This window comes from Hibiscus syriacus, unplaced genomic scaffold (genome assembly GCF_006381635.1).
Source record: "Hibiscus syriacus cultivar Baekdansim isolate YM2019G1 unplaced genomic scaffold, ASM638163v2 tig00110429_pilon, whole genome shotgun sequence".
Lineage (NCBI taxonomy): Eukaryota > Viridiplantae > Streptophyta > Magnoliopsida > Malvales > Malvaceae > Hibiscus > Hibiscus syriacus.
The window spans coordinates 9,205,921-9,278,009 of record NW_024062733.1 but is presented as its reverse complement, the minus strand read 5'-3'; the positions used below and the strand labels follow the sequence as shown (position 1 = coordinate 9,278,009).

The 72,089-nt window shown below is 33.9% G+C and overlaps 4 protein-coding genes across 5 annotated transcripts; 1 reads left to right on the top strand and 3 right to left on the bottom strand.

Annotated features, from left to right (window-relative positions):
• Positions 1-19,429: 19,429 nt before the first annotated feature.
• Positions 19,430-32,778, bottom strand: LOC120124725 (peroxidase 27-like). Of its 2 annotated transcripts, XM_039143322.1 has the most exons (5): positions 32,534-32,778; positions 32,265-32,453; positions 32,017-32,182; positions 31,472-31,915; positions 19,430-19,441 (listed from the first exon to the last, which is right to left on the bottom strand). In XM_039143322.1, exons 1-4 carry the CDS (start codon positions 32,756-32,758, stop codon positions 31,509-31,511), a joined length of 987 nt encoding a protein of 328 aa, XP_038999253.1. In that variant the 5' UTR covers positions 32,759-32,778; the 3' UTR covers positions 19,430-19,441; positions 31,472-31,508. The 2 variants fall into 2 exon arrangements, with proteins under 2 accessions (XP_038999253.1, XP_038999252.1); XM_039143321.1 differs by lacking the exon at positions 19,430-19,441 and having other exon boundaries at positions 31,383-31,915.
• Positions 24,005-25,215, bottom strand: LOC120124728. The gene is made up of 2 exons (XM_039143324.1): positions 24,918-25,215; positions 24,005-24,481 (listed from the first exon to the last, which is right to left on the bottom strand). Exons 1-2 carry the CDS (start codon positions 25,129-25,131, stop codon positions 24,213-24,215), a joined length of 483 nt encoding a protein of 160 aa, XP_038999255.1. The 5' UTR covers positions 25,132-25,215; the 3' UTR covers positions 24,005-24,212.
• Positions 32,779-55,262: 22,484 nt separating the features above from the next.
• Positions 55,263-57,586, top strand: LOC120125144 (syntaxin-132-like). Its single transcript, XM_039143639.1, has 13 exons — positions 55,263-55,406; positions 55,587-55,694; positions 55,785-55,841; positions 55,916-55,964; positions 56,044-56,132; positions 56,212-56,285; positions 56,424-56,466; positions 56,537-56,597; positions 56,717-56,742; positions 56,826-56,903; positions 56,967-57,047; positions 57,133-57,198; positions 57,361-57,586. Exons 1-13 carry the CDS (start codon positions 55,389-55,391, stop codon positions 57,520-57,522), a joined length of 912 nt encoding a protein of 303 aa, XP_038999570.1. The 5' UTR covers positions 55,263-55,388; the 3' UTR covers positions 57,523-57,586.
• Positions 57,587-58,174: 588 nt separating this feature from the next.
• LOC120125143 (isocitrate lyase-like) lies at positions 58,175-60,392 on the bottom strand. The gene is made up of 3 exons (XM_039143638.1): positions 60,348-60,392; positions 58,681-60,283; positions 58,175-58,465 (listed from the first exon to the last, which is right to left on the bottom strand). The coding sequence occupies exons 1-3, from the start codon at positions 60,375-60,377 to the stop codon at positions 58,368-58,370; spliced, it is 1,731 nt and encodes a 576-aa protein (XP_038999569.1). The 5' UTR covers positions 60,378-60,392; the 3' UTR covers positions 58,175-58,367.
• Between the last annotated feature and the right edge of the window lie 11,697 nt (positions 60,393-72,089).

The following is a 72,089-nucleotide window of genomic DNA, read 5'->3' as shown; positions in this document are numbered from 1 at the left end:
GCAAGGAGAACTGCAGTATGCTAACTCTCCGAAGTGGTACACAAATTAATGTTGAAGACAAGTTTGGGGGAAGATCGAAGGATGATTCACCCCCTATAACCAAGCAAGCTGATCAAGAAGTGCAAGAAGAAGCACCAGTGGAAGAGGAAAAGACTGAGGAGTCGTCAAGTAAAGAAACTGAGGGGGCAAATAAAAATGCCAAGGCAACTTCTGTTCGTACCCCGTCAGTACAAGAAGCCAGACCCCCACCTCCGTTTCCACAAAGACTGAAGAAGCATAACGAAGATATCCAATTCAGAAATTTTTTTGACATTCTGAGTCAACTTCAAATCAATGTTCATTTTCTAGAGGCTATGGAACAAATGCAGACATATGCCAAATTTCTCAAAGAAATTATTACTAAGAAGAGAAAGGTTGAGCAGTATGAAACAATTGCCACGGCAAAAGAATTTTGCTCTTCCTTAAGTAAGTTGCCACCAAAGAGACATGATCCGGGTAGTTTTATCATCCCATGTTCGATAGGAGACAAATTTGTTGGGAAGGCATTATGTGACCTTGGCTCAAGTGTGAACTTGATGCCTAAGTCAATATTTGTAAAGCTGGGGATAGGAACGGTCATCCTGCAATTAGTCAATCGTTCACATGTTCGACCAGAGGGGCGAATTGAAGATGTCATATTGCGGGTTGACAAGTTCGTTTTTCCTGTCGATTTTTTGATTATGGACTGTGAGGTCGACGCCACAGCGCTCATCATATTGGGGGAGACCCTTCCTAGCTACCGGTCGTATTCTCATCGAATGTGAGAAAGGCGAGCTCACCATACGAGTGGCTGATCAACATGTCACTGTATCCGATCACTCAAGTACATGGATGATTCTGAAGAATGCCAGAGCATTTTTGAAGTAGATACAGTAATTGTAAAAGAAGCATATCAATTTTGCCATGACAATTTCATTCAGTTGGATGATAATGAGAGGCTAATGGAAGACTTAAAGGACGAAGAGCCTAACGATTTTTCCTCCAAGGAACGACAAGCTAGCTTTCTCAAGACTATCCCAGGTACGTGTTTTGAACCTTTGAATTTCGAAGAATTTGTTCCTCTTAAGCCCTCATTACAGCATGCTCCTACCCTAGAACTTAAGAATTTGCCACATCATCTTAAATATGCTTATCTGGGTAGTGATGAAACTTTACCTGTGATTATTTCCTTTGCCCTTACTCCTAACCAAGAATCAAGTTTGTTAAGTGTTTTGTCACAACATAAGAAAGCGTTAGGCTGGATGACGGTAGATCTCAAGGGAATAAGTCCAACAATCTGCATGCACAAAATCTGCTGGAAGAATGTCACAGCAAATCCATAGAGCCACAGCAAAGATTAAACCCAATCATGAAACAAGTTTTGATGAAAGAGATTATTAAATGGCTCAATGCTGGAGTAATTTACCCCATTTCAGATAGTTCGTGAATGAGTCCCGTTCAATGTGTGCCCAAGAAGGGAGGCATGACCGTGGTGAACAGTGAAGACAATGAGTTGATTCCTACTCGCATGGTCACCGGATGGCGAATCTGCATGAACTACCGCAAGCTTAACAAGGCCACCAAGAAGGATTACTTCCCTTTACCATTCATCGATCAAATGCTGGATCGACTTGCTGGCAAGGCATTTTATTTTTTCTTGGACGGTTACTCGGGGTATAACCAGATTGCCATCGTACCAGAGGACCAAGAGAAGACCACATTCACGTGTCCCTATGGCACGTATGCTTTCCGAAAAATGCCTTTTGGACTTTGCAATGCCCCGACAACTTTTCAGCGCTGTATGCAAGTCATATTTTATGATATGGTCGAGGATTTTCTTGAAATTTTCATGGATGATTTTTTTGTTTCTAGGGACGACTTTAAAAAATGTCTCGGTAATTTGGCAAAGGCACTGAAGCGATGTGAGGAGGCTTATCTCGTGCTGAATTGGGAAAAATGCCACTTCATGGTAACAAAAGGCATTGTTCTAGGCCACAAGATTTCTGCAAAGGGAATTGAGGTAGATAGGGCCAAGATCGAGAAGCTCCCCCCACCAAATTCTGTCAAGGGCATTCGGAGTTTCCTTGGGCATGCTGGGTTTTATAAACGATTCATCAAGAACTTTTCGACACTATCCAAGCCCTTATGCACCCTGCTGCAACATAACCAACCGTTCGTGTTCGATTAGAAATGCCATGGCACATTCAAAGAGCTGAAACAAAGACTTATCTCTGCACCGATCGTAGTTCCCCCAAATTGGACGACCCTATTTGAATTAATGTGTGATGCAAGTGATTTTGCCGTGGGAGCTGTGCTTGGGCAATGTAGAGGTAAAATATTTCATGTCATATATTATGTCAGTCGAACCTTAAAAGATGCACAATTAAATTACATGACCACTGAGAAAGAATTACCACTACATCAAAACAGAGTTTTAACGGCGTTTTTTTAGTCCTATAGCGGCGTTTTTAAGCGCCGCTAAAAGCACTTGTGGCGCTTGGAAAAACGACGCAAGAAACGCCGGTCATTCCAGTGCTGCTAAAGTTAGCAGCGTTTGAGAACAAAAAACGCCTTAAAAGGTCATTATCTATAGCAGCGTTTTTGGAACAAACGCCGCAAAAGGTCGGTATCTATAGCGGTGTTTTTGGAACAAACGCCGCAATAGGTCGAGATCTATAGCGGCGTTTTTGGAATAAACGCCGCAAAAGGTCAGATCTATAGCGGCGTTTCTGGAACAAACGCTGTAAAAGGTCAGATCTATAGCGGCGTTTTTTGATATAAACGCCTCAAAAGGTCAGATCTATAGTGGCGTTTCTGGAACAAACGCCGCAAAAGGTCAATCTGTAGCGGCGTTTTTTGATACAAACGCCGCAAAAGGTCAAATCTATAGCGGCGTTTTTTGATACAAACGCCACAAAAGGTCAGATCTATAGCGGCGTTTTTGGATATAAACGCCGTAAAAGGTCAAATCTATAGCGGTGTTTTTGGATACAAACTATGTATTTAGTGGCGTTTTTTATACAAGCGCCGCGAATTAAAACTAATTTTTGAAATGTTGTTTTGTACTATTTTGTTACCCAAATTTAACCTGTAGTATTATCCAATAAACTTGACATCATAACAACAAACTTGAAATCCATAACAAGAAACTTGAAATCCATAATAATAAATCAAAGTTTACATTAACGTAAAATATAATGTAGTTAAACATTGTTAACTAGAGTAAACAACAATAAATCAAAGTCTTCACATTTTTCTTCTTCTCAACTTCCTTGGCAAAGTACTTATTATCGAACTTCTCTACGTTAACTTTAGAGATGTCAAGCTTGGTAGAAGTTGCAATAACATAGCATTGGTTCACCCGCCTTAGAGGAACACCATTGATCTTGAATGGTCCTACAGTGAAACATTATCTAAATATAAGCAAAAACATGAGAGATTCAAATAAAAAGAACCTCTAGTTTACTAGAAATAACAAACGTGTATCAATAAACAAACCTCCGTATAAGATCCACAAGAGGCACACATGGACAATATCTACAATTGGCACCCGAGTAAATCTAGATCATGATTTCATGATCGCATGGCTTAAACACATACATGTTGAATGGTTAAATGGATTGTATCATAACAGGATTCAACATATAAGCATATGTGGAACAAAAGCAAACGCACAACATTTTGCTTGAGAAAAACACAGAAATATCAGTTCAAACAGCCACAGTCCATGCTGAAATAATCAATTAATTTTCATAATTTATTACTTTAGAATGATTTGCAACTGTCTTAGATCGAAGTGCTCCAATTTTCAGTTAAAATTAAACTAACCAACCAAATTTAATTCATCTAGGTTAATCAAAAACTCAGTCAAGTCGACCATTAACATTTTATTTAAGTTAAATTAGCTGATCTTCAGTTTGGTTACGAAAAGATTTACCGATAGAACACTACCAGAAATTTAGAATTACAGTGGCAGTTACTGGTTTCATTTCTTGAAGATAGTTTCCAAAAATGCGTTCAACTACGAAACCAAACATAGGCAAAATGCAACAATCAGAAACAGTAAACAACATATCAGAGCATACAACTCACTGTCAACCAAGCTAAATAACAATCAGAAACAATAAACCATCCTCATCTAGACTTGAAAGGATCTTCACATTGAATCAAAGTGCATCAATCATAAACAGCAAACCATCCTCACCTAGACTTGCAGGGAACTTCACATTGAATCAAATTTTCTATCCAATAAAGTATCAAATGCAAAAACATGTCCCTTTTGCATGTCTTCATTGTGCCATAAGGATTTAAACAACTCATGCTCAAATGGTACACAAACCATCTAATAAATATTTTTAACAAGGCATTCTCACCAAAGAAACCCACAAGTGAATTCTGTTGGTCAATTACCTAGCTCACTAAAGCAAATACAAAGAACCTTAAATTTCTCACATACATAACCGAAGGTAAAAGCATCAATCCATACATATTGGGCATTAGAACTCGACCCTGGGAGTGTTCCTCTCTCAAACCACATTATTGATTTAGATTTTAGAAGCATGGGCCACCACAATGTTTTTTATCAACATTCCAGGGTAAAGCTTTCTGCTTTGAAGCAGAGCAATTAACTATAAAACTTAAGATTTTCCCTTTTGATCCAGATTAAGGAAACTTTTTATTTCATCCACATAGTACATGTTACATGATTGGCTTAGTTAATTGCTATCGTGTAACAAGGACAGCCCTATGATGCACAATGAGATGACCTGCCTTTCAAACTAGATAAATTGTTTGATTTTAGTTAACTTACAAGTTTCAACAAGATGGAATTCACACTTATCCTCAAATCTTTTTCGGCCACAAAATATTATTTTATGTTGAATTCCTTAACATGAAATTAATCATAATTTGATGACCTTGACACTTAGTGAATTTCTTTTCTCAAACTAATCAAATTCAAATTATCTAAAAAGGGGAAGTTTTATTCAGCTGTATTGCATAAAGCATATCAAGCATCAACTATGCCAAACTTTAAATTTTTGGAGATATTATTCACTATTTGATGAACTAAAGGAATTTCACCAAAGATTGTTGGAGGAACTTTTACTTCATTAATGGAGCAAAGTAATAACATAAATGACAGGCTTAAATATAACAAATTCCACAAATTAACTCAAAGAGGAATACATGCTTAAGTATTCTATGAAGAAAACTATCAGACTTTAATACTTTCAAGAAGGAAAATACGGTCCCAAACCTCAAACTTTGAGAAGCAGCATTTTATTAGAAAAAGCAATGACAATCCAATCCGGTTGAGCAGCAGACCACTGCAACTGATTGATTTCTGAGCCAGCAGAGTACACACACAAAGGGTATTCTACTTTTCATCAATTACTTGCATCTTACCTTGTCGAATTCTCTTGCTTTTGAGAGTATTCAGCTTCTCCGACGACTTAGGGCAAGGAATGTTTTCCTTTATAATTGATAAATTAAATAAAAAATTAAAACAATTTCAAAGCAGTAAAGAAACATATACTCTTTGACAAATTATAAATAATACATTGTTGCAACCAAATCCGTTCATCAAGTTATGATTATCAAGAGTGATATAATCAGGAGTGTTGCATCCATCATAAAAAAATGAATAACCTAAATAAGAAATTCAGAATAATATAGAATCCAAAGAGTAGAAGATGTACCAAAAGAAGTCCTGACTGAGAATGAAATCCTTGTCATCGGCGGCGTCGAGGTCGGGACCGGAAGTGGAAGGATCATCCTGAGATCCGAAATCTATAAGGTTCTGGGGGAAGAGAGAGGACAAGGTGGCGGAAGATGATTGTTGACTGTGAAACTGAACCTTAAAGTGCTTCTCCAATGTCCCTTGCATCCTGTTATGGCTTGGCCGATTCGTTCATCTTCTCTTCATCAACCAAAAATACCCCAATCTCTCTCTAATTTCTCTCCCTCGCTCGTGCGGAATAATATATAAAAATGGGATTTCCCATTTTCCAAAGTATTTTTTACTATACTTTTTTGGTGGTTGGAGGGAGAAAAAAAGATTTGAAATTGCGCAGGCAATTGCAGCACGAGTCTATAGCGGCGTTTGTAAACACAAACGTCACTAAAGTACGAGTCTATAGCGGCGTTTGTATAAAAACGCCACTAAATCACGATTCTTTAGCGGCGTTTGCAAAAAAATGCCACTAAATCACGAGTCTTTAGCGGCGTTTGTATAAAAACGCCACTAAATCATGAGTCTATAGCAGCGTTTGTATAAAAATTCCACTAAATCACGAGTCTATAGCGACGTTTGTATAAAAACACCACTAAATCACGAGTCTATAGCGGCATTTTTGAAACAAACGCCGCTAAAGACTCGTACTATTGCGGCGTTTGTATAAAAACGCCACTAAATTACAGTCTTTAACGATGTTTGTATAAAAACGCCACTAAAGTACATTCTTTAGTGGCGTTTTTATACAAACGCCGCTATAATATGAGTCTTTAGCGGCGTTTGTTCTAAAAACGCCGCTGTAAATGCCACTATTAACCCATTTTGCTGTAGTGTACTTGCCATGATATTTGCATTTGACAAGTTTAGGTCATATTTAATAGGCACCAAAGTTATAGTTCACACTGATCATTCAGCTATAAAATACTTTGTGAACAAGAAAGATGCCAAGCCTAGACTGATTAGGTGGATATTACTCTTGCAAGAATTTGACTTAGAGGTAATCGATAGGAAAGGTACTGAAAATCAAGTTGCATACCACTTATCTAGGCTAGAGAACATTTCAGAATGCCATGATATTTTTTATATTAAAGAATAATTCCCTGACGAGAAAATTTGATATGCCACTGCAATTCCGTGGTACACTGACCTTGTTAATTTTCTTGTTAGTGGTGTTTTTCCTTATGAACTAAACGGCCAAGGCAAAAAGAGGTTTTTGTATGATGCCAAGTTCTATTTTTGGGACGAGCCTTACTTGTTCAAGTAATGTGCCGATCAAATGATTCGATGGTGCGTATCCGAAGAAGAGCAAAGTGATATCTTACACCATTAACACACAACGACCTGTGGAGGGCATTTTGGAGGTTCGAGGACTACTGTAAAGGTCATCCAATCGGGCTTCTATTGGCCATCGCTATTTAAAGATGCCCATGAATTTTGTAAAGCGTGCGATAGATGCCAGCGCACTGAGAACTTTTTGATGTTTGGGGCATTGATTTCATGAGACCATTCCCATCTTCCTTTGGAGACTTATACATTTTGCTTACGGTGGACTATGTTTCAAAGTGGGTTGAAGCAATTGCTACACCAAGGAACGATTCTAATACGGTGCTCAAATTCCTTCATAATAACATATTCACTCGATTTGGAGTCCCAAGAGTCATCATCAGCGATGAGGGCACTCACTTTGACAACAAGCTGATTGCCAAGGCATTATAGAAATATGGAGTGCGACATAAAATTTCCACAGCATTTTCATGTGGGCCAAAAAGTGCTACTTTTCAACTCAAGACTCAAACTCTTCCCTGGCAAACTGAAGTCACGTTGGTCGGGACCATTCGAAATTCATCATGTTTACCCATACGACGCTGTTGATATCAAGAACATGGACGATGAATCCATCTTTAAATTCAATGGCCAGGGCCTAAAGGCCTACCAGGGAATCCCACCTGCGCGTGACAAGTCGGTGCTGCTCTTGCACGACGTCGACACTGGTCTGGCATCTTAAGGATGCCGTTGCATTTTAATTTTACTTATGTACATAAATTATTCTTGTCTTGCCGTTATTTTAATATTTCTTGTTTTAATTAATTATTTTTATTGTATTTCTGCAAGGTTTAACCCATATAGAGAGCACGTGAGTTGTATGGAAAAAGCTTATGAAGATTTAGGCGGAAAACGAAATGGAAAATGAGGGAAAATTTTTACCCTTTTGACTTGAGGGATTGAATTTTTTTTACTTTGTTTCTTTCCCGCCGAGACATCACCTTTTTATAACATGGCCCCACAAAAATATTCACTTTGTTTGTATCCCTTTTTCACTTTTTACCTTATCTCTTTCAACTTTCACTTTCTATATTATTCTTTTTCTTTCCATTTGACCGAGCCTCCATAACCGATCACGATCTAAGCTTTCTTCCTCATTTTGTATTATGTTTTCACGATGGTGCGATCACGACCCCCTCTACCACCCTCGCCACCACGATTTGTAGATGATGCCGCCCGCGAACGGTTCTAAACTATCAAGAACTGACAAGTTTTTTTCAAGTTAGGGTTTGTCTTCTTCGAAGAAGAGGATGCTGACTTGGGGAGCGAGGTGCTCGATGTGGTCACCACACATAAGTGGTAAAAATTTGCCAAGCATCCCGCCGCCGTTAATACAACCATAGTGAATGAGTTTTATTCAAACATCACTGAGCCAAATCAACATACCGTGGTGGTTCGCGGTATTTCTACTCGTTTTACTCCTATTGCCATTAATCGCTACTTTAAACTGCAGGTTGCTGATGACCACCATACTAGTTTTACACAAGAAGCTGACAACGAAACTTACCAAGGCATCCTGGAAGACCTTTGTCTTCCCGATACTCAATGGAACGATCAAAAAATGAGCAGAATAACTGTGGACCGGGAGAGACTACTTCCACAAGTTAAGTTGTGGAATCATTTCATGAAGCACAAACTCTTACCCACTTCCCACAACACCACCGTGTCCTGTCAGCGGATGCTCTTGCTGCATTCAATCATATTCGGGCGAGCCATCGATGTAGGGAAAATTATCGTGGAATAGGCTCATTTGTGCCTAAAGCGACCTGCAAGTGCCCTGGTATTTCCAAATCTCATCACTACCTTATGCCGTAAAAAGAAGGTCCCTGAAGAAATATTTGATGAGATTTTACCGGGTATTGTTGGAGTCACCAAAGATAAAATCCCTCTGTTGTTAGGTTACAAGGAAACCAAAGGGAAGGGAAAAAAGGCAACCACATCTCGCGCTACACCATTTCCACATACCAGGGCAACTTCAAACGCCCTGGAGCAGGCAGTCCAGCGCACTCAAGAGCATGTCGGAGAGTTGTCTGACAAACTGATGACATATTTTGCCTATGCCAAACGTCGAGATGAATCTCACCAGTGCCTTGATGGAGTTTCTCCCGCACACAAACTTTACCATTCCTGTCTTCCCTGACATACTCGTGCCAACGAATGAGGATGTTGAGACATCTACAGAAGCACCCCACCCTGCTCCAGCTGCTGCTCAACACTCATCTAGTAAAGACAGTCACCAACCCGCTGAAGTGGACGATCCAGTTAACACTGATCAAGTCCATGTTGTGTCACCCGACGTAGATCGAGAAGCCAACCTCCAACTCGCCAATGTCCCAGAACCACTACAATTCGTTGAACCCCTGGCGGTCGAACATCCTTATATGTTGTAACCTGTCGCGCCTATGGAAGAAGCACACCCTGAAGTACCACAGCCCACCGAGTCAACTGAGGAGTCATAATCTGAGATGCCACAATAAACTCCTTTGTGTAGGAGCCGACGTCGCCTTAGAAAGACATCTCAGGATCAGGAGCCCCCGCTCCCAACCGTTCCAGAATGACCTAGAACTCCTCCAGTCGCACCTGCGTCTGACTCCGAACATTCTAGCCCCGCCAAGCTAAGAAAGCACACTCGCCGCACAACCGCTGCACCACCACCCACTTAAAGCCAAGGTATATTGCATTTGCGTTGCATTCATAGCATGTAGTTTCGTTTTCCTTAGTTTTAGTAAGCATTGGGGATAATGTTTCTCTCAAATTTGGGGGAAGTAGGGTTCTCGCATTTCTCGTATCATTGCATGATATTAGTAGTACATTAAAAATGCCATGACATTAGTAATTGCCTGAATAGTTTTTTGGAATTAGTTAAGGATGCCCAATGATGATGAATTTGATGGCTATGATAGAATGTACGACTGGTTAAGGATGATAGAACCAACCCTAGGACTTGTTTCTCTGAAATTCTTGAATACACGATTGTATGTTTTCCATGCTTGAGGAATTTAGGAATTTTTTATAAAAGAATTCTTAAAATGTCATGGCATAAAACTTTGACTGTTGAAAGCCCCGTTTATATGTTTAAAAAAAAAATTAAAGTTATGAATAAATGCCTAGGCATATCTGTAGAGGGACACTCCGCTATGCCATGGCATATGAGTGAATGAAAGATCTCATGGGATGACTCTACCTGACTAGCTCGGGGGTGGAAGGTATGATCCCTTTCACCTAGAGTGTGGGATGATAGAGTGATGGGCTGACTCCCCTCGCAACAGAACTAATAAAAGAAAAGAAAGGCAATATGTGAGTTGATTTATAAAATGTCATGGCAAATTAAGAAAGCTTGCGTAGAAAATTTTTAAGTTTGTTAAGCATGGACTGGATACAAAATCGCACACACCCATACAAAGAATCTTGTTCTAGGGGACAGTACTTGAACTCTCAAACCTAGTCTAGCATGTTGAAGCCATATGTGCTGAGGGCTGAAATTTTATCCCATAAAACTATTTGGTTTCTGAACCTCTCATGGTATTTTTGTTTTGCTTATTACTATCCATTGCTTGAGGACAAGCAATAGCTTAAGTTTGGGGGTGTGATAACTCCATAAAAGGCCACATTTTGGGACCTTTTAACTTAAGTTATTGAATGTCTAAAGGATTATTTAGGGCCATATAAATGCATTTAGAAGCATTTAGTTGCATGTGGAGGATTTCGGTTTGCCGTGGTATTTTATTTTTACAGCGGTGCTGCCTTATGGGAAAGGTACTTATCTAATGATGTGCAGGTATTGAAAGCAAATTGCTGAGTTAAATAAAAATGCCAAGTTCTACTGGCATTTCGAGAGCACACAAGGTGAAAGAAGATATTTTCCAGCCAGCTGTCCCCGACGCTCCGTGCCCTCTGCCCGAGAAATCCACCTCGAATATATACCTGGAGGAATTGGCACTGCAACCGCTGGTTCTGCTGATGACACCGTCTGACCCTGCAGATCTTGTATGTCCTTGGGCGCCTGTGACGGGATTATGCCGGTCACTCAGCCAGCTACCCAGGTTGCATCATAAACTGTACTGCTCGACTTTCAAGCACTTAACCATGGTTTTTAGGGTTTCTTAGGAAAGTTAACACCAAGTTCTAGGATTAGTTTTCCCTTATAAATAGAGGATAAAGCCACATTGTTGAAGACTTTAGTTGCACCCATATTTGAGCTTAAAATGTTAGAGAGATAAGGTCTCATCTTTCTCCGTCAATCCTACTTGTCGTGGCATTTCTCCTTGACAAGCCTGAGTGAGTGGCGTTCTGAGCGTCCAAGAGGAGCCAGTCTGTTGGGAGCAGTTCTTGGTGGCCGAGGGAAGCATTGGGCAGTACACGTCGAAGGCTTTCTCTCCTCCCCTTAGTTCTTTGCTTTCATATTTTGTTAAAGGATTGTAAGAAATAAATGAAACTTGCTTTGTGCTTGTTTATTTCGAACCCCACCATTAACTAATCCTATTTGGTGGGAGTTCGCTTGGATATTTAAGTTTTATTTCAATAAATGATTGTTTTTATATGCTTTAATCTGTTTTATTTATGAAACTTAATGCCTTAAGGTTGTAGGAGCTACGAGAGTAGCCTTTTCTTATGAGGTTCTTAGGGTTCGAGAGAATACCTTGGCAAAATATCTTTAGTCTTCGAGAGAAGCTAGGGAGGAACTACATAAACAAGGGGTTCCAGGTAGTAACTAGGCCTAATCCACCTTAGAGATAGGGCTAGGATTTCATTTGACTAAAAGGAGCTGTACAAAAACGATAGGTTAGATGTTAATACTACCGTAAAAAGGTATCGCCGAGATATATCGTGTTATCTAAACCAATAGGATCACTGCAGGGGTTTATGCCAATCGGTTTTGCCAGGGCATCTTTAACCTGTCGAGTCCCTTATTAGAGATAGCATAGGGCACCTCAGCAGACTCTGTCGGGCAGGGTAAGCATAGAAGAAATATCATTCAGAGAAATAGACTTAGGTTTTCCTTGTGACTCCCATCACTCATTCTCATCGCTGCTTGTCGTGTGAGAAAGTTAAAGTCGTGTATATATATATATATATATATATATATATATATTAAATTCAGTAATTGCATTTTATTTTGCATTGACATTTCTAATTGTTTGCACTTATCACAATTTAATTTGCCACGATATTTTCATCCACTTTGCCACGACATATCCATTTGCTACCATACCACCATTTCATTTCCACAACATCCATCTCATTTTACCACATCATTATCATTTGTATATACCATTACTAACTTTACTTAGGTGACAAAGTAAAGTGCATTGACAAAACTATTTGACTTCTCCAATTCCCTGTGGAGACGATACTCTACTTATCACATTATTACTTGTTCGATTGTGCATACTTGCACATATATCCGCACTCATTTATAGTACTCACAAAGAGCAGACAGTGGTATTGATGCTATGTGACCCAAACACGTTTCGAGTACTCAAGAGGAGTAGACTAGCTAGACAAAGTACCGATGTTGTGTGACCCATACCTAACCTAAGGTATTGGGAGGTGTCGATGCTATGTAACCCAGACCTCATCTGAGATACTTAGGAGATACTGATGTTGTGTGACCCAAGTCTACCCAAGGTACCTCTATTAAGCAAATAAGTGTGTGAGTTCTGTTATGCTATGTGACTCCGAGCTACTCCACGATGATTACTTATTGTTGAGTGATAGTACCGACGTCTCTATGATACCGGGTACTATTATTGTGTTTGGCATGTTAATGCATTATAGGATGATAAGGAGGTTAGAGACTTAGTACTTATATACTTATGGCAGGGCCCTTAGCGTAGACTAAGGGAAACATGTAGATTCGAGGGATAGAGTTGGAGGACTTTACGTGGGTAGCATTGATTGGAATCATGCTTGTACCTATTCTTAGTACTATGTCTCTAGCATGCTTTAGTTTATGAAATTCTTATGCTGCTATAGATTAGTGATTATACTGATGAGCTTTGTAAGCTCAGCCTAACGTTTTCCGTTGGCATCTCTGTAGCTTGAGCAATTTGTGGAGCACCTTCGCCACAAGACTTCCAGCATATCTGACAGATTATTGTACTGTAGCTTTAGTGGGCATGTGTATTCATAGAACCTTACTTATGTATTTGAGTTGTGAACTTCAAGATGTAATTATTTTGATTTAATTCATGCATCTTTGAGCTCCGGTTTTGTGAAATATTTTTATAACAGTTGTTTATGTTTTATTATAATACCATTCAGTACATTTCAAAAGAAAATGAACAGGTTTTGAGGATCAGGGGTTGCCTCGGCAACCCAATGAGGCACTTTAGACCCAATTGGTTTTAGGGTGTTATAGGTCAATTCGGGTTGAATTGGTTATGAGTCTAATCAAAATAAAGTATATATAGAATAATTGATATATACTTGTAAAAATGTCTTCATATTTGTTAATTTTATCATTTTAGTTTAATTTCAATCCTCAATCATTCAATATTTTGAATTAAACCATAATTTAGAGATGATAAATCGATAATTTGACATAAATACGATCCTATAATACGTGTTTGAATTTGTTATCAAAATTTTATATTGATCTTGTATTATAATGATAGATATTTGATAAAGAAATAATTTTTTTATTAAAATTTTTATTTCCAAATATAAAATTTAATATTTTTATTAAATTTTAAAAAATAATACATAACTTTATTTTGTTAAGTTTTAGTTGTAACATAAGTAAATTTTATATTATTTTTATTATAAATCTAATATTATTTCCTTTATTTTAGTTGTTTCTATTATTTTTATTATAAATCTAATAATTTTGTAACAAGTAAGACAAGTAAATTTTATTTATTATTGTTTTCAATCTTACAATTAGATTTTTTTATATTCCTCTTAAATTTTATATTATTTTATTATAAATATAATATTTTTAATAAATTATCAATTTTATTGAAATTAATTTATTATTGAAAGTAACTTTTAACGTTTAATAACTTTTATCAATTTCAATCTGTTCGGGTTGCTTTCGGGTCGGGTTAAATTCGATTTGGTTTGCTTTTGGATCATATTAAAATTAGGTTCGGGTTAATTTTGGCCAGGTTTCTTTACGTTCGGGTTAATTTCAGTTTTGGTTCCAGTTAATTTCAATTATGGATGATTTCGGTTTTGCTAAATTTTGGATCGGGTATGATTCAGGTCGGGTATCGAATCAAACTTTATTATCACGTTCGGGTTAATATCAAATATTAGATCAAATAAATTAGTTCAAATAATCGAATTAGAGTCAAGGTTGCCAGGTCAAGGTTTAGACAACAAAATTCTAACATAAACAGGTTTTTAAAAAAATCCCATACTTTATTAATAATGTTTTTATATTCGAATTTCTACAACTGCTTTATTATTAATGGGCTCCACCGGAATTTAAAAGACACTTCTGCCCAATCATTCACTCCAGTTTTGATTTAATTTGATTTAATTTGAGAAAAAAATTATTCGATTTAATTTTATTCGTAAATTCATAAATTTAATTTGTTTCAATTTTTTTTAAATAAAGTTAGAGTTATAAAATAAGACTTGAAATAACTTAATTTTAATGATTAATGAATTAGTTTTCGAACTCGAGCTCGAGTACTTCAACTATGTATGATATATGTATATTACATATGAATAAATAAATGTGTATATTGTATATGATCATAGAAATTCGTTTACATTAAAAATCAATTAGTACTGTAATAATATAAATATTTACAATTAAATTTAAATGAACAACTCAATTCGACTCGAAATTAATAAATTTAACCCGATTCAAACAAATTTAAAAAAAAATTGAGTTATAAAATATAACTCATCAACTCAACTAACTATATTACTTACTAGTACATCATATGCTTGATCAAAAAATTAAGTAAAATTATTAATTACTGCAAATTAACATAATAATCTCACCATTCAAGCCATAATAAAAATTGGGTTTTTAGTGTTTTCAACATTTAAAAAAATAATTTTAGTAGTGATGGAACATGTTTAATTTTCATTAGTATATCCTTTTTATATGTATGTTCCGATTCTTTCGGACAGACATGTGTCCTGGGGCTTGCCTTAAGGAATTGAAGACGCCAAAGGGAAGGAAGCTTCCTAGTTGTCCTATGAGACGGGCATGATCAGATAATGATTTAAATTATTATTTTTTAAATGTATACTTCAAAAGGTTTAGGTGGTCCCTAATTTTCATTGATATTTCCTTTTTCATAACATAATAAACAATTTAAAATATTTATATATTGGTAATTTTACTTAATCTCAGCTCATATTTTACAAAAAAAATATAATGTTAGTCAAAGAAAGGGGGTAAATTTTAAAAGAATCTTATCCAAGTATTGTTCTTATGATTAAACAATATGCCTATATGGAATAGGAAAATTTTGGTTTCCTTTGCATAGATGAATTGAGTGTTAATTACATAAAGGGTATATCACAAATTTAACAACTAAATTTTATTCTCTCTTATTTTAATCATTATACTTTAAATTTTTTTTAATTTAATAACTAAATTTTTTACATTGATTTTTTTAATCATTCCACCGTTAATGTTATAACTGCGTTATGAATAGGCATCACAAAATGGTTTTCTTTAATCTTTAAAACCCATGTCGGGAAAAAAAAATTAATGGCCAAATCCCAAAGTGCCCTTCTACCTAGGGATGAGCATGAACCTGAATTTGATGGATTTCTATATGATCCAATCGGGGTTTTTTTAAAAAAATTAGTTTCGGGTTGGGTCGAGTTTTTTTCAAGGTTATTTTGAGTTGGGTTGGGTTCGGATTTAGGGTGAAAAATCCCGACCAGAAAAAATTATAATTTTACCTTATATATTTAAGAATAATTGCAATAATACCCCTCAATATATTAGTTTTTTAGGGTTAACTACATGGATGATCACTTTTATTTTGTCCACTTTTGGTCATTGATTTCAAAATATATAAGATATGGTCACATTCGTTTTTATTTAATTAAGATATGGCCACTTTTGTTTTTATTTATTTAAGATGTGGTTACCAAGGGTTAACTGACGTTAACAGTTAACAGATTAAGTGATGTGATATTTTAGTATAATCAGAGATTTGGTCCCTATTATTTACATATTCTCTCAATTTAGTCATACTTTTAATAAAGTAAAATAAATTTAATCATCCAATCGAATGATATCATGTGTCACTGGTGCCATGTGTTGTGTCACGTGTCACTATTTGACTGGAGGACTAACTTTATTTTAATTTAATATATTATTTTCCACCAATTTGCTTGCTTTGGATTTGGTCCCTATTATTACATATTCTCTCAATTAGTCATACTTTTAATAAAGTAAAATAAATTTAATCATCCAATCGAATGATATCATGTGTCACTGGTGCCATGTGTTGTGTCACGTGTCACTATTTGACTGGAGGACTAACTTTATTTTAATTTAATATATTTATTTTCCACCAATTTGCTTTGCTTTGTTAAATTAAAATAAAATAAATTAAAATAACTTTAGTCTTCCAACCGAATAGTGACACACAACACGACACGTGGTATCAAAGACATGTGGCATTATTTGATTAGAGGATTAAATTTATTTTAATTTATTTAAAGTATGACTACATTGAGAGAATATGTATATAACAGGGACCAAATTTGTAATTATACCAAAATATTTAACGGCAATTAACTCGTGGTGATCACATCTTAATTAAATAAGAAAAGTGATCATATCTTATGTATTTTGAAACCAGTGATCAAAAGTAGATAAAATACAAACATAAGTGATCATCCATATAGTTAACCCTAGTTTTTTTTCCCAATTTTATCGATTGTTAAAGGAGGAAAACAAAGCAAAAGAGAAATAAGGTATAGATAGGGACCAAACGACATCGCATAACCAGCCATCCATTAGCAAACTTGCTGCGGAGTCTTTGACAAGCGACAGAGCTTATGGTAGTGAAGGCGGAGGCACTACACCATATAGCGACACTTTTTGAATAAATGTCACTAATTTTATATATTTAGCGGAAAACTCCACAAAATGACAACAGTAACAGCGTCTGCATGGACACGCCACAATAGACATGTACCTTTAGTGGCGCTTTAGACAAAAACGCCGTAATAAATCAATAAAGGGTGGCGTTTTTAAAGAGGCGCCGCTAAAAAGATGTACTTTTGTGGGTTTATGTAACAAACGCCACAAAATGAGGACGACTTAATGGCGTTTGTAAAATCAAATGCCGCAATGTTCAGTTAAAAAGTCTTAAATTTTCCCTAGCATCCAAGCCCCCGAACCCTCTGTCCATCTGAAATAAAAAAGGAGTTAAAAACATAAGATGCGTCTTGCAAAAGTAGAGCTGATCATCGTTCAGTTGACGCAAAGACAAAGGGTGATTCAATCATCAACAGGGAGCATGCAAATCTCAATCTTGTGATCGACATCCAGAGCCTTGTTAAGTTCCAAAATAAAAACAAAATACTTGGGGTTGGTAAAACTTACATGGTGGACCAATTCGTTAAGATTGCCCCTCTTTCAAATCAAATGTGTGGGCAACACCAACTTTTTGGATAACAGGCTGACTCAGCTCGTAGTTTTCTCCATTGATATACATGGTCAAAATTTGGAAATATAGGTTTAGTTTATGGTGTTATTTAAAGGAAGGGATAGTTCGACAAAAGGTGGTCGGAAAAGAAAGGGCCGATGGACGGAGGGTGATTGAAAAGGAAAGGGTGGGTGGATGGAAGGTCTGGGGAAAGGATGGATGGACAGAGGGTACGGAGTAGAGGTTTTTAAAGTTCTGTTAAAATTGATTTAACAGACCGAATCGAAATTTTTTTCGATTAATCGATCGGTTAATTTTAGGTATGGTCGTTAACGGTTAATGATTTTTTCAAACTTCGATTATCGGTTAACTTGGTTTGAAATCGGCCGTTAACCGAAATTATTAAAAAATTAATATTATATATATATATATATATTAGAGTGGTTAAACTTCAGTTTTAACTGAATTAATTGAATTAGTAAAAAAATATAAAATATTTAACATAATATATATTATTTATAAATTTCGGTTAAATTTGTTAACCAATTGATTAATCGAAATTTGTTAAGTTTGGTTAATTATTTTCGAATTTTTTTTGTTAAGTTAACGATTAAAGGAAAAATAATTCGATTAATAAAATTTTAAAAGTTGGGTTCGGTCGGTTAATCAAACCGACCGATTGAACACCCCTTGTCTAGGGGCTTTATTTAGATTTGGTCATTTGGAGTGATTTAAGGTTGATTTTAATATTAAAATAAGTCACGTAATCAAGTTGTTAATTAAAAAATGGTAGAGTAACTAAAAAACCTAATTTATAAAGTTCATTTATCAAATTAGGGTCGTTTGTTTAACTAAAAACGTTTTCTGGAAAATGTTTTCCATAAATGAATTACATTTTTGAAAAAACTTTATGGAAAACGTTTTACGATATTTGAAAAATGTTGTTTAAACCTTTTTTCCATTAGTTGATGAATTTTTTTTTTAAATTATTTATTACATATATTAAATACAATAAATAATATTATTTATCATAAAACTTAATATTGTTATTTTTAAAATATTAAAAAAAATTATGAATTATTAAAATATTATTTTTATAATTTATTAATAAAAATATTAATATTGGTGTATTTTATTGAAATAAAAATATTATAAGTTATATTAATTATTTATTAAAGTAATAGTGTTATATTATATTTTAAAATAATTAGTATTTTAAATATCTTATTAAAATATTATTAGATTATTATATTATTATTAAATATATAAATAATATTATTTATTAATAATAATTTAATAATATTATTTCTATGAAATTAATAAATAATATAAATTTTATTAACAATTTATTATATTATTAAATAAAAATATAATATCTTATATTATTATATAATGATTTATTATAATATTAAAAATATAATATATATATTAGAAATATTAATAAATATATTTTAATATTTTAATAATAATATTTGATTAAAATGATATTAAATATTTATTAATATTAAATTCATAAAATAAAATTATTTTGAGTATTTATTTTTTGAATTAAAAAGTTCGAAAAATGACTTATGGAAAATCAGAACGTAAGTCATTTTCTAGAAAACAGAAAGAAAATTCTATTGATCAGGAAAATGTTTTACGTGGACAACCAGTTTTCCTCCAACCAAATATTGGAAAATGAGTAAAACGTTTTACGTGAAACAAACGGACTCTTAATTTTTTTAAATACAATTAGTGAAATAAAATAGAGAATAAATTTAAGTTATTAAATAATAAATTTACGCTTATATAGAAACTAATTACCTATAAAAAACCTAAAGCTAAATTAGTGTTCCCTATGATCGAGAAGCATATTTTCTCTAATATTTTTTCGATAAATGTGAAAGGTTAGAAAAAAAAAGAAAGGTTATTAGGTTTAGGGTAAATTATACGGGTGACCACCAAACTATGATCATCAACCATTTTGACCACCAACGTTTAAAAGTGATCAAACAAATTACTCAACTATTTAAATGGTTCAATTAAGCCACATGCCGTTAATTTTTAACAGACGTGATGACGTGACCGTTAATAAAATTGATATAATTATATATTTAGTCCTTAATATTTACACATTCTATCAATTTAATAACTATTTTAATTCATTTAAATAAATTTAATCCTCTAATCCGAAGGTGACACATGTTATTATATGATTGGAATGTTCATTTTTATTTTTAAGTCTTACATCAACTATAATTTAAAAAATTAACCTTCCAATCATATAGTGACACATGTCACCTTCCGATTGGAGAGTTAAATTTATTTAAATGAATTAAAATAGTCACTAAATTAATAAAATGAATATTGATGTAACCAGCTGAAGATAAAACAAACAACGAGAAGAAGAGAAAACGATTAAGAAAGGTAAAGGAAATGTTGGCCAAAGATGATTGAGGCCTTCCCAATAATGGTTTTAATATAACCTGACATGTGTCACAATCTAATTATAGAATGACACATGTCACAATCTAATTAGATGATTAAATTTATTTTATTTAATTAAAATTAGGATTAAATTAACATTTTATGCAAGTAACAAGGACCAAATGTATAATTATTCTGAAATATTTAACTAACACATCATTATCTCCGTTAAATTTTAACAGAAGGTTGCTTGATTGAACTATTTAAATAGTTGGGTGGTCTGTTTGATCAAATTAAAACATTGGTGGTCAAAATAATTTTTGATCATAATTAAGTGGTTATCTGTATAGTTTATCCTTTATTTTAATTTATTTTTAATTTAATATATTTTTTCTTACTAGGACGTGTCGTCTTATGGAGAAAAGAAAATTTTGGGCACTTAAATGATGGAATTGAACTTGGGGTTCTTAGGTTGAAAAAGTAAGACTCAATTATTAAACCAAATTTAAATTCTTAATATTTTATATATCTTAACATAAATTTACATATTAAATTAATTAAACATTTTAACATAAAAATATTTTTTATCTTAACTTATTAAATATATTTTTATTCTTTTTGTATCCAAAAAAATATTTTATTCTTATTTTATTTTAAAAATATATATTTTAATCTTATCTTAAATTAAAAAATATAATTTATTCTTATTTTAACTTAAATATTTATATTTTATTTTGATAATATTTTAAATTTAAGATAAAAATATAATATTTTTTGTAGTTAAGATTAAAATATATTTTTGTAGTTAAAATAAAAATATATTTTAAGTTTAGACAATAATAAAAGATATGATTTAACTTAAGAATAAGAATTAAATATATTTAATAATTTAAGGTAAAAGTAGAATATATTTAATAATTTAAATTAAGAATACAATTTATGTAATAATTTAAGATAAAAATAAAATGTATTTTTAAGTTAAGATAAAAACTAAAATATATTTTTAAGTTAAAATAAGAATAAAATATATTTTTTAGATTAAGACAAGAATAAAATATATTTAATGTTGTCACATTAAGTATTATTTTAGTGACCAAATGTTCGACACTATTATCAATAAAATTTGTGATGAATTTGTTTGACACTAAAAATTTATTTTGTGACCATCAATGTTGCCACACTAAATATTGTTTTAGTGACATGTTTGACACTTAAAATATGTTTTGTGACCATACATATTATCACACTAATTAACTTTTTAGCAATCAAATGTTTGACACTTAAAATATGTCTTGATGATTGAAAGGAAGATTTCAAACCTTAAACGCAATGAGTTATGTTTAAAGAGACATACCCTGAAGAACATAGAGGTCTAATCCACAGAAGAAACATTGCTTTAAAGTGAAGACCATCAGATGTATAAGAAAAACAAGGATTTTTGTGTCTGAAGAAAGGAATCAATCGATTAAAGTGACTTGCACACAGTAGATTGGGGCAAAGTCAATATTAAGCCCTTACCGAGGAGTAGTGAAGCAACTCGATCTGAAGCCTTCACCACAGAGTAGTGAAGCAAATCAATCTGAAGCCTTTACCAAAGAGTAGTGAAGCAATCCATTTTAAGGCTTCTTAGAAGAGTATTGGAGCACACCATCAGATCATTAGAAGTGGAAGAAAATTGAAGATTCTCGGATACGAAGAAGATGACAAATTGATTTAAAGGAAATACGTGCGAGGAGTCATTAACTGATTCAAGGTCCCAAGAAGGGAGAGGTTCAAATGGCAGTCAAGTCAAGGAAGACTCTCGCATTTAGTTGCGGCGAGACAGGCTCTCACAAGAGAAATGAAATCAAAAAGATTCGCTTAAATTCTAATTTTTTGAGTATAATGTTTTTCAAATCTTCAAGCATACACTAATGAGTTGTATCGTTTGATTTTCAGGTTTGACTTTCGAAGCAAACCAACTTAAGCCTTCACGAAAGAGTAGTGAAGCAAGTGAAGATTGTTCGAGTTCCATACTCCTTAAAGAAAGAAGGATCGAACCGGTTTTCAGAAGATTTTCGAGTTCCATACTCCCAAGAGAAAGAGGGAGTGAAACCGTTTGAAGAAGATGTTCGAGTTCTATACTCCTTAAAGAAAGAATGAGTGAACCTGTAAGAAGAAGATTTTTGAGTTCCATACTCCCTAGAGAAAGAGGGAGTGAACCTGTAAGGATAAGATTTTCGAGTTTTATACTCCCTAGATAATGAGGGAGCGAACTCGTTGGAAGTTATTCGAGTTCCATACTCCCTAAAGAAAGATGAAGCGAACCCGTTTGAAGATTGTTTGAGTTCCATACTCCCTGAAGAAAGAGGGAGCGTACCCGTTTGAAGAAGATGTTCGAGTTCCATACTCCCTGAAGAAAGAGGGAGCGAACCCGTAAGAAGAAGATGTTCAAGTTCCATACTCCCTAGAGAAAGTGGGAGCAAACCCGTTTGAAGATGTTCGAGTTCCATACTCCTTAAAGAAAGAAGGAGCGAACCCGTTTTCAGAAGATTTTTTAGTTCCATACTCCCTAGAGAAAGAGGGAGTGAACACATTTGAAGAAGATGTCCAAGTTTCATACTCCTTAAAGAAAGAATGAGCGAACCCGTAAGAAGAAGATTTTCGAGTTCCATACTCCCTAGAGAAAGAGGGAGCGAACCCGTAAGAAGAAGATTTTCGAGTTCTATACTCCCTAGAAAAGTAGGGAGCGAACTCGTTGGAAGTTGTTCGAGTTTCATACTCCCTAAAGAAAGAGGGAGCGAACCCGTTTGAAGATGTTCGAGTTCCATACTCTCTAAAGAAAGAGGGAACGAACTCGTTCGAAGATGTTCGAGTTCCATACTCCTTAGATAAAGAGGGAGCAAACTCATAAGAAGAAGATGTTCGAGTTCTATACTCCCTAGAGAAAGAGGTAGCGAACCTGTTTAAAGAAGATGTCTGAGTTCTATACTCCCTGAAGAAAGAGGGGGCGAACCCGTAAGAAGAAGATGTTCGAGTTTCATACTCCCTAAAGAAAGAAGGAGCGAACATGTTTGTAGAAGATTGTTCGAGTTCCATACTCCCTAGAGAAAGAGGGAGCGAACCCGTAAGAAGAAGATATTCGAGTTCCATACTCCCTAGAGCAAGAGGGAGCAAACCCGTTTAAAGAAGATGTTCGAGTTCTATACTCCTTAGAGAAAGAGGGAGCGAACCCGTAAGAAAAAGATGTTTGAGTTCTATACTACCTAAAAGAAAGAGGGAGCAAACCCATTTGTTGAAAGTTGTTCGAGTTTTATACTCTCTGAAGAAATATGGAGCAGACGCGATTGATGAAATAGGGGGCAGACACGATTGTTGAAGATCGTTCGAGTCTCATACTCTCTGATGAAATAGGGAGCATACACGTTTGCAGAAGATTATTCGAGTTCTATACTCCCTAAAGAAAGAGGGAGCGAACCCGTTCGCAGAAGATGTTCGAGTTCCATACTCCCCAAAGAAAGAGGGAGCGAACCCATTGTTAGAAGATTTCTCGAGTCCGATATCCCCTGTAGAAATAGTAGAACAGACCCCTTATCAAATTTTAAAGCACATATATGGAATTGGACTAAAACGTGTTATCTTGTTTATCTTTGTCCTATTCTTGTTAACACAAAAATGAGCAAAAAAGGACAGCTGTAGACACCCGTTTTTGTTTGGGATTCTCGTTCGATTCTTTACTCCAGTTTATTTATATGTTACTATATAATTATTATTACCAGGTTTTGCATGTGTTTATTTATTTATGTTATTATTAGTGTATTAATTGTGTTTAATTGCATAATGGTTGTCTATTTGTCTATGTAGTCGTGCATGTGATCATATATATATATATATATATATATATAGAAATATGGTAATTGGATTCACTAATTAAATGCTTTGTCTTTACAGGCCAAAGTACACCAAGCCCAAATAAAGCCCCAAATTACAAACAACATCCCGGTCGAGACCCATTACAAGAGACCCATGTGCAGCCCACAACCAGCAGCAATAGAGCACCCCGTGTGAAGCAAATGATCAGTTCCTAATCACCTACACCCGACAGCACTCTGACCGAGCACCTTGGGGCTGTCCCACGCAATACCCAAGCATCAGACCGAGCAGCTAGGTTACCCATCCCGCGTGCCCTGCTCCAACAAACAAAGCCTGACAGTAATTACATCCCACGTGGATCGCTCTAACCGAGCAGCACTCTCGACAACGCCTGGTTTTAGCAGCTGTTTCCCATATGAAGCACAACATCCAACAGCACTCATGCCTCCCGAGATGTCCTGTTGCCCACACCCGAGCACCCCACGTGAAGCCATCGGGGCTGTTACCCATGCGCTGCCAACAACACATGCTTCCCTTGTGGTTGTCGCCCATATCCTGCATTTCACTAGCAACCATACGGAAATCAAGGGAGAGAACCGAGACAATGGAGAGCATATTCAACACAAACAAAAAGGGAGCAGATTCAACAGACAACGGGGAAGGAACCCGTTCAAGGAAGAGGAGAAAAAATAGAGAAAAACGGGAAATCAACCAAGGAGTTCATCATCAACCATTCGAGCATTAAGGTTCAAAAAAAAGCAAAAAAGGGAAATCCATTGTAGAACACAAAAACCATATTCGTGAGTCAAACAATGTAACAGTGGGTTATACCCATTTTTCTTCTAAGATCAAGTAATACAAGCAAGATATCATTCCTCATTTTCTTTCGATTAACAACCCAATAGCACAAAACAAATCTTTTTCAATATAACAAATCATATTTATTTTTTAGCAAGATTTTGAAACTAAAAGAGTAAATAGGTTAAGGAATTTTGGGTTACCTCGTTCATGGGTATCAACACTGAAGTCTTCTTCGGAGGAGGCCATTGGCAGTGTCGATAGAGGGTAAATGACCAGCAATGGTAGTTGGGATTTGATGTCCTTGGTGGTTGTTGATGATGGCCAGATTGTGGGTTGAGCCTTGTATTTGCCGTGTGGTGGTCGGCTGAAGTTGTGGGACCAATGGTAACCTATCGGCGGCATTGAATCGAGCATGTGTGGTTCTCGTACGAAGAAGAGATGGGGGAAAGTTGAGAGGAATGGCGCAATGGAGAACGGCTGTGAGGAGGTAAGTTGAGGTAAAATGGGGCTAGGGTTCAAATTTGATACCCACAATTTTATATATTTTCTTATTGAAACGGTGTCGTTTAGATGGTCTAGGGTTGTTCGGTTGTGAACGGGTTAACCAGTCTTTGGGTCATCCATGATTTGCTTATAGTTCATTTTAGTCCTCGATTCGAGTCTTTTACATTTTTATTTCTGTCTTTATACTTTTTTCTCATTTAATTTTCGTCCTAATATTTATTTATTTAATTATTGTTGTTTTAGACATTTAACCTCCAGGCTTCTGCATGTTACATTATGGTCTTGAGTGCATTTTGGGTTTATCATAGTTTTAGTCCATTCTATTAACCTTAGTTTCATTGTTTCTTTTGGTGTAATATTAATGTCCATTTCAATTGTTATTGTGTTTGTATTTAAAATAGTAAAGTTTGATTTAATATAATTTAGTCCTTATTTTGATAAGTACACTTATTTTCTAAAATTAGTAGTTTGATGTGCTTTGTTTCTATTGTTGTATTTAAGTCAAGTTTGTGCATTATATGTCAATATGCATCTAGTTTGTACTGTATAGTATAAAAATATGTATATAATTTTAGGTTGTACATGTCATTTTACATGAGAATCTTTAATATTTGCTTTGCTAATTGGACGATCGTTTTAATTAATTTTTGTATGATATCCTCATTTGCATAACTTGGCATTATTGCATAATTTGATTAAGAGTAATATCCTTTTAATTTAAAATTGTTTTAAGTGGGTTGTCTTAACTGATTAGATATCCGCATTTGACGATTTTAAACTAGAAGTGTATCCCATTAGTGACGCCTAAAAATTGATCAATTATTTAAAATTTGGGAATGGAAGAAAAAGAAACATTCGACTATTTAAATTTATCGAGAAAATGTAGTTAGAACTTATCTAAGATCTTGTCTCGATATTTATAAATAATCGAATATTCTTTATCTTTCTAAAAGGTTTGGTAATTTTAATTTAATCTATTTTGGTGCTTCTGAATGTTGTAAAATTCTTGTGTTGTTCTGTCGGGGATCATAAACCAAATTAAAATCGAATTTGTAAATTTCATTGCAAAGACATTAATTAATCGACGTGGTATCGATTTAGGGCGTTGTGGGGGTGCTAATCCTTCCCCACGCGTAACCGACTCCCGAACTCATTTTCTGGTAACGCAGACTTAAATTTGTTGTTTTAATTAAAAATTAATGTTTATTTAAAATGACAAAATATTTTTGGGTGTCCAATCACACCCTAATCAAAGATTGGTGGCGACTCTTCGAACCTGTGTTTTTATTGTGAATGAATTTCTAAATTTTCGAAACAAGAGGTTTTCTAAAATTACATTGTTTTTAATTTAAAAAATACACATAAAGAGAAATAATTTAAAATTGATGCGGTTTTCAAAATCTCACCCCACCTTAAAAATCATTTCGACAACAATATTTTTGAGATTTTGAAGAACAAACCACTGAGATGAGAATCAGATGTTCCGTTGAAGAACTACCTGCAGTGCTCCAACTAATAAAATTAATATATGACAGAAATCAGAGCAAAATATCATCACAGGTTACAATGAGAAAATCGTACCACGTTTTTTTTTGTAATTTCAGAAAGTGTTTCGACCTCACTTTTTGCATGTTTTCTTGCAGCCTCCGTTTATGCTAGAACGAGACTTTTTGTTTGAGAACTAGATGTTCTTCCTCCAACACCTATCCCACGTGAGTAATCTGATGTTGTTCCCAAAACAAGTGCAAAATGTTCCACTAGAGGTATAGGTGCTGTAAAATATTCTCTTCATTTTTCTCACCTGTAGGAATGATATTTGATGTTCTTGGACTATTGTTGTTATGTGATTTCTCAATTTCATTAGATCGTTGATTGAAGAAATTCTCTTGTTGATTTCCAGCATCACCGTCCTCTTGTTTACCAATAGGATTGGTTAAATATATACGTCGTAAAATATTAACCATTTTAGAACCGCAAAATAACATATTAATTAATAAAAAGAATTAGTTCAACAAAATAAGTAATTGAAATACATTAAAAGCTTGAATAAATGAAAGAAAAACGATAGTATATTAAAATAATAAAGAACAAATGAAATGGGAAAACTAATACATTAGATGTAGCATTAATGAATAAAGAAAGAATCAGGAGACTATCATCCAACCATTTATAATATATTATAAGATAATATGATCCTAATGATATTAATTTATAATTAAAATATTGATTAGTATTCATCATAACAACAATTCATTATCTTAATAACAATTTATAATTTTATCCTAGTTTTCATTAAAAAAAATTTAATTATAATTTATTTAAAATATTTACCTTCACGACTCATGTTAATTGATAACTTTTTAAGTAAAATATTTGTTTTTAAAATTAATTTATCAAGCTACTAAACAACTGAGAAATATGACAATTCATTATCTTATCAATAACTAATAATTTTATAATATTTTTAGATATTGTTCTCTTAAATATAATTTATTTAAAAAATATTTAAGGTTTAAGTTTATCACTTATTTATTGTAAATATTATTTTATCTTATTTTTTAAAAATAATAAAATTAAGATATTTATATATATTAATATTTAAGTTTATCAATTTATAGTTGAGATCATGATTGAGATTTATCCTAATAATAATTCATTATCTTAACAATAATTCTTATTTCTATAATATTTAAAAATTAATTTGATATCAATTAAAGGATTTTACTAGTGGCAAAATGATAGTTACAAGTAGATCCATCACAATTATAAAGCTACAATGACTATACATTAACACTGTCACAATTATATTTGTCGTGATCGTCTTTCAATTGGACCCGAAATTAGGCTTCAACTTAAAATAATTGAGTTAAAGTCGCCACCGATCATTTTAAAAATATTTAGGTGGATCGGACACCATCTTACCTGATCTGCTTTTTACCAGAAATGTGTTGGGTTTGGGAGTCGGTTACAATCAAGGAAGGATTAGCACCCTTGTACTGCCCTTTCAGTAGCAATTAATTTGTCGGTTGTCTAAATTACGAAAAATTTAAATTTAAATTGAAATTTAAAAAGTTCGATTCAAATCATTTACCTTTAATTGGTTGAAAAGTATCCCTAAAATCAAAAAATATTATTAGATTGTAAAATAAAAATAAATATGAACGAAGAAAAAATTAGCATAATAATAATAAAATAAATAAAATAGATAAAAATTAAATAAAAGTTAGTAAAAAATAAAAAAAATAATAAAAAAGACCAAAATGAATGATATTGAAAGTTGGCATGACTATAGCATGAATTAACCCTTAGAAAATTCAAAACACGTCAACATACACAAAGGGTTATTAATTCATGGGCCCACAATAGGATATCTCAATTCAACTTACAGCTTGCAGTTATTCCCCCATCACATCAAGGCTTATGGAGTTTGAAGCTATAAAACTCTTGGGACATAGTTTTTGTATCGACTTTTGTGGCTTAGGTGTCCATATGTCATTAAAAATAGATGCGGAAATGGCATTCCAAAATAAGCTCCATCATCTTGCCTTGGTATTTGGATCGAGGATAATAAATATCTTCGCATTTTGGACGGTATATTTCCACGGTACTTGAACGAGGGATATCTGACTTTCTTCATAAAATCCAGGTTCTTGGTCTGAGGTAGACATGGAATATTTCCCCATCCAGCACAATGAGGAATCTTGACTCGTGTTTCTTTATACGGCACAAAGAGAACATACCACTTTGCTCATCATTCTGCTTCCTCATCTCATCATCCATGAACGCACAAAAGACAAAACTGAAACAAAGCAATTGTAATTTTAATTTTGTGTTAAAAAAATAGGGATATAAAACACAAGTAAAGGGGGGACGATTCTTCTCTGAGAAATAAAGCATTTTGTAACAACTCTCTTTTTCCCCTCCACTACAACAGCTCCACTCTTTCATTCCATCAGGAAATATAGGACTCGAATCGTGGAAAGAGCAGGAACCCCGGGATTATCGTCTTCCGTGAACGTAGCGTTGCAGTCGATTTGCTGGCACCGTCGCTTAACCGTTTGGTCCGCCATTAATAGCGCTTTTGAAAAATGTTGTCGTCTTGCCGATTAATTTTCCTTGTGATTTCACCCCTTCTGCGTTTGCACATTCCTTTTCAACCCATCCATGGCAGATTTGAATTGCAGGAGATGAGAGAGATCAAGTTCCCCAACTGGTGACTGACACCGGTTGTCGTTGGTTTGCTTTCTCCATTTGGTGAAGCTCTTCACCACGTTTTTTAGATTCTAATTGGCCCATCACCTGAGTAAGCTCCATGTTGAGTTGATGGACATTAGACTCATGGTGAGCCTGGACGATCCGGCGAGAAGATAACAACGGCGAGCTCAACACCACAAAGGGTGATAATTTCACTGGCCTTATTGAACAAACCAGTTCGCCGCTTTGAAAAGGTGACTTGAAGATTGCTTTTGTTTGTCATCTTAATCATTTGGCGCCCTCAGTTTCTTCTCTCCATGTTAAAACCCGTAGAAAACAAGAAAAACCACTCTCCCCCTTTCAAGTTTTTTTGTTCTGCTTTTTTAAGGGAGAAATGAATGGCAGAAACAAAGAGAGAGAGAGATTGATCGTAAAGGGGGAAGAATCAAAAAGGTAGTGGAGTGGTGGGTGATTAGAGGTGGGATAGTGGTGTAATACGTGGAGTTTAGTGGTTTAGTAGATTATGTTTTTTATTTTTAGGGGTTGTATGTGGGTATTGCAAAATAAAATAATAATAAATATTTTTTTTAAACCCGGATAAAAATAGGTATATATAATATTATTATAAAATGATAAATTTACTAATAATAAAATGTTATTATCACAATTATAAATAATAATAATAACTATTTAATATATTGTAACTAGCACATCGTTTTTTCTTGTGGAAAAATTGTTGCCAATTCGAACATTTCTTGTAGTGTCTATAAGTTTCATCTGCAAGGAGCGGTTTTTACCGAGACCCCGACTCTTATCAAAAGAAATAATCGAATTAAATTTTGGATGACAAAATCAAATTATCAAAATATATCACATATATTGTATAAGAAGAATTTAGAATCATTTTAATTTTTTATGGTAATAATTTATAATTACAACACGTAACATACATAAATAGTTAATACTTCGACCTCGAAAATTACATATCAATTTTGAGTATTGAATATTAATACAATTAATTCGTTAATTTTTTCAAAAATAACTTTTAGTTGATATTTAATTTTTTCATAATATATTTTGGCCGTTGTTTTAGTTTATATATTTTTTTAGAATTGGGTTTGACATCACCACAACTAATTAAGATGACACTTATTTGTTTTCATACCCATATTTTCTATTTTGGACACTCGAATTGAATTTTGATACATGATTTGCGTCGTGAATAGTTTGTTCACTTCGCTCGATTCTAATTTATGTTTTGTCGGTGGTCCTTCAATAGTTTTATCCTATTTTGTGGTTCGTTTACTGGTGCAATCAGATTTATTTGTATCTATCTTTGTTCATATTCTTTGGTTAGGTTTTTAACATTTTCCTTGTATGGTCCTTGTGTGATTTTAAGTGAATATTTTTTTAATACTTATAGGACAATATCTTAATTATGTGATTAATTTACATTCATGTTCATAAACATCCATTATAATGTTAGTAATTGTATTTGTTGTAATTAAAAGGAATTCCAGACTCGTTTGGTTGTTCGATTGTAGTCATATATTAATATTTCATGTTATGTTTGATGGTGTAAAATTAATGTAATATAAATTTAAACTTTAAAATAATATTATTAATTATAAAAATAATCAAAATTACTTAAAAATTATGAACGAACAAGAAAACTTAAAACCAAATAACCGTATGTATAATGTTGGTTGAAGGAACTATTCAATAATATGATAAATTAAATAACATCACACTAAAATTGTGTATTACAGAAGAAAAGGATGGAGTGTATCACAAATAATCAACTATTCAAATAAGTATTAGTTTTATTTATTTATTGCCAAAATACTATGAACTGATTATGATAAATCAAGGCCAAGAGCATTATTCAGTTGGAAAATTATACATATAATGATATAAATACGTACATTTACAAATAAATCACAGCACAAACAATAACATGGTGGGAAATTTATTGCCATCTGAATTTTCTTTCCGGCCAAACACTCAAAAGCTTAATAATTCAAAGGAGGCCACAAAACAAACAAATGATCTTCACTGATAAATTAAAAAAAGGGTTTTCAAATTTTCAATCATCAATTCACAAAAGCACAATGTTTCCTGATTTCACCTTGGTTCCCGGTGAGCACACCAGCTCGACCCATCTTCACCATTGACTCAGCGAAATCTTTGGCAAAGGTGGATCCATGGGTGGTAGCTTGACGGAAAACATAAGCTTTGGTTTCCGGGTCATCGAGCAGGGCTGCATCGGATTGGAAAAGCCCTCTTCTTTTAGCCACCAGCGTGAAGTAAGCTTCGTCGAAGGTTTTAAAGCTTCCAGGGTCCATTTCCACCAGCGTTCTGGTGTCCCCTGGCTTGCATTTTTGCCTCAGTTTGACAATGTAATTCGGATCCAATGTCGGGTCGGTGTCGCCTCTGCCGGTGAAGTTGTAGAGCCGATTGGTGAATCCGTTGCAGTGAGATGTTCCGATGGTGTGTCCCCCTGTATGGATTCACGACCGAGTTAAAGTACAAAGAGTAAATAATATTTGAGCCCAATATCGAAATGGTACGAAAACCAGGGGACAACATATGAAAATGTACCCGACAGAACAGCTAGGTCTTTCATGTTTAGACCCTTAGCAGCAAACATTTGTCTTAGTGTTGTTATGTTGGCGAAAGGAGCAGGCAACTCTGCAAAGACCTGATTCATGATTGAAACTCTTCCATCTCTTCGTCCCAGAGGAACTTCCCAAAAGGGTCCATGGATCTTTAGAAAATGAAATTAAACAAGCATTAATTTTGTTTCTGATACAATTTGGAAGAGAAACAATGAGAGGTATAGTTTCTACCATCGAAACCGAATCTCGAGCTACTAAGGCGACGATATCGGCACAGGAGACCACACCGGGGCATGCTGATTCGACTTCGGCTTTAATCGAATCAATCACATTATATCCTCGTAAACTCAGGTTGGGGACTGCAGCTTTCTCAGCTAAGTTATTCTTTGTGGAATTTAGAAGCACTGAACCATCACACCCCTGAAAATCATCATCAACTTATTGAATACTCGTATGCTCAATCGATACATGAGAAAGTTACGAGCATTTTAACAACTTACTCGAACGAAACAATCATGGAAATGTATCCGGAGCAACGGAGCAGCGAGCGTCGGTGCTCGAGAAATGACTCGATAAGTCGCTCTCTGGATAATCGACTCGGCATTTGGGCAGGTCTTGTGGTAATACCCGAGTTTCAAACCCTGTGCATTGCTAAGGTTGGAGACCATAATTAGAAGAACGAGGTGAAGTAGGAGAAATGAGAGAAGCTCTTGGCAGGTAGCCATTTTTGCTTCAACGAGTTTGATTGGCCTGAGCAAATTGATAAACAAAAAGCAACAATGGCTTGTATTTATGGATAAGCTTGACGATCATTTCCTCTTGAACGTGTTAAGTTGCAAACTGTCACAAGTATTAGATTATTATTGATTTGATAAGGTCAATATTCCTAACAGCCGGCTTCCAAAATATATATTCACAAATTGAAATTTAAAAGCATGTCCCATCTTGCATTTCAATTATTAGTCGGGGGGTTTAGATGTAAATAAAAAAATGTTTTTATAAAAGTCAGTATATATTTTTTTATTTATCGAATACATGTTAAAAAGAAAAGCTGGCTACACTTTTTGACATGCAAAAATTGAATTATTTTAATCTAATTACCATTTCGTTATTCTTAATTCTATCTATCTTCAAGACTGCATATAGTAGGGTGTAAACGAGCCGAGTCAAGCTCGAGTACTACTGAGTTCAACTTGAACTCGAAAGAGTCTAAAATTTTCAAGTTCGACTCGAATTCGAAAGATAATATTGAAACTCGACTCAAACTCGAAAAGGCTCGAATTCAAAAAAAAAAAATTTAAGAGCTCAACTAAAGCTCGAAACTCGAGCTCGATTCAAGCCCGATTCTAACTCAATTGAAACTCGATTCAAGCTCAAACTCGCCCACGAAGTATGTTGAAAGGATGTAACTGCCTTTTATTTATAATGTCAAATAAGTGGTCCACTCATGTTCTTTCCCAATGTGGGATAATTCGGAGCACACAATTCTACCGAGCACACAATTCCGAAACAGTAACTCACTAACTCCATTATATTTCATGTGCTCTGGATTTCCATTTAACACTACAGTGCTACAGCTATGGATAGGATTGAATTATTTGTGAGTACCTAGCTGTCTAAATATATACACAAATAATTCAATTAAGGATGAATGTGTTTGAAACCAGTAGCAAACACCTCATCGATAACGATATAGGGGTAGGGTCCCTGGAAATAACTTGCAGGAAATGCAAGATGTTTAAGTATTTCTACCGTAATTCAAAAGAAATAAATCAACGGTGGAAGGGAGGGAGGGACAAAACTCCATATTTATGACCCTCTTCTGAACCATGAATTTCATCATCAGGAATTATTATATATGGTTAGGACATTAAAACATGGTCATGCACTAAAAACTGGGAATATTTTTGCAGTTTGATTGGATCATTCATAAGAAATGTAATAAAAAAGCGTTTGTAGTTTGATGATCAACATATTCCGCTTAACCCTCGTTGATAATAGTTTGACCATTTGACATGGCAAAATCAATCAACAAAATAAACCATGCAAAGGAATATTGAGGAAGTGGTTAAAGCTTTAAATGAATTATTGTATTTATTCCCTTTTGGTTCTTAAATGATGATAACGATGGAAACCTAATCGCAGTAGCACACTGAAAATGGAAGCTACGTATACAAACACAAACGTATATGTACTATAGCCAAGATAAACCACATATACCGATTGCATTGCCGGGTTTGAGTTTAGTGTCACCATCCAAATAAATTGGTTTTAGGTGTGTAATAAGTATAGCACAGCAGCACGAGAACTCCATGTAAAGGATAGTGGTGGAATAACTTGTATGAAAACATTTCTCAACGATATTAACTAAAACTAAAGTTTTTCAACTTGAATGATCAAAATACAAGCATCCTAAAAGTTAAATGATTACTAATATGATTTATCCAAATTATTACCCATAGAAATGATAAATAACCAGAAAAAAAATGCACGCATTACAATGTTGGTATTTGGGTCTTTGTTGTAAGAGAAAGTCAGGGATTGTCTCCGGAACGACAGATTAATATACGATTAATATATGGCGTTATCGGATACATTAAAAATATTTGATAAATTTGGTTTAGCGTTATCGAAAATATCGAGTAATAATAATGTAATAGGTGGAAATCATGAAGAAATATTAAAAAATTTAACAACCGGCAAACTTAGTTTGTCGGTTTGTGTCGATACTTTATAAAAATATATTGATCCCTAATAATATAACAAGTAAAAAAATGACAAAACCGGTATATAAATGACAAAACATATAAAGCGCTACCAGATATATTGAAAGTGTCGATACTTTATAAAAATGTATATATCCATAACAATATAACAGGTAAAAAAATGACAAAACCGGTCTATAAATGACAAAACAGGTAAAGTGCTATCAGATATATTGAAAGTGTCGATACTTTATAAAAATGTATCGATCCATAACAATATAACAGGTAAAAAATGACAAAACCGGTCTATAAATGACAAAACAGGTAAAGCACTACCGGATATATTGAAAGTGTCGATACTTTATAAAAATGTATCGATCCATAACAATAAAACAGGTAAAAAAATGACAAAACCGGTCTATAAATGACAAGGTAAAGCGCTACCGGATATGTTGATAGTGTCGATACTTTATTATAAGTATCGACACTTTTGAAATTTAAAAGAGAAGAGTTATAGCGCTAATAAATGTCGATACTTTATAAAAATATATCGATCCATAATAATATAACATGTAAAAATATGATAAAACCGGTCTCGAAATGACAAAACCGGTAAAGAGCTATCGGATATGCTGATAGTGTCGATACTTTATTATAAGTATCGACACTTTTGGAATTTAAAAGAAAAGAAGTTATAACGCCAATAAAGTGTCGATACTTTATAAAAATGTATCGATCCATAACAATATAACAAGTAAAAATATGAAAAAATCGATCTTGAAATGACAAAACCGATAGTAAAAAAGTATGCTTGTGTGGTCATTTTTATTTCAGAATTTTCATTTTTTAATATAAAAAGTTAGATATTTTAAGAAAAACCCAGTAAAAAAGAACAAAAATTTTTAGTAACAAAAGAATAACATTGGATATTTTAATACAATGTAACCGGTAAAAATATATTGGTTAATTAACAAATAGGTTTACATTATATATCGACACTCTTTAAATATGTGTCGATACTTTTTTCCCAAAATGAAAGCACAACGAGGTGCACGCATAAAGTGTCGATACATTTAAAATTGTATCAATCCCAAAAATATCAAAACCGATAATTATAATGTAATAGGTAAATTTGTAATGTTACCGATTTAAATATACATGTTTAGTTAGAAAATAGGTCAATATAAGCGCTACTTATTACATTATATAAGCGTTACCTAATATATTATTGTACTTGATAATATTTTTGATTAAACGATATAACATAATCAATCTAAATTTTAATCGATTATTTATTTAATAGATCACGCCGTTTTTAATTTTTTTTTTATCGCTGCACAGCAGAATCACCCAGAAAGTCAAGAATTTAAAAGCTGCAGAAACCGATAGGGCTACAAGGTATGCTTAAAAGGTGCAATCCTAGTATATTGATGATCCAATCATGTTATTAAATAATTTCAATTGAAAAATGCAAAAGCTAATTTTTTTATTCACCAGTACTGTTAGTTTGATTGATGATCCAATGACCAAAATCTTGGATATTACTAATGGATGGGTCTCTTTTTTTAATCAATCCTACCACTAGTGACAACACGAAGCATTGCACCAATGGTTAAGACCAAACATTGAAAATTGGAAAAAGAAATCCGATAATAAGTTAATGACGATCTATAACAAGTTTAATTTTATATTTATGTGAATTTAATTATCATTCTAAAATTAGTATATTTAATTTAAATTAGTCTTCACATTTAGGTTTTTCTTAATTTAGTCCCTATTAGGATTGTTTTATTTAATTAGTTGTGTATATTTATTTTGCATGTTGATGTGTTTATGTATAAGTATGTGAATGATTTATTTAGGAGTCACATAACATCATCTTGCATAATTTGTATGTTACATTCATGTGCATAACTTAATCCCGTCACATAATCGGGTTTAGAGTTTAGAGTTTAGGTTCATGGTTTAAGTGTTAAGTTTTAGGATTTAGGGTTTAAGAGTTATGGGTTATAATTTAGGGTTTGAGATTCATTACAAAGATATTAATTAATCGACTTGGTACCGATTTATGAGGTAAATACAATATAGTAATATTGATATTAAATGCTGAAACCCTTGATATTTATGATATTTGAACCCGAAACCTCAAAATATAACAACAATTTAAAAAATTAGTTATTAAAAATATTATCATTAGAAATATATTAAATATTTGTCATTAGATAAATAATTTTTTTATTAATTTAAAATAAATATAAGAATATTTATTCAAAAATAATTTTTAATAATTTTAAATTTTTTTATTGTTTGGCTGTTTTTTCTTATTTTTTATTTTATTTTTCGACGTTGTCAAATACTTGTGCAGTAAAAAAATTAAAAAAATCAACCAAACACGTGTAATCTAACATGTGCCTAATTATATATGCTTTTATTTTTCTTTTAGTAATATACAATGTAACAATTGAACTTGGGCTGGTTAATTAAAAAAATTAAAATTTGAGGGTAGTTGTAATATAAAATTTTTAATACATTTTTAAAATTTTATAATTATCAATAGTGTATTTTTAATAATGTAATTTTAAAAAATCTAAAATTATAATATAACATTTTTTTGAGTTGCTCACGAGCTTTTCGAGTTGAATACCGAGTAGCTCGTTTCGGCTCGTTAAGAACTCGAGTCGAGCTCGAGCTCGAGTCGAGTCTATTCGATCCGAGTATTTATTAAACCTTGATCGAGTCGATCTCGAGTAGCTCGCGATCTGTCTCGTCTCATTTACAACCCTAGTTATACTCGCGTAGGAGTATTGCTTCATCATGTATTTTACTCGAATTTTTCTATTTATCATTTTAATTTTATATTTATGTTTATACTTTTTTACATTATAACAAATATTTTAATAATAGTATAATTAAATTTTTTACTTTATTAATATTTATATATGTTAAAATTTTGAGACTCAAATTTGATCTTGACCTGTCTCAAAAAGTTTATGGTGCAACTAATTAGCGAAGAAATAAAATTAAAAGATGAAAATGGGAATATATATGGATGCGAAGGCTCTGAGCAAAGTCTCACGATATGGACCTTACTGTATATTTAGAGTCCGTTTGTTTTACATAAAACGTTTTTTAGAAAATATTTATTTATTTTTCAGTGTTTGGTTGAACGAAAATTGGTTGGTCAACGTAAAATATTTTCCTGATCAACAAAATTTCCTTTGTGTTTTCTAGAAAATGACTTAAGGTTTGATTTTCCGTAAGTCATTTTCCGAACTTTTCACTTCAAATAATAAATACTTAAAATAATTTTATTTTATGAACTTAATATTAATAAAATATTTTAATATCATTTTAATCAAAATATTAATTATTAAAATATTTAAAATATATATTATATTATATTTATATTATAAATAAAAAATATATTATATAATAAGATATATATTTTTATTTTAATAATATATATAAATTATTAATAAAATTATTATTTATTATTTCATAGAAATAATATGTTAAATTATTAATGAATATATTTTTATATATTTATAAAATATATAATATTTTAATAAAAATATTAAAATATACTAATTAATATTTTAAAATATATATAACACTATTGCTTTAATAAATATTATATAATATAATATTTTTATTTCAATAAAATATACCAATATTAATATTTTTATTAATAAAATTATAAAAATGATATTTTAATAATAAATAAATTATTTTAATATTTTAAAAATAATAATATTAAATTTTATGATAAATAATATTGTTTATTGCATTTAATATTTGTAATAAATAATTATTTAAAAGTTCATCAACTAGTGGAAAAAGGAGGTGGGGCTAGAGGGAGCACAAGTTGTGCGACCAAACAATTTGTGCGACCGAACAGGGCTCCAGAATAGCAAGACCCCCAAAGAATTAGATTTATTACAATAAAAATCTCATTTTTTTGGGTCTAATTCCACTTTACGAGAAATGAACTCATCTTCATGATCTCCCTATCCCAAACAGTTAGGATTTGAGTTAGTAATATCACCAATCTAGCTATATAAACTGCATTCAAGCTTTGCAGTTTTTACTAAGGGCCTCTTTATAAGAATTTAAGAGCCTCTTTATAAGAATTTAAGGGTCTCTTTTTAATAATTTGCATAGGGCCTCCAATGTCTTAGCCTCGACCCTGGAAAAAGGGTTTAAACAATATCTTCCAAACATCGTAAAACGTTTTTTAGAAAATGTTTTTCAGAAAATTTAATTCATTTTACGAAAAACCTTTTTCGAAAAACGTTTTCAGTGAAACAAACGGACCCTTAGTTTATATATGATTATATTTCTTATGTTATACACAAAATTTTATGGTATGGGGACGAACTTGAATTTATAAAATTTCAGTGACAAATTTAAACTTATAAAACTCTGAAGGACAAAAACAAATTTTCAATAGAAAACACATAGAAAAATCTAAAATATATAATAATTTTAAATTTTTACGAGGAACGAGCGTCCCCGCCTAGATAAATAGATACTAGTGATTTTAGTTAAACGTTAATTAAAAGTAAAAAAAAAAACTTGAGTAAATTTTTTATTATGATAGTTTCATTTATAATCTAGTAATTATCAATATAAATAGATACTAGTGATTATAATTAGAAATTAGTCTATTAAGTTTTGAAAGCTATGCAATCGTAAATATCTTTTGTTATTTTCAACATGAGTGAATTTCTCTATATCTGCTTGTGATTTTTTGCATTTATGGTTTTAAAATAAAATCTTGATTTTTATTCTGTTATACGATTGTTTCTAATGCTAGAAAAATGATTATCACTTATAAATATTATGTGCAGTGATGGGTTGACCTTTGACAATTAATATGCCCAAAGGCCTATATCATACATGTTCTAAGGCAAATGTATAAAACAAGTGTGCCAACTTGTACTTAAACATCCATTCTTGCATTCAACGCTTTTCAGTGACACCTCAACCAACACATACATCAGATGTACAGGTAATGGGTTTGTCCAATTAAGATGGAAATCACAAGATGTCATCTCCAAATTCACACGACACGGTACCGATGGTGAATCCCTAACTAATAAACTAATTAATAAATGCACGTGAATCCTTGATTCAAGGCAGTTTCCATGGGAAATCAAAGTCTAATTGTTTATGTTCATAAACAAAAACTCTTTGGACCATCAAAACACATTAATTACTTGTTGCTTGGCATTGTCCGTTAGCCGTACTAGAACATTGTATTTTACCCCGTGGGAGTATTGATTAAGATAAACCCTAAAAGTAATTCTTGCATTGCTTGTTGCCAAAAAACGCGGCGCTTCCAAACTATTGACCAAACCAGCACGAGGGCCGCTCATATAGATATAGCTGACGAGTTCATCACATGTTGCACAGATGCCATTTTATGTAAAGACAAGGCTCATGATTTTTATATTAAAGGATAAGGATTTAAGAAATTATATTAAAATTTAAGGATACGAAATTATAAAATCCTAGAATACATGAAATTAGATAATCAATAAAAAATAAATAAATTATGTGAAAAATTAAAATTTTCAAGAATGCGACCGCACCATCGGTCCATCTCCAATCCCATGAGCCAGTCACCACTGAATTTCCGGTTGGTTCATAGTTTATATATTAAAACAGCTGTTAAGAGCTGGATGCAATTTAGTTATTAGAAGAATTCGAAGCTCATTTTTTAATACTATTATTTTATTTCTATGTCCATGCATGTTCCATCAACTTCTTAATTAGTTTGGCTAATTTATTTGTCTGCAAATTCATTAGAAGAAGCAGTTCTTGGGATCAGTTTCTATTGTTTTTTTTTTCTGGGGTAAGTTTTGTTTTATAATCACTTTGTAGGCTATCACCATTTCCAAATTCCAAATGAGCAACACTTACAACTATTGAACCTCATAAAACACTTGGTCATTTTTCAAGTGTAGAGTTCATGCCCCTATTAGGATAACGTTGATATGCTTCTGCTCAAGTTAAGGTATAACAACACTTGCAATTTTTGTGTCTCTTAAGACACTTAGTCGTGTATAAAGCACACAGTTCATCCACTATGAACTCATCGTCCAGATGCCTTCTCTAGAGAGGTAAGAATTTTTCCGTTCTTGCTAATAGATGCCATGAAGTGATAAACGATTTTGAAATTATTACAATGTTTGATTATAGTTTTGATTCTACTTCCGATGAATATGAATCTTATATTGCAAAAGCAGAAACCTGCTATTCAAATACGGGAACCAAGCAGCATGACCTAATAAAATAAAATTCCAGCAACAACAATGAAACCCCTCCCAAAGCATCAAAGCCAACCAATGAAAACCCAATAAAAAACGACATACAGTCCCTAATACCTGCTGAAACCAACAGGCATGGGTTATGTTCATTAACTTTAAAACATGAACAACTAAACAAATGTAATTTCTTGTATGTGTTCATTCATTAAGAAATTTAGTTTGTTCGTATTTGTTTTTTAAAATAATAAACGAACACAAATGAACTAACGTAAATGAAAATAAACGAACGCACACAAAATTAATTGAGTTTATATTTGAGAATACTTTTTTTCTTTCCATATAATTTTAGGATTTATATTTTCTTTAATTGATTTGAGTATTTTTTTATTTGGGTTTAAAAGTAATTGAGTTTTAAAATATTAATGGGTTTAAGGTTAAAACTTATTAAGTCTTAATATTTTAAAGGATTATGAAGAACATAAATGAAAATGAACAAACGAACATAAACAAACATAAACATACGAACATACCAAACATTCATGAACGTAAACGAACAAACGAGTCTTTTGTTCGTGTTCCTTCATTTAATTAAATGAACATAAAATGTTGTTCATGTTTATTCGTTTAATAAATAAATGAATATAAACGGACTTCCTACTGAACGGTTTACAAACGATTCGCTGAATGTTCGTTTCGTTTACATGCCTAGAAACCAACACACATCTGCAGAACTCTGAGAAACAAACTATCACAACAACCTAAATATCAAGGTTCCACTCCATACAAAAAACAACATTAGCTTGCTTGCTACTCTGCTGACCAACAATCTTACTCCCAACATTCTTCCTAATTTGATTGAAAACATCCAAGGTCGAGCTATCTAAGTTCTGAAATCGCCTACGATTCCTCTCTTTCCAGATCATAGAAATACACCTATTTCATACAAGCTTCATTACATATGCATCCATGGAATCGCTTACGATTCCTCTCTCTCTCTCCAGATCATGGAAATACACCTATTTCATGCAAGCTTCATTACATATGCATGCATAGACCTTCCCTTCAAACTACAGTTAGTCCAAATCAATTCTTTATTCCATCTCATGGCTTCTCTCTGCAGCTTACAAGCCTATAACACCCTCTCCCAAACCTTGTTGAAGAAGCTACATTGAAAAAAATAAATGCTCCCGTGTCTTATGCTCTTCACTATAGAGGACACACGACCCATCAATTGGTAATCCAAAGTCCAAAACCAATCAACCTACTCTTAGTAGACAGCCTATCCAACATCACCATCCAGGCAATAGTAGAGTTTTTAGGGATGTGCCCCGAATGCACACCAAGCTTTCCCATGGGACCCTTTCCTTACACATGCTAACCTCATTCCAGATGAACCCAACAGAGGAAAAAGAGCTCCCCATTAGACCCCGAGTAGTCGCAGCCCTATCTCTGAGTTGTAACAAACTCCTCCAAGTTCAACTACAGCTATGGGAATTGCCAACATGCCATAAGGAGTTGTCCTTGATGACATAAGCACAAGTCCATGCAATCCAAATAGAGCCGTCCTTAAGCAAGAGTTTTCGAATCAAGGAAACGAAACAAGTTTGGTTCAACTCAAGAGTCCCGTAAGCCCAGACATCCTCAGATTTAGGGCAACAAACTTTAGCCCAACTAACCCTAGCACCCTTGACAAGTTTCTCCTCCCCTTTCTTAATCACGGCCCTAGGAAGAAGTTGTCGGCTCCAAAAGTTTTGAATGTTGTATATTATAGATTGAATTAGCTGTAACCTACCAGCATAGGGTAGGTGCCTAGCTTTCCAACTCTACAGCCTAGTAGAGATCTTGTTAATGAGAGGGGCATAATCTCTAATAGTAAGTCTCTCTGAAATCAAGTGTATTCCTAAATACCTTACAGGCAAGGTTTTACTCAGAATCCCTATAGACATAATAATGTCATGTAAAGTCCTACTGCTTACCCCGAGGAGAAAATCTAAGATTTTGTCGAATTTGTATGCAACCCTCAAAACTTATAGAATAACTCTACGATGCACCACGCACCCAATTCGTGAGACGAATTTTGTGACACTTGGGATGATAAGAAAAGTCCCCAAACGCAGCAACCTTATCAAATATTTGAGAGAGAACATTCACGAAAAGGACAAAGAGATAAGGGGAGAGAGGGTCCTGCCTCACACCCTTAACACCCTGAAAAAACCCCACCAGGCCATCATTCAATGAAATAGAGAGTGTAGGAGTAGTAACACATTCTGTAATCCACCCAATCATCAATTGGGGCACCCCTAAAGCTTCCAAGACAGTAAGGAGAAACCCCCAACCAATAGAGTCGAAAGCCTTCTACAAATCTATCTTTAAAGTACATCTTGGTGAAAGCGATGTCCTACCATACCCCCTAACCAATTCCTGAGCCATAAGAATATCATTCACGGTAAATTGGTTGGAAACAAAGGCACTCTGACTATTGAAAACAATCCCCGGAAAGAAAGGCCTGAGCCTTCAAACGATGAACTGAGTGATACATTTATAAACCACCGAACAACACGAGATAGACCGAAAATCCTTCATGTTTTGATTCTACTTTATTATAAAATAGAAATAACAAAATGTAATAACTGGTGAAATATGAAATGATGGAAAGATTATATGATCGATAGACACCTTAAAATCAGGTTGAAGATCAATAAAATGGTATGAATGCAATGTGAATTGGAAAAGATTACTTTATAATAAAAGCTATTACTCGCGTGCAAAGAAAATTTATAAGTGAAATTACATAGTAAGATATGGAGAGAATAATGAATAATAAAGATAAAGAAAATAACTTAAATACCACTAAGAATCCAAGGTTAAATAGTAGACTCCTTAATATAGTCTTGATATTATATTATTTATAACTATTTTATAAGTATCACCGAATGAAAAGCTCAACGTGTGATTTGTTTCCATACGTAAGTATTGATTGAGGAAGTTGCATTTGTAGAAGAGTGACATTGACCCCCAAGATAAAGGTAAGTTTTAAATTTATAAGTCACATGTATAAGTCTCACGGTGGGCAATTCATAATTGCTGGAGGTCTTCCACGGAAGTTGCTCTCAGCCTAACGTTGGAGGCAGCCTACTATCTTGTCTTCCCCTTACCTCATTACATATGGGAATAGAGTCAGCTAAATTTTTTGAAAAGAAGCTATTTGATAGATTTTCATAATTATAAAATGCTTTAAATTAATCAAAATTTTGTTTAATTTTCAAATATGTCATTTTCTATTCGTGTTTGACTATCAAACCGGATTGCGAATATTACTATATGTATGTGTAAACAAATTTATAAATGTACATTCGATATTTTCATGTTTGTCATGTATTTTCTACGTAGTCTTGTTGTAGAAGAACTAAACTGCAACTATGATGACTCTGTCCCATATTGCAATTGCATGCAATGCAAAACATTGATATTTTTATTATTATTAGCAGAAATATTACAACCTCTTAACAATTTTGCTAAAAAAATCATCCGAAGGATAACCAAATCTCCTATGACACAACCAAAGTACAAGAAAAACAACAACTATTGACAAACCTAGAACATTAGAATTATTAACAATTAATGCATCAATAGACTGAAGCTTGTATAGCCCTTAACTTTCCAAGCGGTGAAGGAGTGTTTGTTGGGTTGCTAAGTCCGACAAAATTTGGATATGATCGGCCACAAATATGCACTGAGGACATGATCGGCCAGCGTAACTATGACCTCCATGCAGTGGCAGATCCATACATTCTCTAGGATTGGCACGCGTTCACCTTGAAATTCGAATTTTCTTCGATTAGTTATTTATTTCATTGATTGTATCCACCTCATATAAAAATTATGTTATTAACATATGTGTCACTAGCCTAAAATAATATTTTTAGATTCACTGCAGCCTCAACGACCTCTGTAAGGTAATACTCGAGACTGTTGATAAGATTGAAAAAAATAGAGAAAATAACCTCAGTGACCAAAAATGCCTTACAATATACGATTTTAACCAACTATTTTTGGATTTGCCAAAATGACCAACTAAATCGCAATGCGATCGATAATTCGCAACGCAATCTCCGGTATCGCAAATCAATTTCCAGATTCACAACGCGATTCTGACTATCGCATTGCGATTTTTCTAATTCGCATTGCGAATTAGGAAAATCGCAACGCGAATACGTAAATCGCAATGCGAATTAGGAAAATCGCAATGCGAATACGTAAATCGCAACGCGAATCTGACTATCGCAATGCGATTTACATAGCGCCATTCGTATTAACGCGTATTTTTTTTTTCAAATTCCAAACACGAATTTTCTTAATATATCGGAAACTGAACCGTCCACAGTAATCGCAACTCATAACCTCAAACCTAAAATCACAACACTCAGTCCCATCTCCATCTCTCACTCTCTACGGCGAAATCCGTCCCCATCTCCGAAGATTTCCGTCCCCATCGCCGGCGAAATCCCTCACAACCATTCACGGTTAGAAATCCCTCACAATCATTCAGAAATGGAAAATCAACCTCCGAGGGTTAGTTTTTTTAATTATTTTTATTTTGAAAATTTTGCATTATTTTAGGTTTTTCATATTGAAATTGATGATAAGTTTACTGGTAATTTCAATAATAGATTAACCATTTCACTTAGATTTCTTATTAAATTCATTCGATTGCTGCCAATACTGCTAAACTGTTTAGTCTTTAACCCTGTGAAGTTAGTATTTGTCTTTGTTTTGTCTTTTGGTTGAAGTAATGCAGAAGAAGAATATTTTCGAGAATGAAAATCGCAACGCGGAAATGACTATCGCAACGCGAAATGAAAATCGCAACGAGAGAATCGCAACGCGAAACCAAAATCGCATTGCGATTTTCATTTCGCGTTGCGATTCTCTCGTTGCGATAGTCATTTCGCGTTGTGATTCTCTCGTTGCGCTTTTCATTTCTTGTTGCGATTCTCTCGTTGCGATAGTCATTTCCGCGTTGCGATTTTCATTCTCTCGTTGCGATTTTCATTTCAACCAAAAGACAAAACAGTGTTACAAATTTTAGTTTCAAGAATAAACTACTATTTATGTTTATTATTGTTTTTGGTATATCTTCACAGTGTAGTTTTTGGTATATCTAACTTGGTATGTTTATTGTTTTTGTAGAAATTTTTTTCGGCTTCATTGACATTAAGGAATAAAGTTAGCCTAGCCACTACAATTGCTTCGAAGCTTTCACCTGCACAAAGAAAATTGTTTGAGGAAACCTTCTTTGGGCCATGGCTGAGAGTACAGCATCCAGGTGGAGATGCTAATTTGACCCATTTGTGGCTTCAGACCATGACTAGCGATCTACCTGACAGTATACAACGTGGTGAGGAAGAGATATGTTTTCATTTTCCATCGGCGTATACTTGTTTTGGGCGGAAGGAGCTCTGCTTAATCACTGGTCTACGATTCGGACACGATGATATAGGCCGGTACACTCGTCATAACACCCGCCCATCATGGTTATCCAGAGTTTTTCCTGATGAGTTAATAGAGAAGCCGAACTTACACGTCGACGACCTGAAGAAATTGTTTAATAAGAAAGATGGTTTTACTCGGATGAATGACGTCGATGTTGTCCGAGTATGCCTTCTACTACTTTTGTATGCCGGCTTTTTAGGCAGAGAGGCCAGACAACCTATTCCTTAGGAGCTAATATTATTGGTAGAGGACCTAAATGCATGGAATCTGTTTCCGTGGGGTTCGTATATATGGAAAGCTACCTGGACTAAGTTGTCGTCTGCCTTTGATGACCGCAAAAGTTTGCGAGGCGATGGGTCGAAATACACTTTGTCAGGCTTTGTTTGGGCCTTTAAGGTAAGAATTTCTATATAATTTTTTCAAAATTATAATTAATTATTTAACAATTACTAATGTTTGTTATTATATTGTTTGTAGATTTGGATATTCGAGGCTTTCCCCAGCATGCAGACATATACATTAAAAACTTCAAATGATATTCCTAGGGCTATTTCCTAGAAGAGGAAACGTCTGTTGGATTGGGAAGACTTAATACCATATGCGACAATAAATAATGTAAGTTAACACAAATACTATCATATATAAATAAGTTATTAATAGTAGACGTTTAACTTTGTTTGATTTTTTATATTTTTAGGAGGCCAACACTCTATTAATGAGACTGACACCCACGGAGGCTGAGCTTGCCACTGATTGGTGGCAAGCTAGTCAGCGTTTTCTTTATGGCACGAATGATGAGCAGCCTCCACTTCTTCCACTTCGAGAGCCATCACCTCACCCAGAGCCATCACCTGATTGACCCGACTATACACCTCTACAACGAGAGCCATCACCTATCCCGTCACATCATCGAGCCTCTTCTCCACCATCACCTCATGATAGGCGACCGGCAAAGATGCCACGACTTCTATCTCCCTGTTCTCCACCTCCACCTCCACGGGATGAGTCAAGGGAGTTACGTGATGAGGTCAATGCCTTGCGTGAGGAGATCGGTACTCTACGCGATAACGATGATGCATGGCGTGTGGAGGTGTCTACTTTACGTGGTGAGGTTGCCGCTCTACGTGAGATGGTAGTATCGTTGCAGAATGAGGTTCATACTCTACGCAACGAGGTAAGTTTAAGATTTTTCATATTTAACTTGATGATAAATTTACTCGTAATTTCACTTAGATTAACCATTTCACTTAGATTGCTTAGTAAATTTATTAGGTTGCTGCCAATACTGCTAAACTATTTATTAACAGTGTGAAGTTAGTATTTGTCTTTTGTTTTGTCTTTTGGTTGAAGTAAATTTATTCGGTTGCTGCCAATTCTGCTAAACTGTGTATTCTTTAACACTGTGAAGTTAGTATTTGTCTTTGTTTTGTCTTTTGGTTGAAAGTAAATTTGTTCGGTTGCTACCAATTCTGCTAAACTGTGTATTCTTTAACAATGTGAAGTTAGTATTTGTCTTTGTTTTATCTTTTGGTTGAAAGTAAATTTGTTCGTTTGCTGCCAATTCTGTTAAACCGTGTATTCTTTAATACTCTGAAGTTAGTATTTGTCTTTGTTTTATCTTTTGGTTGAAGTAATACAATCCATTCAAGTTTCAATTTACAGAAGAAGAAGAAATAGTTTATTCTTGAAACTATATTTTAGTAACACTGTTTTGTCTTTTGGTTGAAATGAAAATCGCAACACGAAACGAAAATCGCAACGAGAGAATTGCAACGCGAAATGAAAAACCAAAAACGCAACGCGAAACCAAAAATCGCAACGCGAAACTATAATCGCGTTGCAATTTTAATTTCGCATTGCGATTCTCTCGTTGCGATTTTTATTTCGCGTTGCGATTTTCGTTTCGCGTTACGATTTTCATTCTCTCGTTGCGATTTTCATTTCGCGTTGCGATAGTTATTTTTCACGTTGCGATTTTAAGTTCCAGAAACTATTCTTCTTCTGCAAATTGAAACTTGAATGAATTGCATTACTTCAACCAATAGACAAAGACAAATACTAAGTTGACAGTGTTGCAAGTTTGAAACATATTTGCCTTTGTTATATGATGCATTTTGTGAACTATGATAGAATAATGACTTGGGTGAATTCAATGCAAGTTTGAAACATATTTGTCTTTGTTTTCACTGTTTAAATATCATGTCTGTTTATTTACTGATTTTTGTATTTAATTATTTAGCGGCCCAATAAGGTGGATGCTTTACGTCGAGTTTTTCTTGCACGACAGAGTTCACGCATCAGACGGTATGCACGTGCTATTAAGTCTCCGTACACCCCAATAGTGCGAAGACACCACAAGAAGAAGCCCGAATCGCCTGTCATCCCTCAAGAGTCCACTCCTATCGTTGAAGAGGCCCCTATCATTCCTCGAGAGTCCCCTCCCACCGTTCAAGAGGCCACTGTCATCGTTGAAGAGGTCCCTCCCACCATTCAAGAGCCCGATTCATATGGCGTCATATGTAAGATTCTTGAGAAACCCTCTGACGTGCCGGACATGATGGATGAGAGTTGGCTCTCGTATGTGCTACCGGCCAGTAGCATACCGGTATCTGAAGTGGAGAGGAGACAACTACCAGACACAATTCTGGATAACACCCTTTGGGCTAAGACCGCAGTTGATTTTTATCTACATGAGCGGAGCCAGGGGTGTTTCACTGACATATGCAAGCTCAACGATGATATCTATTTGTTGCTTGATCGGTCTTGGTGGGGCGTATTATTAGGGGTCGAAGACAATATCTATTTCGATGGAGGGGTAAGTCTTATATTTTTCTTATATTTCAAATTGATTAATTTTTTTTAAAATTTATGTAAGTTACTAATATATGTCTTTTTTTTGTAAAACAGCATATAGATGCGTGGGTGTCACGTCTTCTAATAATTAGGAAACTTAAGGAAAATAAAAGAAATACACGATATACAATTATGCCGACGTCTTTTAACGCCGTTCACTTGAAGAATCAACGAGATGAATCATTTGCGTTGGGCAATGGACAAGCTAAACTTTATCCTGCATGGTGGGAGGTCGATGATGTTAGTATTTATTTTAGATTGAGTTTAAAGGTATTCATAAATAAGTGCGCAAATGAATGAATTATTGCTTATGATTGCAGGTGTTTATCCTTGTTTTGGAACGTAAACATTGGCTTCTCGTCGAGCTTCAGCTCCCATCCCTTAAGGCAATAGTATATGACAACATGATAAATTATATATCATTGGCTGATTTAAGAGATATTATTAAGGGATGGAGCTCTCATTTGGCTAAATTCTTGGATGCGATAAATTATTGGACTCGTTCTGGAAACAAGAAGCCAAAGAAGCTCAATATTACAGTTAGCAGAGACGAGACCGCACCACAACAAACGAAAGGACCCAGAGGGGATTGTGGTCCTCTCGTATGCTTGGCGTTGGAGCGTTTGATCACAGGAAGTATAAAGTATCTACATCCCACCGATAGAGATAGAGCTGCAGCAGGCTTGTGGTTTTGGCATTATATGGCTAGATCGATATATAAGAGACGCTGTCTACCTGCTTCCGTGTTATAAAAATGTCCATAAACAATTGGTAAGTTTATAGGCTTGTGGTTTGAAAATGTTTGGTTAAGTACCTAGAATTCAATAATTTGCTGTTTGTAGGATTTAGATGTGTAGAAAGTGTTGTTTGAGCAAATGTTTGGTTTCTGCAGGTTAATCTCAAAAGTGAGCTGCGTGAAAATGATGTATGGCTGCAAAAGTTGATTCAATAGTAGATGAGGAAATAAGAATTATTGCTTATTTTTTGATTGTTTAATTGATTTGTAAAAGATGATTTGTAAAAGTTGATTTGTTTAATTGATGTGAACATAATTCTTATTTGTGCTTGTTTAATTGATTGAAATGTAATGGTTGATTTTGTTCATTTCAATCTGCATTATGTTGAAGGCAAAAATGACTATCGCAATGCGAAATGAAAATCGCAACGCGAAATGAAAATCGCAACGACAAAATCGCAACGCGAAACTAAAATCGCAACGCGAAACTAAATTCGCGTTGCGATTTTCATTTCGCTTTGCGATTCCCTCATTGCGATTTTCATTTCGCATTGCGATTCTCTCGTTGCGATTTTCATTTCGCATTGCGATTCTCTCGTTGTGATTTTCATTTCGCATTGCGATAGTCATTTCCGCGTTACGATAGACATTAAGATGATTGCGAACGTCATTTCCGTGTTGCGATAGTCAAATGAATGCCTAATAAGTGATAACAACTGAACAGATCATAGCAATTTTCAAACTCAAGTTACTAATACATGCCTAACTGAAAATGTTAAAAGTTCACACATAAAATCCACATAATACAACGTTTGCATTTAAAAATCACCTAAGTTAACAGTCCCAAAAGATGAAGCCGGTTGTGATTGGGATTTTAAAGATGATTGCGATTTTGATTGCCTTTTGTTTGACACCATATGAGCTTTGGATTTTGATGAGGATCCATATTTTGGTAGAGGAAAAGATGATTGTGATGGCACTGGTGATCCACATGTCAACCTTGTATGACCACTTTCCTTGCACCGACTACATGTCGATCTCTTCTTCTCTTCACCCTTAGACGGTATACGATCGTGACTTTTTGGTCGGCTAGGTAGCCTTCTGTCCATGGCTGGTGGCAAAACTGTTTGTAAGTCATCTGGTATGTCCCACTCAGAAGAATGTGGAATAGGGTAGACAATCTCGCCATAAGTCTGTCGATATACTTCTGTAGTGTAGCAATCCATAGCGTATGCGCTTGAATCATCTTGGTTTAGATAAAGAGAAACTTTTATAACATGGCCACATGGATAACCAGATGTTTGCCATTTCATACAACTACACGTCTTTGCATTTAGATCGACAAGCCCATTTAAGTTGTTATCCAGTACTTCGAACAAAGTGTTTGAACATGGTTCAACTCTCCATGACGTTGACTTCACAACACGTTTCGTTATCTTTTTTTCTGTCCATGGTGTAACACGATGTTCCAATGTTCCTGTAAATTTAAATAAATAATACTTAGTAAAATATATGATAAGTTACGAATTTAAAGAAATAATACCTGCATAGTTTTTTTTCTTGTAGTACCATTGTTGAATAGAGGCTCGAAAAAACTCCATTAACATAGTAATGGGTAATTTCTGGGAATGACGACTTAGAGCGTTGATTGATTCTGCACTATTAGACATCATGAAACCATATCTTGCTCCAAGTTGATGTACTCTTGATCATCTTTCAAACCCGACATCTTCTAGTGTTTGAGCACACTGAGGCAAAACACGTCTTAAACACTTTATATGCTTATTAAAATCCACTTCCCGATAAGCTTTTACAGCCTTCCAGTATGTCCATTTGTGATTTTTTATACCAACAGACCTTGATTTTAGATTTCTATACAAATGAACACCACAAAGTCCATGAAAAGCATCTGGGAAACACTTTCTAACAGCGTTGTCAATTGAGTTTGCCCTATCGGATATGATTGTCAGATTGCTAATAGGACCTATGCAATCCCTAAAATGCCCCATAAACCATGTCCATGAATAAGAGGTTTCAGATTTTCCAACCCCGTAAGCTATTGGTAGTATCCCATTGTTAGCATCTATGGCTATTGCTAATAAGTTTACTCCAAGGTATCGACCTTTTAAATGTGCTCCGTCAACTATAATAACTGGGCGCATGCAATTAATAAACGAACGAATCTACAAAATCATATACACAAGAAATATAATCATTTAAATATGAAATGCATGTAACTAACAAAAATGAGTCAACAAAATTATATTGATTTACTAACCGCAGCACCAATGGAGATAAACAACAACTCAAATCGTCCATCTCTATCTGTTTTGATATGAGTTACCGACCCAGGATTTTTCAGCTTTAAATTGTGACAATAAGCCGGCAGTTGGGCAAACGATGCTTCTGGCGACCCCCTCAACAATTCCAAGGCATAACATTTGGCTCTCCAAGCTTGAGAATATGAGATACTAATCTTGAATCGAGCATTCATGTCAGTCATAATTTCATGTCCCCGATATACCCTACCATTCAAAAATATTAACTCAGCCAGAAAACCACCCAACACCTTTTTGTTTGCCTGTCTATGGTGAGGAAAAACTTGGGTTCTTGAACATGTATGTTTATCAATAAAAGTCATAACTTGAAACATTTCACAATCTTTTATCCTCTTTGCAATCATACGCCACATACAGTTTTTGTCAATCATACACCTTGTTTCGAAACAATCTTTGCTTGATTTGTTAACTTTTAGTTGATAGCCATCTTCCACACATTTCGTATACAAAGCTATCTTCAAGTCTTCCTTTGTATCAAAACAATCATCTTTCTTGATACGAATAATTTTTGTGTGACAATCAACTGCTATCTTTACCAACTCTTCTTCCGGTATCTGAAGTAATTCTGGCATATTCCAGTTATACTCCCGTGGCATTTTCTTCGGGGACTTTTCTTTGGGGATTTCTTCTTCTTCTTTTTCTTCTTCAGTGTTATATGAATTACAGAATAATGTTCAACATGTTCATTTACAGTCGTAACTTCCTCTTCATTATCATCAACAACATCTTCCTCGGCAACGACTGTTTCATCATCAAAATTTGGGTATTGACCAATATCAAAATCATTACACGCAGGGTCTGTTTCTTCTTCTGAAAAATCATCAAAATATGAGTATTGACCAAGATCAAAGTCCGGGTATTGACCAAGATCAAATTTCGAATACTGACTAGTACTCACAATTTTTTTTGTTGGCTCATCATCGTCTAACTGGTCAATACGAAAACCGGAATTTGGTACTGAAAGTTGATTGGGATTTGGATTAGGGAAAGGTTATGGGTTTTGAGATTGTGTTTGGTATTGGAAATGTGGTGAAACAATATTTGTTTGGTGATGAAATTGTGGTTGAACCATTAAATTTTGAGCACCATAAACTGGGGTTGAAAAACTTAGTTGATTACTACCCGCTACTGACCCAACTTCACTACTTCTAGGTTCAACAACATACAATGTAACATCATCACTTGAAACACTAATGTAAGCAATGAATTGTTCAACATCTTCATTGTCGGTTAACAAATAAACTTTACCATTTCTCTGATAAGATAGCCTAAATCCACTTAGGGGCTCTAAATTCAATTTATTTACAACACGTAACATTAGAGTTTCATAAGTTAACTTTTTTAATGACAATTTTAGTTGAAGATTCATGGGTAAAGGCATATATTGTAAAACACCATGAACATTCTCCTATGACCCTCCAAAACACAAATCTATCCAAACATGATCAACATTAGATGATTTCATTATTGTAAATTAATTTACTAAACAAACGAGCTGCGAAACTAAAACATATTGCCGGATGGGAAATGATGTCGTTGGATATAGGAACGGATGTCGCCGGAGAGAGTGATAGATGGAGATGGAATGAGTTGTGATTTAGGGATTTAGGTTATGAGTTGCTGCTGCTGCTGCGTATTTATATACCCAAAACATTTTTGTTGCGAAATTAAAACCTGTTGCGAATTCAGAAATTGAGTTGCGAATTTGAAATTCAGTATTGCGATAGTCAGAATCTCGTTGCGAATTAGGAAAATCGCAATGCGATTACGTAAATCACAATGCGATTTTCCTAATTCGCATTGCGATTTACGTATTCGCATTGCGATTTACGTATTCGCATTGCGAATTAGGAAAATCGCAACGCGAATTTTGGAAATCGCAATGTGATAGTCAGAATCGCGTTGCGAATCTGGAAATTGATTTGCGATACCGGAGATCGCGTTGCGAATTATCGATCGCATTGCGATTTAGTTGGTCATTTTGGCAAATCCAAAAAAAGTTGGTTAAAATCGTATATTATAAGGCATTTTTGGTTACTGAGGTTATTTTCTCAAAAAAATAGCATTGAACAAGGACGTTCCCTTGTGTATTGCCTTGTGAAATTGCAGCGTTGCTCAAACTAGGGTAGAGCGTCTGATTAGAGGAGCCCAAAAGTGGCAAACCATTACTAAAAATGGGCTTTGCACAAATGATGGACTAACTGGGCTTTACATGAAAGCACCCAATGGACTGGTGTTTTGACTGATTAAAACATTATGATTTTGGTTGACAGGACTACGACTTTGATTGATTGAAGTCATGCTTTGAACCAGACTTCGAGTCAAATTGATTACAAGAAGATTTTTACTAAATAAATTTTGCTGAGAGCCTTCGTATTGGGCAAAGAGTTGCAACAAGTTTTTAGGGCTGTTGGCTCGAAGTGATCACTGCCTCAACCAATTCATACAGTCATCTCGCATACTTTCAAAAAAAATTGAAAAACGATTATTATTATCAATTCCTCTCGAATCATCCTTACACGTATCTATGTATCAATGGATTAACCGTGTACATGCAGCTGTCTTAGTTTGTTTATGGTAAAGTCAAGTGAAGATATATGTTTAAGGTTAATTTTTAAAAGCATGATCTAATTCCAAAACGGGCCAAGCAGACAGCTCAATAAGAAGGTAAGGAAAGCTAAGCAAACATAGTATTCGATAGTCAACATCGTCACCACACGATGTTGTTTGGTCGTGCAAACATCATAGACTCCATGGAATTTCTTGTACTTAACGTTGAAAATCTTAATCTAATCTCTCTAACCTATAAGAGCCGGCTGGGAAAAAAAAACTAAATTAGACAAATCAAAACAGAACATCTCTTTCATAACGAAAATTTCCTTTTCTTTGCCCTCTTTCTTCCTCAAATACTTTAAGTTTCAACTGATCAAAACCCCATCTCTTTGTTTTTGGTCAACATGAACGACTTACTCACGGTGATCATCAATCTCTTTGCCTTAATCTTTGTTAATTAAGTTTTGATTATTCTATTTCTTTTTCTTGATCAATCAACATCTTTTTCCTCGTATCTTTCTTCAATCTGACACTGAATCGGATTATGCTTTGGGGTATCTTTTGTACTAGAACTTTAACGATTTTATCACGTCCTCGATTAGGATTCGTTTGCCGGTGATGCCGAAGGCCACAGTGATATCGAAATGGGACGACAGGTTCCAGGAACCGGAAGCAACTCCGACGTGGGAATGGAAGCTTTCAATAAGCAGGTCTGCTATGTGCTTACGAAAGCAACACAATTTAGTCCTTTGTTAGTTGACTGTAATAGATAACTTATGCTCTTATTGCTCGTAGTATAGATTCAAGAGGTTGAGAAACAGGTGGAGAAGCTCTCTGGTTTACTCAGGAAACTCAAGGTATGTGAACAGTCTCATTTCTTGTGCTGTTTATTATCACAGGCTACATATAATCTAATGTGAATTATCTGCAGGATGCTAATGAGGAGTCGAAGGCTATTACCAAGGCATCCGCCATGAAAGGTATCTCGAAAATTATCGATACTAAGCAGCTTCCAGTTCGAATAATCCTTTCATTTATGTCATGTAACGTACTGAAAAGCTATCAAGAAGCGGATGGAGAAGGATATTGACGAGGTCGGAAAAGTAGCACGAAATGTCAAAGCAAGATTAGAAGCAATCAACAAAGATGTAACACTTCATCCGTGTTTTCTATTCAACATGTCTTAATTTATCGAATTTTATTTACTGATTTTGTTTTTCCCTTCAGAACTTAGCCAATCGGCAGAAACCTGGTTGCGAAAAAGGAACAAGTATTGACAGATCCAGGACCAATGTTACAAAGTATGTCTTTTTCACTTATTTTGAACCAACAGAATTGATCCATTAGTTCTTCGACATTATGAGACTATTTCTATTACATACACAACCTAATCTAAATAAAAAAAACAATTTTGGGATGTTACAATTCTCTTATTTCAGTGCGGTGGCGAAAAAATTCAAGGATTTGATGATAGAGTTTCAGGTATATCTTCCAGTATACAACTTTGTTGCCATGTTTTAAGATACTATCTGTTTTCCCATCTGTGTTTCAGACACTCAGACAAAAGATCCAGGACGAGTACCGGGAAGTTGTCGAAAGAAGGGTCACTACAGGTTAGAATCCGGCATGTACCGAGTGCCGGAACCACGAAACAATCAGATTTATTCCCCCGAATTGATCATGTTATCTTCATCATACTTGATGCTTTTTTCTTTTATTGTTGTTTCAATAGTTACCGGGACCAAACCGGACGAACAGGTGAGCCTAAGTTCGATATCAGAACCTTGGGTCTACTTTACATGAAAGTTGGTTTAATCTGTGACAATGTTTTCTTGTCTTAGACAATTGACAACCTCATTGAAACTGGGAACAGTGAACAAATTTTCCAGAAGGCTATTCAAGAACAGGGACGAGGACAGGTTTGGTTGCATCCTCTAATTCCATTGCAATGGAACGGTTTTGATACTGTGTTATGGTTTTAGATACTAAATACGGTGGAGGAAATCCAAGAACGGCACGACGCGGTGGTTGAGATCGAGAAAAAGCTTCTCGATTTACAGCAGGTATATATACAGTCTGATATGAACCCTCGACCTTAAACCCTGAACCATCGAACTAACTATTCTAATGGGAACAACGTTTTCTCAGATTTACCTTGATATGGCAGTTGTAGTTGGAGCTCAAGGAGAAGTCTTGGATAACATTGAAAGTCAGGTTTGTTCCTGTTGTAAATTATACGATAATTTAAAATTTTCAAGAGAACCATCATTCCTGTTAATCTGCTTCGGTCCATCCCTGTTGGAGTAACTATATATATTGATATTGAGGTGTTTATGGCCTGTAATCTTGCTATTTTCCCCCCTGAAATGCTGATAGGTTGCAAATGCAGTAGACCATGTACAATCAGGAACTGTTGCTCTTCAAACTGCGAAAAGCTTGCAGAAAAAGTCGAGAAAATGCATGATGATTGCCATTATCTTACTCCTCGTCATCGCACTCGTCATTGTGCTTTCTATTTTGAAGCCATGGAAGAAATGAAGAGAGCAAAAAGTAGACATCCGTGAGGAATTCCAAATTACAGTTGTTATTAGAATGCCATATATTTTTAATATTATGTCATAGAGCATCTACTTCTTGATCTGTTCGGTTTAGTCCCTACATGTTGATCAAATTATTATAGTTTCATATATTTTTATGATTGGCGCAATGATTAAGTTCAGATTTAGGAATTAATATTTGTTTTTATGGATGAAAGTTTGCATGTTTACTTTATTAGATAATTTCTTGAAATTTGTTAATCTCTTCCTAAAATATTTGACATTTCATCATGTTTATTTCAATAATGTAATCAAAGAATAAAACTTTTTATTATCCACAATTAAAGAATATGATTATTTATTATATTGTGTTAGAGTCTTTAATATACATGATTTTATGATACGCATGTTGTTAATAATAGTAGTGATATTTTAATTTTTGAATTTATTATTATTATTATTATTATTATAATTTGTGTATTTATTATATAATATTATCTCTGAATGACATTAATTGTTTTAAACATCTCGAACTGATTATTATTGTGGGAACAATGATAGATTAAGATTAGTTTAAAATTTGAATTACATTCATAAGATAAAAATGAGAATGAGATATAAATAAAATTTATAGAGTTATATGATTTTAAATCTCTCATCCAAGCTTATAAATAGTATTTATTTTTTAAAAAAGATGGCCAACAACATATTTTCATACCAATGGACATGTTCCATCGTTAACAAAAGTAAAACAGGGCTAAAAGAAATACAGGATAATGATCAAATTTTACAGTAGTATCATAACTATCTTTTATTAGACCAGCCATGTAGTAGCTCAGCTTTGCCTTACATTCTGGCCTTAGCCACGACCATATTGACTTCATTTCCGACCTCCACTGCACCTGCCCTACTCCATGTTTCCTTGAATTGCTCCTCAGTCACTCCTGCATAAATTTTACTCAACAAAACTTGATTATCAATTATCGATTTCTTTTGATCTTACGTAATTAAGAAGTAAGGATGAGCACATGATTTTATGTTAAAAGCAGGGGCGAAAATAGATTATTAATAGACAATACAAATCAATCTAAAATATATGAAATTTTGAAACTTTTATAGCAAAATTCGTCATGTAATTAAAGGTAAAGCAGTTACTTGCCTTTGCCCATGGCTGCCGTGGATGATATTCCTCCCTGTACTGTCTTTAGATACCTGTCATAAAAGTTGGCACCCGACCATTTTTGGTGAGCCAGTGTGTCCACTCCATTGTTCCTCTCTTCCCTCTGGATCTTCTCGACGTAAGCCAGCATTCCCCGCCTCGCGAAATCACGAGCGAACGTGTCGGTCACGAGCGCGTCCGCGTGGAAACCGGCTAGCGTTATGAACTGCCAACAGAAACCGAGCTTGGCTATGCTTGGGATGAAGTCTGTCATCTGTTCATCACTCATTCCTGATGCATCCCAGTTGAAGGATGGTGAGAGATTGTATGCCAACATGATTTCGGGATGCATCGATTTCACCCCTTGGGCAAATTCGGTGCACTCGTTCAGGTCGGGGCTCGATGTCTCCATCCAAATGAGATCGGCATGAGGCGCGAAAGCCCAACCGCGAACGATGGCAGCCATTACCGATCCCTTGAACCTATAGAAACCTTCTCTGGTTCTGGGCAAGTCCCAGTCCCAGAAAAGATTTTTGAGCCCCAATCTTTCAGCAATTTCTCTTGCTTGTTCATTTGAGAGGCATTTATCATACCCGGAATGATTCATCCATTCATTCATTCTCCTCCTCTTCTCAGTGTCCCCGATATTCATGTTCTTGATCGCATCGATGACACATTCGGAGAATGTCTTAAGCTGTGCCATGGCTAGCCATTTATCTTCAATGGCTTGGAGTTCAGCCCCAGTTTTTCCAGCAGCCATTGCTTCGGCTAACATAGTGGCCAGACTTTTCCCCCGAAGATTCGGATTAGTCACACCGAGAATAAACTGATGATCCCTGTTGTCGACATTCGTTTGGATCAAATTAGCTGCAACAGCATCGGTCCGGGCCACCAACACCGTCTCCACTCCCATAACATCGAATTGCAACCTCGCCGCAACGAGCCGATTAATGTGCTCGCTGACGGAAACAAGTACTTTACCAGCCATGTGACCACATTTTTTGGTCACGGACGACTGGTCCTCGATGTGGACGCCTGCAGCACCACGTTCGACGAAAAGTTTGCAAAGCTTAACAGTTGCAGTGGTGCCACCGAAGCCAGTATCCCCATCAGCTATAATCGGTTTCAGGTAATCAACATAAGGGGTTCGAGCCCTCTCCTCGCGGCTCATGCTCATTCTCGCCTCTCGCTGTTTTCGGTCATGGTATTGTTGTGCAAAGAAAAGGTGTTCGACTTTGTTCGGGACGGTATCGTAAGGATAGTCAGCAAGGTCCGGACCGGGCTCGTTGGTGGAGGTGTGAGTCGAGGAACATTGCCAACCAGACACATAAATCGAATCCAAATGCTTGGCCATCATGGTTACTTGGACTGGATCAAGTGCACCGAAAGTCCTTGAAGCAGTGCCATTTGCTTGATGTGTCTTGAGCGTTCTCCATAACTTCTTCGCCATGTCGTTCGAGCCATAGCTCTGCTTGAGGCTGCCTCGTAAAGCCACAACGTCCCGAGCCGTATACGGCCGTCGGGTAAGCTTGAACCTCTCCGAGTTCCACCATGCTTGCACCTCTGCTACTTCGGCTTCGTTTCTCGCTTCTTCTTCCGTTATCTGTCAATGGAATTTTCACACATTAAAAACATTGTTATTTGCTGGCAGGGGAAGCGAAACTTACCATTGAAAGCAGAGAGAAAGATGCAGCCATGGTTAGAACTTTTTGTTTTAGAATGGGAAAAAAAATAAACAACTAAAAGTTCATACAAATGCTGTGCTCTCCTCCTCTTCCGAGTCTCTCCATTTATAAGGAGAAAAAGGGCATCGGTTATCACCTCCCCCAGTTATTTCTTTTAGCATTTCTGACTCATTAATATTTATCTAAATAATTTATACGGGAAAAATTCATTATTTTGTTTGCATTGTTATCTTCAAGCTGCCCATAGAGGCACGCAATATAATGTCATTGTCTTGTTTCACTTCCAGTTTTGTTTCCTTTTTTCCCCTATAACCGATTTCTGGTTCTGGTTATGTTTCAACCCTGTTTAGTTTTTGAACGAAAACAATTCATGTTCCTGAGTACTTAATTATTGGGATTTTCATATTGAAATTTTGTAGCAATTAGGAATGGCCATGGATAAATCCTTCACTCGACCTTAACCCAATATACATCTTCAACCGGACTCGAACCCAATCTGAGTTTTTGAGATAAAATTCAAATTCGAACCGACTCGAAATAATATATTTATTAAAAAAATTATTTTTATTCAATAAAAATAGGGATTTAATTGAAAGAAAATAATATAGAGCGGGATATTATTGCAATTATCCCTAAATATATAAAATAAATTACAATTTTTCTAGTATGTTATTTTTCATACTAAATCCGAACCTGACCAGACACAAATCCGAATTTCATTTTAAAAGTCAAGTCGAGTCTAAACTTTTCGGATTCTGGTCCTATGCCCATCTCTAGTTGCAAACCAATTGTTACTGATTTAATCCTATATCCATCTTTAAACTTAAGAGTTAATTGCAACACACATCCTCAAACTATGAAGTTCTTTTTAAAATGGTCTCGAATATTTTGAATATTTTAAATTAATCTCTACACTTTTGAATATTTCAATTTCATTCTCGCACTATAACCCTCATTCTAAATTAGTTCTCAAACTTTTAAATTTTCAATCTCATCTTAAACTATCTATATATGATAATCATATCGCTTGTTAATAAAAATCATTAGGTTAAGCTATATTATTATATGTGAAAAAAATTAAGTTAGACTAATTACATATTTAGATGAGTTCGATGATAAAGTTAGAAGATTCAAAAGTTAGGGATCAAATTAGAATGAGGGTTATAGTTTAGGGATGGAATTATAATGTTGAAAAGTTTAAGGATCGGTTTAAAATGAGAGTTATAATCGGAGAATAATATTAAAAGATTATAGCATTTGAAGATCAATTCAAAATAAAAATCATAATTTTAAAATATATGATACAATTAACTACTCTAAAAATAAAATTAGTTAAAATAATTCTTATTTTTTTAATAGTGTAGGTAATTATAAAGTAATAGTTGTTTTAAAAAATTAGTCTATTAACAATACGTATACATAGCACAAACAAAGCTATTTTAGTGGCTTAAAGGGATGATTATTATTTCTAGAGATTCTGGATTGAACATCAATAATTGCAAGATATTTGAGTGTTTATTATCAAATGATTGAAATTTCTAAATAAATAAAAAATAATAATATATATACATCATATAAACACAATTATTTAAATTTTCTTACTATTATCCTTTTTTAAATTCAATAAACATGAAATATTTGAATTGAAACAAATATTTTTATTAAACTAAAGTGATTACAAAGTAGTATATGTTCTAAAGCATGGTTTTCAGAACCAGACCGGTTAGCGAACCGATCATGCTACCAGTTCACTGGTTCAACCGGTCCGACCGGTCAGAAGAACCGGACGACGTCATAATTATTTAAAAAATTAAATAAAAATACCAAAAATATTTAATAAAAAATAATTTTGTATATCACAAGTCATATTAAAAGCAAGTCATAACATATATAAGTTAAAAACCATAAAATCAAGTGAAACAAAATGATTCAAATTAACTACAACATAATATTTAAAGTAAAACATATTAAATAATAAATATAGTTATATAACTATAATTAAAAAATAAATTTGGGACTAAAAAAATCATAACAAAATGATATTGTTTGATTTAATTTTTTTTTAAAAACAATCCCCATGGCTAAGAAACATAAAAGAACATCCCAAAAGTCTAAAGAGTAAAAATATGAGAACAAAACAATCCCACATGGCTAAGAAACATAGAAGAGCATCCCAACTAACTTCTATAAATAATAGAGGTAATTTGTCATTCAAAATCATGGAGCCTTTTGGTGAGCATAGAGTGAACTATTCTTTCACTTCAATCAAGCTCGAATTTTAGGCTTCAATCGAGCTTCTAAATTTTTTTTTTTAGTTCAAGCCTTTTCAAGTTCAAGTTTTAATATTATATTTCGAGTTTGAGTTGAACTTGATAATTTTTAGTTCGTGAGTTTGAGTTGAGTTGAGTTGAGCTTACTTTTAAAATTTGAGTCTAGCTCAGCAATACTCGAGTTCGATTTGGCTCGTTTAACAAACGAAGTCGTTTGGTTTAATTTTTTTTAAAAAAAAAACAAAATTGGTGGTTTTTTTTTCCAGTTTTTTCCGGTTTTCAGCCGGTCCGGTTCGAACGGTTCAACGGTTCCGGCCAGTTCACTAGTAGTGGTTCAACTGGTGTAGTTTGAACCGGACTAGACAGCGGTTTCCGATTGAACCGGCCGATCTGGTCCGATTTTCAAAACACTGTTCTAAAATCTCAACCATTTGACAATAAACGTTCAATAACACTACTGCAGTCGCTAGTATTCAAACCTACATCCTTTAAAAATAATAATAATTCCTTTAACCACTTAAATAAGTTTATTCTACAAAATGAAAATAATGATGAAATAACGTGGAGAGGGTTTTGAACCTACAACCCTTACATCTATCAAATCAATTTTTTTTTATAAATTTGGGATAAATATAAAATAATATCTATTTAGAGATAAATTTTTAACTTTTGTTATTAAAGGTTCACACCTCTAATATATATCATGTTCGAACATGAATCTTAAGAAAATAACAATAATTCTCTTATTACATAAATCAATTGGTTCATCCATAGAAACAAAGTTAATAACACACTACCTATAGAATATAAAACATGAAAGGGTTAATGGGTCATTTTCTTGCGATTGCTCCTCTGCCTTGGGGATACCGTCCTTAGCCTTAGCCGATTGCTGACGAAACAAATAAGTTACGAGATTCCGGAAATTTTGACTCCCGAGAACGATTGAGCTATCCTTATCTATCTTTCCACCTCCCATTCCTACTTTATGTTTATCACTTTATTATAAAATTATGTATTTTCATAAGCTATAAATATTGAACTTTATATATATATATATATATATATAGCTTTTATAATTAGATCATAAGTTAATTACATGTGTTATATATATATATATATATTCAATTTTTATAATTTTTGTGTCAATAAATATTTTTAAAAAAGAGTTTTTATTAATCGAATGCGTATAAAATATAAAATATGACAATCAATATAAAACTCGTTAAAAAATCTTCAAATTTAAGTCTAAATGAAGAAAAAAAGAATGTGTTATGCCCATGCCTGAAACATCGATGATTTAACTGAAACCAACACTAAAAAAGCAACGAATACAAAATCCAACAACCCTTGGGAACTTACCATACAATCCCAATTGCAGCAGGAAAGAAGTAGACCACAACATGCACCCAAGTGCCCACTTAAAACAAGGGTGATGCACTGCCATAGCTCGTTCTCACAATTATTAAGTAATCTCAATCAGCGGTGGATGTATTAGGCTCTTCAGGAGACGGGAAAAAAATTAAATTAAATTTAATTTGTTAATAAAAATAAAAAATAAAGAAATTTGTGTACCTAAACTTTTTAAAAATAGAATATTATAATTTTGGACCCTTATTTTTTTAATTTTTAGATTCACCATTGATCTCAATCTGCTGCAAACCACAAAGCAAACTTTCTACAGCTCATGCAATCGTGTCAATAAGTAATCATATAAACAACTTGCCAATTCTATCCATTTTCTATTTGTTTGTGTATTTTATATGAAAATCATATTAGGGCAGAAAAAAATTCAGGAATTCTTGCAGAAGACCAAACCACACGCATCTTTAATAATTTGGATGAACACGTCATCTGTTATCCTGTCAATGATGTGTCCCTAGATAAGATAATAGAACTAGGAACATTGCATTTATTTTTATTTTTTTAATGTTTTAATTGAGGGTAAATTACATATTTAGTCATCAAACTATTACTTAGTTTTCGTTTGGGTCAGCCAATTAATTGTTTTTCAAAAGCATCACTAATTTTACGTTTTGGTTTCATTTTAATTGCTCTTCGTTAAAAATTAACAATGATGTCGATGCGCTATGTAATGTCACATAGTCATTGAAAAAATAAAGAAAAACATCACGTCAACAGCTTTGTTAATTTTTTAACTATAGATGACAAAAAAATGTGTAACAACCCAAATTTCGGGCTAATAGTTTCGAGTCTACCTGAGATGTATGTGGATCCCGTGGATTTTATTGATTAAGTTGTCGGGCTTAATTGGGTTGGATTAGGGCCTAATTGGGTTGGATTAGGGCCTAATTAGCCGAAATTGTTGACTATAAGACAAAATATGAAGGAAAAAAAGTGTAATTAGACCATTAATGGAAATTGAACATATTTTTTTGGGGGCTTTTAAGTGTTTTAACCGTGGGTTTCATTTCCCACTTCTCTTATCCTCATTCTTCTTCTTCTTCTTTCATCTCCCCTAAATAGCCATAGCTCCAAGGTAAGGTTTTGAACCTTTTTTTCTTGTTTCATTTTCATTCTTAATCCCCCTTATAACATATTTTTAAATAATCAAGCCTTGGTTTATTTCCTAGTTAAAGAAAAAGAGGAGTTTTCATCATCCATGCTTTGAGGTCATTTAGAGTCCCTAAAATCAAGGTAGTGTATTTCTAATCCTTAGGAGTATTAAGTTCTCATAGATTTCAAGTATATGCAAAGATTTGGTGATTTAAGCATTTTAGGGTTATCTTTGATTTATCAAGCAAATCACGTTTTAGGTGTTAATAGCATGTTTTTATTATACCTTAGGACCTTATACAACTTATTAAAACTTCATAATAAGTTTAGAAACTAAACCAAGTCATTTAGGATGGTTTTGGGTGATTTTTTTAGCCTAAAATATTAGTTTTAGGGTTTAAGTATTGATATTGGATGAATTGGGACAAAATTTAGGTATTTCAGGCTGAGAGTATCGATATTACTGTGAGAGTATCGATACTTCCCGTTTGATCTTGAGACTCAGAGGGTTAGTCTCAAGATCAGGCCTAATTTTTGGAAATAAAATGCATTTTTGGTACTGATACTCATAGGGGTATCGATACTAGACCCTAGAGTATCGATACTACAAATAGAGTATCGATACTACAAATAGAGTATCGATACTACTCACTTTGGATGGTCATAATTGACCCTTTTAAGTTCCGTAAGAGCAAATGACAATCCGTAATAGTAAGAATTAGTCCATAAGGGACATAAATGACCAGGAATACCTAGAAACACTCATAAGAGAAGGTTACACCGGGTGTAACCATATTAAGTGTATTATGTCGAAGTATCTTCATTTAAGAATGTATACGAATAGTTGGGACCAAGGATCGTTATGTGAGAGATCCAATAAGCGGTACGATGAATATGTCAGAATCACTAGTAGCAGAAAGTATTAGTTTTGAGAATATCAGTGAAACCAAGAAGAGTAAACCACCATTTTCAGTTCAAGATATTTTGAAGGGAAGTACGATAAGTCTGAATAGAGTACCGCTACTCAGAATTAATCCGATTCAGTTCAACCAATAGTAAGTAAGTTTTCGCATAGCGTTCTAGATGAGGGAACGAGCAAGATAACAACCAATATGATGTCGACTTCACTTCGGTGAGTCCAACTATGTTATGATGTACCCAAGTTACTTTAGTTGCTCTAGTGGGGCATTGTCAATGGATAAGGCATTAAGGGGCTAACTTAGGGTACGTGATCCAAACACTCAAGGGGAGTGGGTTAAAAATGTCAGTATTATGTGGTCTATGTGCCTTAGATTTGCATGGTTAGTTATGTCAATTCAGTATGTTAGATATGTTAAAGCTTGGATTGAAGGCTATGTGAGACCAAGACAATGCTTCAGTTTGTGCGAGAATTGTACCGATGTTATGTGACACCGAGTTCCCTTTAGTGATCTACCTGATGGAAATGTGAGGACCAAGAGATCATTCAGTATGTTTGTGGGAATTACGCCGATTCCATGTGACACTGGGGTTCCCTCAATAACTAGTGTCCGAGAGCTATGTGAGACCAAATACTAGTCAGGTTTGCATTCATGTAATGCACAGTATGTCAGGTTCGCATTCAGATAATGCATAACATGTTTAGTCATTAGGGTTAGAGACCCTTTAGAGGCGTACTCATGGTGAGACCTTTAGTAAATGACTAAGGGAAACGTGAGACCCTTATGTCCGATTTAGAGCAGTAAAGCCTTATGTAGGTAACACTTGATCTAGGTCATGCATGCACCTACTGCTTAATACCATGTCTTCAGTATGCTTATGTTTATGAATCCTTATGCTGCTATAGATTAGCGATTATACTGTTGGGCTATGAAAGCTCATCATTCGGATTTTTTCCGTTGGTAGGTCAGTAGCTGGGGCAGTTAGTGGTGCACCATCGTAGTAGGACTTCCAGCATCTCCGACAGAGTACTATCCTGTAGCTTTAGTGGGCATATGTATTCATAGGACCTTACTTATGTTTTAAATTACGTGTTACATAGCTCTGATTTTATAAAACATTTTTATAGCAGTTATTTATGTTTTATTATGATACCGTTCAATATGTTTGAAAAGGAAATGAACAAGTTTTGAAATCAGAGGTTGTCTCGGCAACTCAATGTGACACTTTAGGCCCAACCGGGTTTAGGGTGTTGCAAAATGAAATCAAAATATAACGATAGGGATTATTTTGAGAAAAAAATAGTTGAGGACCAAAATGGAACTAAAGTGATAGTTGATGACTAAATACATAATTTACCCTTTAATTTGTAACTTTATACCTAAGACAATACTTGGAAAATATAACATAACAAAAACTTTACTATATTAAACCAATATTTAGAACACGTAATATAACAAATTATGTTGTAGGTTCATGAAAATCATGAATTAGAGTGGACTTATACATGTACTGCCTTAAAAGTGAATAATTTGGTATATTAATTTATGAAATGATGAAACCATTTCATTAAATTGAGTTATAATAATATTAAAAGTTTTATATTTGATAATTGCGAGTAATAATCGATCCGTTGATTTAGTCTATTGATCAAAATTACCGTTTATGTTATTTAAATTGTTAATCGAATTGATCGACAAAATTAACCTATGTATTATTTTAAATTAATTTAAATATATTTATAATATGTGATAAGTTATTATATATAATTAATAAATTACCCATTAATTTAAAATTTAGGGTAAATTATAAATTTCATCATTAAACTTTACTATCTCTCCTATTTTGTTCATTGAACTTTAAAAGTTTTTAATTTTTCACTGAACTTCATTGGGATTTTTTGGTCACAGAACTTTACTCGCTCCCCTATTTTGGTCACTCCGCCGTTAAATAATTAACGGCGTTAAAATGGAAGCCATTTAAAAAATAAAATTTTCACCAAAATAACGTGGTTTTACATATATATAATTGTTCATTTTAACGTCGCTAATTATTTAACGACCGAGTGACAAAAAACTATCAATATATTAAGTTCAGTGAGAAAATTGAAAAGATTTAAAGTGGAATGAGTGAAATAGTAGAGAGAATAAAGTTCAATTACCAACTCTGTAATTTACCCTCAAATTTATTCTAATCCAATCACCTAATTTAAATTAGTTCAGTTAATCGATTGAATTGATTGAAGGTTTATGGACCTATTTAAATTAGCTTTTATTAAATTGATTCATTTTTTTTAATTGTGATTAATCACGTAATCGACTGAATCAACTGTTTAAACCGATTAATAAGCTGAGCGTTCGATTGAGTTAAGTCAAAAAAATTTGAGTTATTCGAGTTGACGAGTCCTAGTTTACAACTCGGAGTTGACTTGAAATTTTTCTGAATCGAGTTTATAAAATTCGAATCGAGCCGAGTCGATTTTTTGATTTTATGTTTAAATTTAATTGTAAATATTTATAATATTATAATATTATTTTATTATAATTTAAGTAACTTTCTATAACTATATATACAATACAAATATATTTCTTTATTTTTTTTCATATGTGATTTACATATATCATATAAATCCCAAGGACTCGAATCGAACTTAAAAATAAATCCACTAATTACTAAAAAATTCGAGTTATTCAATTGCATTTTATAACTCGATTTGAACTTGAAATTTTTTCAAGTCGAGTTTATAAAATTGCAACTCGAAGCCAATTCGACTCGAGTTTTTGAGTCGAATCGAGTCAAAAATTCGGTTTTTCAAGCCGAGTCAAATTTTGCTCACCCCTACCTATTACTCACCTATTTTGAATTATTAAATACAATAATAAAAGAAGTTAATTGGACATTCAAATGAAAAATATTCCTAAAACAAAAATCCACGTTTATAAATTTGGTTAAAATGTATGATTAAAAGAATATTCGTCATAGTCCATAGACTCTTTTGCTTGTAGGGAAAAAAAACTACGACTACCTACGGTCCTACACTTGGTTACTTTGAAGAAAAAAACACAACTAAAATATAACACGATGTCTCAAAGGTTATCCAAAAATAAAAGAAAACGACTGTCTTAAATAAGGGTAAATTACACTAATATCTTTTATGTTACAAATGCTATTAATATCTTTTTCTTATTATGTTCACCAACAGTTAAATATTTAAACGATAATATCGACATAATTTTTTTTATGATTTTTCAGAACATTTTCTCTCTCCTAATCAGGAGATACATGTTTTTATTTTTCTCAGACCAAAGTAATTGTATTTATGCATTCATGAGTGAAGGAAATCAAACCAAGAACCCTCTAAATAAGGTTCTTAGTTTAGTGAACTTTAATAAATTTTTAATCTAGTTTAGTGATTAAACGCAGGACCCTTTATGCAAGGGGTCTTAGTTTTGACTCTTTCTTTCTCTAGCTTTACATTTATTTTTTCTTCACTCTTATTTGACAATTTTTTGATGAATCTGAAATGAATATAAGATAGTGTCTATTCAAAGATTCTTAGCCAACTAACAATAAATACTTGTACCCTTGTCAGTACACGAGCCCGAAACCTAAAATATATATTTTAGTAAAATTATAAAAATTTAAGTCTTGCTTAGTGGTTAAATGTAGGAACCTTATCCAAAGGGTTTATAGTTTGATTCCTTTCCATATAAATGCATTGAATTATTTTCTTTGAAACAATTAGATGTTGGCAAATCTTATCATCTAACTGATCCCAAAAAAATTACTAAAAACGACACCTTAATATTGATTAAGATAAAGAAATTAAAAAATGATAAAAGATTCTATTAATATCACCGTTAAATATTTGAGGGTAAAATACATCATTCCTCATTGGACTTTATTATCTCTTTTATTTCACTCACCGTACTTTTAATTTTATTTTAATTTACTTAGTGAATTTTCAAATTGCTCATGTTTTGGTCATTCTGAATTATTTTACTATTATTTAATATAAAAATAATTTAAAATATAAAATAAAAACAAAAGGTGGTCGTCAACTATTCGACGATTGTAGATGGTGGTCGTTCGATCTCAGATTTCATTGGTCGCTTCCTCTCGACCCCTTAACTCTGAATCTGATCTCCAGTTTATTGGAACATGCTCTGAATCTAATAAAAAAATGAGAAAACTAAAACGCCGATCACCATAGATGGTGGCCGTTCGATCCTAAATTTCATGGGTTGCTTCATCTCAATCCCCTCAATCCAAATTCGAACTCCATTTTGTCAGAACATGATCTGAAGTCCACGAATAGGAGATCAAAAGTGGGGAAATTGAAATGTTTTAGTAGAGATTCACGTGTTTTTTGGATATTTTTAAGAGAAACAACCATCAGATTTGAAATAAGAGATCAAGGTAAAGTGGCCCATGAAATTGAGATCGAACAACTGTCGATTTCGAAGATCGACGGTGGCTGTTGATTATTTTCAATATTTTTTTAAATTAAATAATAATAACATATTATTTTATTATTTATTTAAAATTATTTTTTATATTTTAATAATAATAGTTACACCCCGATTTAGGGGCTAAATTTTTCTTAAATTTATTATGCAACCCCTACTAGTGACCTGATCCGGTCTGGGGTGTCACATTAGGGCCACCGTAGCAACCCACAATAAAAATACGAAAAATAAAAAAAATTTGTTAAACCATTTCAAATCGTAAAACAAATAAAAATAAAGTACAAGTTTAGAAAATATTCATATATTAAAATAGACTTCAATCATAACAATATTATACAAGTTTCAGACTCAGTATAAAAACAAATATGACATATATGCCCCTAATTACACTTTTACCGTACTCTCAAATAGCACCAAAGGAACTCTCATACTATTGTCAATAACTACACAAGATCGATCTTTACCTGAAATGGTAAATAATAGAGTGAGCTTTGGGAAGCTCAGTAATACAATAAAACCAAAAGATGCTAAAAGCCAAATAGATATATAGTGCAGCATGAAGACTCCTTTGGTTATCCATGCATAAATAGATCATAGTGATGAGTTGAGGTTTCATTAATTGATTCTTCATGTAACAGTCAGGAAGCTTACAGTTTAGAAGAAACGTTTAGAGAAACAAATTCAGGAGATTGAAATGAATGTCTACCGTGTTCCCATATAAACATAATAGTGTACATATAGTTTAAAAGTAGTAGTAGTTTGTTTCAAGAAAACATTTTTTTAAAAATCATTGTAAAACCCTTCATCCAAACACCGATATGCAGTTCCTCAAAACTGCATCCATATGGACTTACCCTAGGAACATTGGGCATAGGAACCAACCTACGTGAATGCCTTGGGGCCTTAAAGCCTACCCAAGGAATGCCTTTAAGCCTTAGAGCCTACCCAAGGGATTATTTTGGGGCCTGAGAGCCTGCCCAAGGGAACATCTCGGGGTGTAAGAGCTTACCTAAGGGTCACCTTAGGTCCATAAGGATTTACTAGCTTGATCAGATATGAACATACAATATCTACTAGAAATCAGTTTAAGGAGTAAAATATAATTTCATAATCTTGATCCAGTAGAATATCATAAAAATGACAATGTAGTTATTTAAATCATATAATTTCCCTCCACCCTACACCAAAAATGCAGTCCCCAATAATTGCATCCATAAGGACTTACCCTATACTCGTTGGGTATAAGAGTCAACCTGAGGGAGTGCCTTGGGGCCTTAAATCCTACCCAAGGGAGTACCTTGGGGCCTAAGAGCCTACCCAAAGGTCACCTTAGGTCCGTAAGGATTTACATGATTAATTAGAGATGAACCTCCATACTCCAAAGCCTACTCATAATGTATACCAATAAAATAGTTTAGGTATTAAACAATAATTCCATGATCCATAAATCGGGCATATTACATTTTCCAGTAAAATATGTAACCATATAACATAGGTCAGAGAGCCATTATTTATAAAATCAGTATATCAGTCAGTAAAACAACCATAAATAA

What these genes read in the sequence shown, in the direction of transcription:
- LOC120124728 (XM_039143324.1), bottom strand. Translation starts at nt 25,131, where the DNA reads ATGCTCGATTCAATGCCGCCGATAGGTTACCATTGGTCCCACAACTTC. An exon ending in TGTTGATACCCATGAACGAG is followed by an intron (nt 24,482 to 24,917) that starts GTAACCCAAAAT and finishes TATGGTTGCTAG; the next exon opens with TGAAATGCAGGATATGGGCG.
- LOC120124725 (XM_039143322.1), bottom strand. Translation starts at nt 32,758, where the DNA reads ATGGCTACCTGCCAAGAGCTTCTCTCATTTCTCCTACTTCACCTCGTT. An exon ending in TCCATGATTGTTTCGTTCGA is followed by an intron (nt 32,454 to 32,533) that starts GTAAGTTGTTAA and finishes GATGATTTTCAG; the next exon opens with GGGTGTGATGGTTCAGTGCT. An exon ending in CTCGAGATTCGGTTTCGATG is followed by an intron (nt 32,183 to 32,264) that starts GTAGAAACTATA and finishes CATTTTCTAAAG; the next exon opens with ATCCATGGACCCTTTTGGGA.
- LOC120125144 (XM_039143639.1), top strand. An exon ending in CAAGGCATCCGCCATGAAAG is followed by an intron (nt 55,965 to 56,043) that starts GTATCTCGAAAA and finishes CGTACTGAAAAG; the next exon opens with CTATCAAGAAGCGGATGGAG. An exon ending in AGCTTCTCGATTTACAGCAG is followed by an intron (nt 57,048 to 57,132) that starts GTATATATACAG and finishes ACGTTTTCTCAG; the next exon opens with ATTTACCTTGATATGGCAGT.
- LOC120125143 (XM_039143638.1), bottom strand. Translation starts at nt 60,377, where the DNA reads ATGGCTGCATCTTTCTCTCTGCTTTCAATG. An exon ending in CTTTCTCTCTGCTTTCAATG is followed by an intron (nt 60,284 to 60,347) that starts GTAAGTTTCGCT and finishes TTCCATTGACAG; the next exon opens with ATAACGGAAGAAGAAGCGAG. An exon ending in CACGGCAGCCATGGGCAAAG is followed by an intron (nt 58,466 to 58,680) that starts GCAAGTAACTGC and finishes AAATTTATGCAG; the next exon opens with GAGTGACTGAGGAGCAATTC.